At 35.5% G+C, this 72,089-nt stretch overlaps 1 protein-coding gene across 1 annotated transcript; it reads left to right on the top strand.

The window, feature by feature from the left end:
• The first annotated feature begins 22,861 nt into the window (after positions 1-22,861).
• On the top strand, positions 22,862-26,528 carry LOC131273501 (zinc finger protein 229-like). Its single transcript, XM_058276845.2, is given in 2 exon segments — positions 22,862-23,005; positions 23,008-26,528. Coding segments are annotated over 2 exon segments (2,574 nt in total). The 5' UTR covers positions 22,862-22,888; the 3' UTR covers positions 25,465-26,528.
• Positions 26,529-72,089: the final 45,561 nt, after the last annotated feature.

The raw sequence follows: 72,089 nt of genomic DNA, 5'->3' as shown, positions 1-72,089 counted from the left end.
TTTATTTGGGGTAAAAGCTTACAAATACAAGGCCCAGAAGAGTCCCAATCAATGTTACTTCCTTACCAAACTCTGATACTACTTGTTGAAGCAAGATGGCAGGTGATATCTGCAAGGGTTCAGCCTTTCTCTTCCCTCTTGAGACTCCACGAGTCTAGTTTCTTCCTATTTCAGCTGTAGGCTGACATAGGACTAGTCTCTCTTCCCAGGGCTTGTTTCTTTCCACAGTGAGCTGCTCTGCTCTCTTTACAAGGTAAGCTGTAAACTGTCAGGTGAATGGCTTATCACTCATCTCTCTTCTGTATCTATGGTACTGTCTGTCTTCCTCCACATATCTTCTCTGTATATCTACTTGTGTTCTTGATTGAGATCTGTTTATGTAGCCCAACAAGGAGGCAGGGACTCAATCTTGCATGCCCTAATGACTAATGACATGGTTGAATCAAAACCCTAATCTCGACTTAATCAAGTAAAGATAAAGCCTTTGAATTTAAATCAGTCAAAGGGTATCTGCAAAGGTTCAGGCTTCTCTCTGGGTTCAGTGTTCCTTTCTTCCCGGGGCTTACTTCTGTATCCCCTGCTTACTTCTTGGGACTCCTGCTTAAGGCGTTAACATTGAACTCCAACATCAAAAACCTTCCAACTCTATCTTTTGTCATGCCTTTTATCTGTGAGTCTCCACCCACCAAAGACTGGGGACTCAATGCCCTAAAGATGTGGCCCAATCAAAGCCCTAATTATAACTTAATCAAGCCCAGGTACAGACCAGATTGCAAACAATCTAATGTCTATTTTTGGAATTCATAACTGTATCAAACTGCTACACTTGATACTGCATTGATACGGCTTGTGAAATAAAACTAGTTACATTTCTTGACTATACTACTTCTTGTGGGAAAATTACGTTCTAATTTAGCCTACGAAAAAAATCTTACCTCATTTCCTTATTTACCTATAGAATTGAGAGCTTTTCCAAACAACAGCATTTGTTTAAATAACTCTAATTCTAATATCCTTTAGATACAAAACCTTAAAATCATATTTTTTTGGCTGAAAATTCACTAAATAAGTGTTCACCACCTTCACATATTTTTAACTAGAATATAGTTAACTTGGTAGTGCTTTAAATTAATCACTCAAATTTGGTATGTTCTTGGAATGAATGAGATAACAAACTTCTTTGCATTCTTTCCCTAAGAAGATCAGAAATAGCTGAGTGAGAGCCTAGGCATGGATTTTAGTATATAATTCTTATAATATCTAAGTTAGCAGCTCAGCAAAATTAGGTGTTCCATACCTCTTTTTTATATACATAAACAATAAATGTATAATAGTTGTAAACTTACAAAACAAACATACATAACAACAAACAAACATAAAACATCTTAATCTACTATACTTATTTGACCAAAATTGAACTCTTTCAAGCTTTAAGGTGTGCTCCTAATTCTAATATACTTTTGGTTGAATGAATATATGTCCTCTTGTCCAAAACCCCATTAGTTTAAAGACTTGACAATCTCAGTTTCGAATGGCTTAGTTTATTTTATTAGACCAAAGCATTTTTTATGTTTTCACCCTTTCCTTACATAGTGTCTCCCTGCTATTCTATACCTAAGGTACTTTATCAGTCAGAGTTCTCCACAGCACAGGGCAGATGAGAGAACCTTATTTCAAGGAATTGGCTGTACTCATGGGGGCTGGGAAGTCTGAGATTGGTAGGGCAGGCCTGCAGGATGGAAATTCAGGCAAGAATTGATGTTGTTGTCTTGAGTTCAAAATCCACAGGGCACACCAACAGCTGAAATATCAGAGAAGTAGATGGGGCTGTCTTGGAGCAAAATTTATCTGTTTGGAAACATTGCTTTGCTCTTAAAGCCTTCAAATGATTGGATCAAGTCTACCTGCATGCATTATTGAGGATCTTCTCCTTTACTTAAAATCAACTAATTGTAGATATTATCACAATACAAAATATTAATACCTTCACATGAACATGTAGACTACTTTTTGAACAAATGAGATGACATGATAGCCTAGCCAAGTTGACACAAAAATTAATCCTTGTAGTGACAATAACTTACCATCTACTCAGGACAAAACTGAGGGAATACAATTATTAATGAATTCAGAACAAAGGAAAATATGGACCATCCTAATACATTGAGTTGGAGAATTATAAGACATATATCCTTATTATAATTTTAAATAAGTTTATTTAATTTAAAATTAGTGTTCCATGTATAGATATATGATATAGTTTACACTAGAGATAAAGTTGTTTGCATTTACCATCAGGATTTTTTTTTTTTTTTTTGAGAGGGAAGTTCTCCCAGAGTCCTTTTTCCCTTCTTTATTTTATTCTACACTTACCAGGAAAAGTGCACACGAGCAAGGCACCTACATATTTATTTGTCAGTTCTCATTTAATTGTAAATATTATTACATTTCTGCAGATGAGAAATTTAAGGCTTATAGAATTTATGTAAAATTTCTAAATCTTCTGATATCGTAGATTACAAAGTACAGATTTATAACCAGGTCCAATATAATTTCAAATCCTTATTTTCCCAGAGAAAAATCAGTATTACTGCATTTATACTTTAGATTTTGTACTTTTGTTTATATTTCCCCATTTGAAATTCATCTAATACTTTATTTTTAATGGCAAACACAGTCTTACTGGATATTACAAAGCCAAAGAGAAAAGAGTATGGTGGATAAGAGATTTTATCTTGGAGCCAGATTTCAGGAAATCAAACCTTGGCTCTGTTACCTATAAGCTATGTAGCAATGGGAAAGTCAAAACCATTCTGCCATAGTTCTCTCATTTGGTGAACCCACCAAATAGAATTCACAGTTGTTTAATAGATAAAGTAGTTAATATAAGTAAAATATCAATCTCTTACAATAGACAATGCTCATAAAGTAATTTATTACTTTGTAATTATTTTGATGTTTTTAAGAAAATGTAAATATATAAATGTATCTATTATGTTTGTGTATTTTATATGTATTTGTATATATTTATTAGTAAAATATGCTTATAAGTATATCTGTTTATATATTTTAGAAATGTGTATAAGAATGTTTATATAAGTAATGCATATTTATAAATACATATATAAAATATAACTATAAAACAAAGTATTAATGTATAAATCTTTATAATAAATTAGTTAATATGTATAAAATACAAATCTTTGTTTAATTACAATTATTTTGATGTTTCATAACTAGGAAGTATTTAATTCCTTTACTGACCGAGAGGTTTCACCATAGTTTAATTTCTATACTACTGAGAAAATGTTAAGATACTGATCACACAATGGGACAGAAGGGAAATAATGTTGTTTAGTAATATACCTGTTGTAATGAAAAATTATTTATATACTAGGTCCAGTATCCCCACCCTAAATCAGTTTCTTCTTGATGGGAAGAGAGCTTCATTAATCTCAGTGACTCCATTTTAAATATTTCACAATGTAGAACACTGAAAATTTGAATATTTTTAACATATCCATTGGTTATCCTTTTTTTACATGCTTCTGCTCATTTTCAAACAAAAATATGAACATAAAATTACCGTTATCAAAGTTTCTTTTAATGATCTTCTGCCATAAACCTCTTAGAAAAAACCTTATGGAGTTGGTATGAAGTTCAGATAAAGAAAACTGAAATGTAAGAGGCCAGGACACTTGCTAAAGCTTTGAGTAGTCCTGATGGAAGAGGTTTAAACCCAGATCTGCTTGTCTCCAAAGGCGGCATCCTTCCAGTGTGTTGGTTTTCCTCATAAAGCTGAATTTTGCTTTCAGATGAAGAATAAGGAGCTCATCTACCTGAACTATAATTGGTATGAGAGGCAAATTGTACAATTAAATAAGTCCCCAATTTCGCCACAGTGAAGTTCTGTAAACTAGATTGTAAATTCTGTCATATTCCTATTAAAGAAGGCAATTAATCCAGATTTGCCTCACTAACACTGTGGTCCCAAATAAAATGTGTGTGCGTGTGTAAGTGAATAAGAGGATACATGCTATAAACACAGTTAGAGATGAAACATGCTGAGAAAGTAATGAAATACTTTATAAATCCTGCATGCTTTGATCTGCAAAATAAGTCTTGATTACAATTTATAACAAACTTTCTCTTTTACAGGTAAACTAAATAAAAGCATAATATATAATAAGTAACTTAGGACACAGGGTAAATTTGTTCAAATCCTGAATGAGAACTCATTTCCCTGATTTAGAGTTGTTCTTACTTATTCCTAATGTATTCCCTATAAATTCTTATTGCATCCCCTATCAATTCTTATAACTTAGAGGTGTATTTTACATAAACTTTAGTCTATGCAAAAATCCAAATAATTGTAAAATATACATGACAACGAAGTTATTAATTCAACCTAAATAAATTAATGTGTTAATTCAGGACCTAGAAATGTTTTTATTGATGTGGAAATGGATGCTCCGTATATCTCATGTCTTTAATAAGTGGAAGGTCAGGGAAATTTAAGATAATTCTTTCTTGGCTACAAGGTGAAATTCCTGTAATGACTGAATATACTTAGTAAATAATTCTAGTCCATCGCCTTAACCACTTGGCCATGACTATAGACTGAGAAAATAATTCTAACCATAATCTGACCTCATTCAGGAGAATTTAGTGAACTATAATCCCTGGAATTTTGTCAACTGTAGGGGCTCTGAGTTAAGAGATTTTCTACTACTTGCTTGCTGTGTGACCCTGGAAATGTATCTAATCTCTCTCTGCCTTGGTCATGCATCTATAAAATAGGAATGATAACAATACCAGAGAAGCCTGTTGTGAGGATTAAAGAGTTAGATCATGTTAAATATGAAAGATTGTTTTCCCAAAGAAGCTCAGACAAAATACTACGTATTTCTGTCCATATTTATTTTCTTTTAAATTTGATGAAGCACTTCCCTTTCTAAGAATTTTTATAAGAATTCATTAAATACGTTTCTAATGCTGTTCGACTATAGAAAAACTGGTTACATTTTGAGTTTTGCATCAATATCCCTGCTTCCTGCTAAAATACTACCATTTTCTAGAATTGTGACTGTCTTACACTGAGAAAAATAGTGTGCACTCCAGTGGATTATGACACTCATGCAATCAAGTGTTAGACAAAGGGGTCTACATGTCATGGTGAGGTGATTAAGTCAGCTCTGCCTCTAGCAATATCTACCGTGAAATATTTCTGCAGCTCATGTAGGTTTCTCTAATGAAGAGCAGTTTTGTGATGTCAGATAGCAATGTTAACTCTTGGCAATATTAATTTTCTTATTTACCCTTGAAAGGTGAGGTTCTTTTAAGCAATTAACACATTTCTTTATATAGTAGAAAAAGCTATAGAATTTACATGTTTTACAGTTTCCATTTCTCCACTTTTGCCTCTTGTCAAATGTGGTTTAGTTGAGCAATCAAGCTGGATGTATGGCCCAGCTAGAAAGCAATAAATAGTAGTCTGCTCTCTTGTCACTTTAAAATGTTTTCTCCTGAAGTTCTTTCTAGTGACTCTTCATATACCTACCCAAACATAATCACTTGTATTTCTTAGACCCTAGTCATAGATTTGTCCTAAAATGCTAAGATATCAAATTCCCCTGTAAGCAACTGAATTCCATTGGCATATTTTAAAGATTTTTTTTTTTTTTGTATTTGTTTCTCTATTCCTCCCATTGTCTGCTCTCCATGTCCATTCGCTGTGTGTTCTTCTGTGTCTGCTTGTATTTTCATTTGGCGGCTCCAGGAACTCATCCTAGGACCTTCTGGAGTGCTAGAGAGGCAATTACTCTCTTGTATCTCTTCATCTCCCTGTTCTGCTACATCTTCTTATTTTTTCTCCTCTGTGTCTCTTGTTGTGTCATCTTGCTGTACCAGCTCTCTGCATCAGCCAGTACTCCATTGTGGGGTGGCTTTCCCGCATGGAGCAGCATTCCCATGCTGGGCAGCACTCCTGCGCGGGGCTGCATTCCTGCATGGGCCAGCACTCCATGTGGGCCAGCTTGCCCTCACCAGGAGCCCCTGGGCATCAAACACTGGATATGGTAGATGGGAGCCCAATTGGTTGAGCCACATCTGTTCTCCCAATTGACTTTTTATAAAACATAGACATTGTACATGTGAGATAAGCTCATAGACCTGGAAGAATTTATTCAAGATATAAACAATGAAGAATTATATATACCCCTTGGGCAAAAAGGCTCAAAATAGAAAACAAGGTATATTTACAAATAATACATTATAAAAGATGATGAAATAAATGTGTAATTCAGTATTAAACCTAAAGGCCTTCTGCATTTAAATTCAAGAATAAATTTAAAAAATTAAATAAGCATGAAATGTGTTTTTAAAAGAATACTAGGTAAGTTTTCCTAAAGAGAACTAGTGTGGACATAAGCATGAATCAAGATGCTTTCAAATCTACAGCAATTTAACTTTGATTTTAATCATGTGATCATTTTGATCTACTTGGACAAGAAAGTATTAATTTTATACTGACCTTTCAAAAAATGATAAATTATCCTTACTAGACTCAGGCCTAATGGGTTTTTTTCCTTTTAAATGTGATATTGAATAAGAAATAGAGATACTCCAAGGAAAGCAAATCTAAGTCTTCTTCAGGAGAATTATTAGTAATGAATTCTACTTACTAGATAAAATCACTACTCAGTTTACAATTTTATTTTTTTCTTTGCCACTGCTTATGTGTGGGTTTTAAAATAACACTCTACTTGAACGGAATGGGTTAACCCTAGATCTGTTGTTTTAAGCACTCGAAGGTCCTTGTTCAAAGTGAGGCATTTTGAAGTTTCCTAGAGCAACATGTTTTATGTTTGTTTCCATCAATTTTATGCATTTTCTGTTATAGTAATGTTAATGGTGTTTTTAAAATATTAAAAATACTGTATTTTCTGATTAATATTAACATTTATCCAGCACCACCTGAATCTAGTATTGAGTGGTTATTGAAGTCTTTGTACTATATAGGTATTGTTAAATCAATGACTGTTTTTACCATTGTTGCAAATAAGACTAGATAGGTAGTTAAAAATGGAGTATAATTTCCTCTAAGTCTTTCAGGTTAAAAGTTCTATGAAAATTAATGGAACTATTGTATTTACAAGTCAACTTACCAAACTTTCCTTAGCCAGCTCTCTTTGCTATTATCCTTGCCCCTGAGTGTGTTAATTCATCATTCTTTTTCTGTCAGCTGTCTGCACTTAGTTGAGGATTTCCAAAATGCCTGAAGGGTGCACTGTCAACTGCAGATACTTGAGTCAATGTTCTAATATCAGTTGATTTCATTCTAGACAATACACACGCACACACACTTGCACACAGTACACCACGTAGAGTCACTTGGCACATTTCAAAATATGTCCTTTGGTTAATGCATCAAGTGCCCAAAGCAGCACAGAATTTTCTGAATAATATCTCTACCCCTCAATTATTTTTTAAATTCCAAAAGTTTTTGGAACAGGTGTTCTCCAAGTGTCACACTGAGAAACTTAATTCTCATAATACTTGAATAAATAGCAAAGCCATCTAGGTTCTGCTTTGTTCCACTTTTAAAAGCACTTCCTTGAAAGAAATGGGATGTATTGATTTGGAATACATGCACTTTGCATCAAGAGTGTTATACCATTTATAAAAGTGTAGTTGATTTGAAATTGTGGAAAAAAACAACCTCAAATTTCTTTTTGGATTGGACCAAGCACAAAACTTAAGAAGATTTGATAGACAAAGGCAAGTTGAACTCTTGTATCCCCCTCCCCAACTGCCTTGTTACTTTTCCTTTCTCCTAGCCCTCATATTTCCTTTGGTAAGTCTTAAAGACCGTTAAAACGGCAGTGCTAAATGTGCACAGTCCCAGTACAGGTCTGGTTTGCCTCTATGGTTACTTACAATTCATTTCCTGGCAATGGATCAAATCAGTGTCTGAGAATATATATATATCATTCTGCAAAAAATACAACTCTAGATTTGACTACCTGAACACTTGACATGTCAGTAATGTGGTTAAATATTGCCATGAGAGGTTTTGCTTCCTCTCCAAGACCCACAAATCAAAGACCATGTTTGCCCTCCTTGATATCAATCTCCAGAGCAGAAAAAAATGACAATTACCTTAGCAAGCATCATAGATTGGTAATCTAATAATATTTATAAATCATTTTAAAACAAATCAATTTTATTGATACATATTAAGCATAATCCATCCAAAGCGTATAATCAATGATATTTGACGTAATTATATAGTTATGCATTCATCAACCCAATCATCCCCAGAGCATTTTCATTATTCCAATAATAATACTAAAAAACAAAACCCAAACAAACAAAACTCATTACTTCTCAGTCTCTCTATGCTTCCCCTTCTGTACATAGCTGATATTCTGTTTCCTTCTCCTTAGTATATTTGTATTAATGTTTGTTGAAATAGTCTTATATATGCAATATCACTCATATTTATATTTTACATGAAGTTTTACTATGTTATGCAGTTCTATGTTACATTTTTTCACTTTATGTGAATCATTTTTTAAAGCATTTTCTGGATAAATATCTGAGTACTATTTAGGAGAACATTTGGGGAACAAGTTTCATAGATGTATCTATTAATAAAGGAATAATTATATCAATTCATTTTATTATGCTCATCTACTGAAATATATGAAATCTGGCAATCAAGCCCATGTTTGTCCTGATTTCTGTATTTATTGTTAAGACTTATTTGAGAGCATAGCATTTTCAGTCTCTTGTCGAATATGCAGACTGTACCTCTCTGGTAAAATTATTTCATCAGGTTTGAATATCATACATTGCACATGCATTGCAAAACTAGGAGACCACCTTCAATGTATCAGCAAAATAATGATTAGAAGATAGATTCTGGCTTCCAGATTCCATGTGGGAAACACAGATACCAGGATCTGGGTGGGGTATGGGATGGTGAACATAGTAGGAAAGCAAACTGGAGAGCCACAGGAAGTATCTAAAGGAAGAATTGTTTAATCCCCACAAAAAATGGCTTACCTGAGTTATCTAATTTGTTTTAAAATCATAGCCATAGACAATGTTATTTTTTTTCTTTATCTTTAGATATAATGTTCTTATATATAGGTCTATGTTTTATTGTAATCTGTATTTGTGTAAATTCATGGATGTATGGCTTCACAGCCATTATTTTATGGTTGTTGTCTACATCTATCATCTCTAATTGCTTTGAAAAACATGTATTTTTATCTGATGTTAAAATTTTTTCATAAGCAGGAGAAATAGCCACACATAGCAAAAAACAACTAAAATATTAATTCATATTCTAAATGCATTCTATTCAAGCTCATACCTAAGGATCTTCTCAAAAAATAAAATTCTAATTTAAGAAGGATTTATAATTTGCTTTGTGAAAAATATATCACTCAGTTTTTTTCTGTGCAGAAACGTCTATACTTTATCTTTCAAGGTCATATAGCCCAGTATCAGATAGCAACAGAGCTCCAGCAATAACAGCACATGCCATCTTAGATTAATGTAAGTGAATGGTTTTTTTTTGCAATTTTTATAGTTTCTCTTCTTTGCACCCATTTTGACAGGGAACAATGTCGGGTTCAATGCCGGATGCCCTAGAGGTGCCCTAAAGTTATTTCAACGGATTCAATTTGCTTTGCTTTTCATGTAGGCACAGTTTTTCTTCTTAGATTTTTTTTAGGTATAGGAGAAACTATTTCTTACATAAAGTATTTTAAAAGTTTACTCTTTATATAAACCTTCATTATCAAATCATAGAATTTTAAAACTGGAGACCATGGAGGTCATCTATTCCAGTGTTTCTCAAAGAAGGCAAAAAAAGTTCTGTCTACTGCTCATTTCTATTCTTGCTTTCCTTCATGAATATAGTGGTTTTCACCTGTGTTTTCTCCCTTTTCCTGGCACATTTTAGATGATCAGTGGATAAGCTAACTAGTTTATTTGTTTATATATTTTGGATTTTGAAACACTGTCTTGGTTCAACTCTTTATTTCACAGATAAGGCAACAAAGGTGCTAAACAGTTTAGCTAATTGTCCAACTGCACACAAATATCTTGGAACAGAGTCAGCTCTTAAATGCCCTTGTGGCCCAAGTGCAGGGCTCTTTCCCCCTTTCCAACCTTATCTCTACTTTCTCCCTATCATTCTTCCTTCATCCCTTTTATAATTTCCTGATTCAAAAACACTGGTTCATTCTGTTTCTTCTAACTTCTTTGTGTTTGCTGTTTTATTTTCCTTTACCTTCTCTTTTCTTGTTAGTAACTTTCCTATATTTATGAACCCAATGCCTGAGTTTATATATAAACTAGATGAATTGTGTCATGCTCTGGAAATGAATCAGTGGTTTACATATCAGTTAATATACCAATTCCAACTTTGCTACAAAATGTTCTAGGTCATTTGCTTACTGTATACCAGGCAGTTACATGCAATTGGAAAAGGCTAAAGCTCTGATTTCTTGTGCAGACTGCTGGGGTAAAAATCATATACCTACCAGTTATTTGCAGTATAATCTTGTTATTATATTTCTCTACTCCACAATTACCTCATCTGTAAATTGGGTGTAATGATTGTGTCTGCCTCATAAGAATGCTCAGAGGATTAAATGAGTTAATATCTATAACGTGTTTAGACCAGTGTCTGCTACATAGTTAGTACCCAGTAAATATAAGATATTTATATCATTACCTCTTGCTTATTGCCATCTAGATGCACTGCCCATCTCTCTGTTGTTTGAACATTCCTTCTTAGGCTTTGAACTCTTAGAAATTTCATATTTCACACCTCTTCCCCAAGGTCTTTCTTTGTATAACACCTTCTTGATTTTGGTTTTTAGTTTAAATGTCATATACTCATAGGGATCTTTCCTAACTCCTGAATACATACTATCACATTCATTTTTTTTCTGTCACATTAACTTTTCCCATATTTTGAACATTATATTTCTCATTTATTTGTAAGCCTCTCTCTTTTGTATATTTATGAGAACAATTAACTTGTCTATAGTGTTACTCTATTATTAGTGCTTAAGCAGGCAAAGAGTAGAAGACTTTCAAAATTGTCACATGGATGAGTTAATAATAAGACTGATAATGATTGTTTCAACCTTTTTACTTTTCTTCTCAATATTTTGCCTTAATCCTCAGTTTATGAGATATTACTCTGTATATTTCCGAAAAATGGAAAAGGGTAGATGAATGATTTTTTGGCCAACATAATCAAGAGACCAGTTAATATTACTGTATCTGTACAGTGGGAAAACAGTAAGGAACATGGTTTGAAGTTGAAACGTTGACAAAAAGTGCAGACTTAGGAACACTGGGCCTTGACTAGATGGAACACCATCTGGTCAGCATGAAAAAATGTTTGTGTGAAGAGGCATTTGAACTTTGTATGGCCTGTACCTTATTATTGTAAATGTTGCACTTGTCCCTTATTATAGTAAATAACAAACAGCAGCTTGTTAGTTCCTAAATAAATATGATGTAGAACCTACGGTTTAGGCTCTCAGTTTCAGAAGCCCTGAGTCCCCTGGTCCCATCTTTATTTCCTCTCTTGTGTCTTTCTTTCTGTCCTTTTATTTCTTCAGTTCTGTGTCACCTTCCCTTTGTGCAAACCTATTGCGAGCTGGTCTCAGCAGGATCCCTCCTGAAGAAGACTTTTTGCCCTTCTTATGTTTTGACTCTATTAACAGTTCTTTCTTTATGGTTGAGTCAAAGTACTAGCATTGTTTAGCTTGCTTTGAAGTACAGTGTAATCAAATGAACATTCTTGGAACCCATCAGTGGAGTGTGTCTTTACTGAGACTATTAAAACAGTGTCCCTAGTGAAAATTTCATAATTATATGTGTATAAAGGCAAATAATGATTAACAAGTATTGTAACCTAAACATATACCACAAGCAGGTGTACACTTTGAGTTCAGCAAATATGTTGATAGAATAAAAAAATGAATAAGATAGGCTAAAAGGCTGGATAGATCCATTTCACCAATATATTCTAATATTTAAAGTGTTTTTTCTTAATGCATAGTCCAAAACTTAGAAATATGTTTCAGTTTCTAGCGTTCTAAATTGTGGTCATATAAACTGTAATTTACAGTATACTTAATATGAACCATGCATTTTTATAATTATGAGAGTAATTTATGCATTGAAATTTTGGATATAAAAGCAAAGCAACTACCATATTCTCTTATTAATATCTTATTTTTAAAAGTTAGAATAAAAAATATGGAGGACTTGATATTCTTCTATTTGATAAATTAGGTTTTCTCATTGTTAGTTTTATTCACATACATCACAAAGCTTAGTCACATATTTAGCTATTATTCCACATGGTTAAAGTAGTAAAATTCTTTTATTTTTACCCATTCTTTCTATAGGCTTGTTCTTTTCAAGTTTTCTTTACTTTTATTAATCTTCTTTTAAAAAAAATCTCTGTGGTTTGTTAAAACATACAGTTCTTGGTCATTTTCCTTTCTAAAATTATACATTTCTCTTATTCCTATAATTTTCATATAATTTAATCTCCCAAAGTGAGCAATAATTAAAAGTATTTTTGTTTCTAATTTTTATTGGAGTCATTCTTTTAGAATTATAAGTAGATATTTCAGTTTAGACTAAGACTGTAGAATGGGTAGATATTGTAAACTAACCACAATTATAGGCATCATCAAAATAAATCTAACAATCTACAAAAAGCATTGTACCACTTTATATCATTTTGTTTTGTTATGATTATTTAAATTATCACTGTTTAAAAGCCTCATCCATTTTAGAGTGTCTTTCTATGCAAGTTGGTAAGTGAAAATAAATTGATAAATTGAAATAATTGTGAATTTTCCCTTTGAATTTTATAGTTTGTAATAGAGTTCAATTTGGCATTAAAATGACTCTAGTAGTAGTCATTTCAATTGTATTATGAACTTGCCTTTCAAAATCAGTTTCATATGAAAAACAAGAAATGAAAATACCTAGCTCGGGAAGAATTAAATAAGTTCATGAGATAAACAATTTAAGCAAATTGCTTAGCAAATTCCTCTGCACTAAAAACATGGTAAAAATGTTTCTACTTTGGAAAAACTGCTTTGTTCCCCTTCAATTCCCTTCCCCCATTTGTCTATCTATATTTTAATTGTTTGTTTGTTGGTTTTCTGAGCCATAGCATGTTATTTACTAGAATATGTTTCTTTAAATGGTTAAGCAAAGGGGAGCCAACGTGGCTCAGTGGTTGACCACCAGCTTCCTGCATATGAGGTCCTGGGTTCACTCCCCAGCCCTAGTACATCAAAAGAAAAAAAAAAAAAGAAAGAAAATTAAAAAAAGAGAAAGAGAGGTTAAGCACAAATCCTCAGGAAAACAGAAGAGACACAGACAACTGATAGCATGTGAAGCTCCTGTACACAGATTAAGATGCCATGCAATCTCACACCCATGCATAGTACAAAATAAAAACCAAATTTTAGAATACCAGTAAGTCTACTCTAGTCCATCGTTCATTCCCCAGTCCTGAGGATTCTGGGATGGTGATACCCACTCCATCTTTAATTGAGAGGGAGCTTAGATTCCATTGGGCAGATGGATGGAACTATCTTGCTTGCAGTTGCAGACTCTCTCTGTTCCTTGAAATGGTTATTGTTCATTATCATCTTCTTGTTAGTTGTCCTGGGTGAGTCCAATGAACTAGAGAGTAGGTGTTGCAGCTCTGCAGAGATTCAGGGCCCAGCTGGCACATGGACAGCCCAAAGATTTTAGTCTCTTGGACATAAATCTATCAACTCTAGCAGTAACTATGGATTCAAATATAATAGAAGGTACAGAAGAGCCATGCTTAGGGACACCACAACTGAGTCCACTTCTGTTACACTGGGCAGCATAAATTCCAAATTCCTGAGGTATCTGTCCAGAGCCCTCAGGCGCTCTCCTATTTGGGGCAATATTTACTGTGGCAGTCAATGAGATCCTGCTGATAAATGCATAAGTGTAATCTCTGGAACAACCCCCAACTCACTGTGAAGTCTCTTAGCCATAAAAACTTATTGGTATTCTACTATAGATTTACTGTGATTCTAGCAATAGAAAAACTTTTATCATGGATGTGGAGGTAGTAGCCATTAGAGGTTCTGAGGGGAGGGAGAGGGAAAACATATAATATAAAACCTTTTTGGACATTGGATTTGTTCTGTATGACATTGCAATGATGGACACAGGCCATTATATATTTTCTCATAACCTACAAAATTGTGTGGGAGAGAGTATAAACGACAATGTAAACTCTAATCCATGCTTAGTTGCAATGCTCCAAAATTTGTTTCTCAATTGTAACAATTGTACCACACTTATTAGTTGCAGTGCTCCAAAATTTCTCAATTGTAACAATTGTACCAACTTATGAAGGATATTGTCAATGTGGGAAAAAGTGGACGGGGTAGAGAGCAGGTCATATGGGAATTCCTTATATTTTTATGTAATATTTATGTAATCTAAATATCTTTTTTAAAATTAAAAAGTATGTATATATGAAAAACAAAAACCTCAAACTGCATATTGTTAGATGTCTAACTCAGATTTTAGTGTTCTAAAATTTAGCCTTGGGGTTTTCCTATTGTAATTAGACTTTTTGCTTATCAGTCTCCAATGTTCTGTATTTTGCATTTTCTCCATCTTTAAAATACAGGTGTCCTATTTATATATAATCAACCTTAATAGGATGTGGTGGAAATTAAACACCATTGATGTAAAATCTCTGTAACAGTACTTCTCCATGGCAGCCACCAAATAAAACTCTATTAATTATTATTTCTATTAATTGCAGTAAGAGTTAATTTGCATGTTTCAATAAGGATTACAACAATGATGCTGAAGACAATCTTGAAGGCAGTGATGGTTATGGTACCTTTCTAGATAATTTTTATAATTATAATTTTTTTTGCAAACTTTTTTTTAGTAACTTTGGAAATGTCTATGTCTTGCTTTTCAAATGCATTGTAAGCTCTCTGAGGATAGCCATATTATTTTACTTCTTTATATCCCCCACAAAGCATGTGAAAATAGAACGAGGAAATAACTGGAAAAAAGAAAGTTATCCAAAGGGTAGACATAAAGGGCAGAGCAAAGGGCCCACATTTATTATTTTATCCCTTGGGGAAAATGTCATTGAGTTATATTTTTATGCTCTGTTTCTCATCTGAGTAAAATACTTTAGAACAACATAGAGTCCTGCACACTTTTCTTAACCTGTATAAAGGAAGTTGCAATACAGTTTATTTTCATCAATACTCTGATTCAAAGAGTTGAGGAAAATATTCAGCCTAAAAAAAGCTTTTTTACTTTGATTCTTGTCAATCTTATTCCATTGTTATTTAATGGGCTACTTCTGATAAACTGCATATAAATATGTCTGCAGCTATTTCCTCCAATGTTCTTTATGTTTTATTTTTCCTTTACTTTTTTTTTTTTTAATTTATTTTAGTTCCTCCAATGGTAACTCATGTAGTTATAGGTAGAAATCTCCTTGGATTAGTGGCCATTATAGCTGACACAGAATTACTTTCTCAATGTATCCCATTATATATAAAATGGCATCTGAAAATGTCCGTCTCTTTTGTTAACTTTGTGTCTGGAATTTTTAGCCTCCTTTACCCACTAACAAGTTAGCCTTGCCACAGTTTCATGTATGCTGGGTCAGAAAAAAGGAATTTTGCTACTCACAGAAATAAATCTCTGCATTCCCTTACTCCCCATTCCTACAGAACTGTACATGCAGTGGGCTACATTAAGAAAGGAGCCTTGATATTACAGAAACTGAATCTTCATAATGGGCAGTAAGCAAGTCTGCCCTTTGCTCTGGATGGAAATATCTCTGTCTTCTGACACAGTTCACTATATAAACATTCTTGAAAAATCATTCTGGCATAAAAGGCAATCACTGTGCCTGCTCTTAAGATAATCAGAAGTGCAAGAGATCTATGGATAATTGTCCCCCAACAGCCCCTTTCTACAATGAGAGAGTCTTCTGAGTATAAGGTCAAAATGACAGCAAAACATTTGGTGTAAATCAAGGTATCCCCCCATATTTAAATACATATTGTCAGCATGAATTTTCTTTGATTGCTACTTCCAAGGTAACAACCTATATTTTTATTGCTTAGAAGATACATTCGTGGTTTCCATTAGGACTTGTTTCCTTCTATTTTATTGTTGTTTGTTTCTGTTTTTTCTTTTCCCCAGCTCAAGACATGATGTAACAATGCTTCTAATAGATACTTATTTCCTCACATAACAAGGAAAATTATTCTGATTTTCACTGAGAATTACCTTGACATAGTTTGGATCTTTTACAGATTAGAGAAGATGATGTGGTATTTGCACAGGGAACTGGCTAGCAATTGAAAGAGACAAATAAAATCAGAAGGAAATGTACAATGATACCAAATAAAATCACTCAAATGAAATATCATTGCAAATTGTCCACTTTCTATAAGTCTTTATTCCCATAATTTAAACCAAACATTAAGTTATGGTCTTTTTTATTTTAAATTGTTTTGCAAACTTGCTTATTGTGTAACATTAAATTCAGAATAAACTGTGTCACCGTTCTCCAGGGAAACAGAAATAACAGGATATATAAATATTAGGAAATTATTATAGGAATTTTATTTATACATATTATTGGAATTATATATGTAATATTTGTAAATAGTATACATTTATTACAGGAATTGGCTCACATGACTGTGGGGATGGGCAAGTCCAGACTGTATAGGGCAGCCTGCAAGCTGGGAACTCCAGTGAAGGTTTTCAATGAATTCCCCAGGAGAAACTGATTGGCTGAAGGAGAAACGAAAATTCTCTCTGACTACTGAAATCATCCCTTCTCTTTTAAGGCCATCAGTTGACTGGATAAGACTTCTCTCATTGAAGACAATCTCCTCGCTTGATTGTAGATGTAATCAGCCATAGATGCAATCAAGTTACTGATGATTTAAGCCCAGGAAGTGTCCTCACAGTAACAATCAGGTCACTGCTTGCTTGACTGAACACCTGGAAACCATAGCCTAGTCAAGATGACAAATGAACTTTATTCATTGCAAAGTTGCTATGATATGTCCACCATACCTATCATATATTTCCATGTGTTTATTTTTCATTGTGTCCTCTTGCTAGATATAACTTTTATGAGAGGAAGAATTAATTGCCTTTGTATATTGCCCTATGTCCTGTACCTAGAAGTGTGACTGAAAGAGTAGACAACCTGGGTATTAGTTAAATAAACAAATGAGAGAGATCATTATGACTTTCATGCTTCAGAAGATATGGCATTGTGTCAGGCATAAATTTTCCTGAACCTTACATGGAGGCTATATTTAAACTATACAGTGTATTTAAAATGTTTTCTAACACAAATATATAAAAGTACATATTTCAAGATTACCATTATTTAAACATGCAAAGGAAATGCAAATATTGAACAGTCTTTAAAATGTCCAAAATCTATGCAATTAGTACTAAGACTTGTATTGTCTTAGAAATGAGAATTAAGAATGTCTTAATTTTCTCTTGAATATGTTCTTGTGAAATGAAACTAAATTAAGCCAGAACTATCATTAAGACAAAACTTTAAACACTTATTTCAGCTTCCTTTTTAAGTTATTATATTTCTCAGGCATTTTTAAGGAAATTCCTAGTAATACTCTTTCTATTTTCAGAGGCTAGAAATCACTTACTGAGATTTATAAATTTGGATCTAGAAAAAGTATTCAGGAATTTCTTCTTGAAACCATTTTAAAGTATTATTGAGTATTGTCTCCTCCAAAAGATAACTAGAATAAACGATTGATCAAGGAATACTACTTCAGTAATGTAGCACATCTCCTTTAATAGTCTTAGTAGTTTATCAGAAGGAGAAGGTCCACAGAAGATATATAAAGGGTTTTCATATTTTGACATGATGCTTTAGAACTGGTGGATTCATTGAGATGCGGCTCTTAATGTGAGTCTTGAATAAGTAAACTGTGGTTTGAAGATGCTTGCTCCTGTGAACTAGTTTGATCTAGATTGATATAGTTTAGAAGATTTCCCTGAAGAAAACAGAGAAGTTATTATTTTATAGCCTTATCTTCCTGGGTAATAATTTCATAGAACAGCTGTTTAGTTATGTTGAACCATATGCTATGCATTCTTAGCTGTATTAGAAAAATATGTGAATATAGGGTTACTAGTCAAGGTTCTCCAAAGACACATAACAAATTGTTAGGACTGGTAAGTCTGAATTCCATAGGGAAAGCTGCAAGCTGGAAACTAATAAAAGTCATGTTGAAATTGAGTCTATATTCTCCAGAGGAAACTGATTAAGGTTGAGGTATAAATTCTTCTTCCAGATTTCTGAAATCCTCTGATCTGGCTTTTAAGATTTCCAACTGATTGAATGAGGAGACTACCTACATTTCTTAGGGCAATCTCCTTTCCTGATTGCATTTACAATGAGCTGTCATTCAATCAACTTATTATAGATACAAACCCATCTATGAAATACTTCACAGTAAGAATCAGGCCAGTGCTTGCTTGACCAAGTATTTAGTCACTATAAGCTAACCAATATGACACATGAATTAACCATCACAGAGAGGCTCTCAATTCTCTGTGCCTATTCTTTGCAGGCTAATATAATCTATTCCAGGACTTTTAATTTAAGGGCTCTACCAGCAAATGGAATTTTAAATAAGTCAAATGTGAAACACTTAAACTAGAAGGTAAGCCGCTATAGTTAATGTGAATTAAAGGGGCCATTAATTTATAGTGAATAATCAGTTAAATTTAGCACTTCTAAGGAACTAATGAATGAAACTTTTTAATGCAAAAGTAGATAGTGGAAGTGAAAGCTTCCCCTATCAAATCTGTTAAACATCTGTGACACTACCTAGTATGACTTTTATTAATGAAATGATTATGTTATTCAGCTGTTATTTGGTAATCTTGTTAATACAAAACAACTGCCAACTTGTAAATAGTTTTAAAATATCAGTTGGAGATTGGAAGACTTTTGAAAATGTGCAAGTTATCCTGATGCCAGAATTTTTTATTGCAATACATGATTATGTGGGTTATATAATTTCCTTCTCAGGTAGGTGATAGAAATGGTTGGACTCAAAGGAAATCTTAATTTTTAAAATATATTTTCCTCTTCCTTCTACTGCTGTTATTTGTACACAATGATAGATGCAAATCACACTATCATTAGAAAAGTCCTCAGGATAGCATGCATTTATTTCAAGTTATAGACAGCTAAAGAAGGCCATCCTGGAAAAGAAGCATAAGAGGCAGCAACTCTCATAGGCACAGTTCGAGATCCATTGCTATTTCTCCATTTTCTAGTAACTATCATAAATGGCCCAGCTAGACCCTGTGGTCCATAGAATTTGCAGGAGAACCACATGATAGTACCAGTATGGTAACAAAATTCCAAACTTATTATCCAAATCCAATTTTATTCAAAAATGACAATAACAACAATAACAAAAACCCAGAAGAATTGACTGGCTCAGTAAATCTTTTCAAAAATCTAGTGATAAAAGTTTGCTGCATCTTTCCACAACCAAAATTTTAAAATTGGCATATATGAGACCACATAACTGTACACATGGGGCTAGGTATACATTACCACTCTTGTCTAAGATGTTAAAGTTTGTTTCTTCAGATTTCCTTTGTTATTATTTTTCTGACTAGTGTAACACAGCCCTCAGTATGCTTTGAAAGGAAGTCAAGTTCTTCAAAGTATGTCGGAATCTAAAGGACTACATTTTAAAATATAATTTGGAATCTGTCTTGTTACACAGAATAAATTAAAAAGAACGTCTCTAAACATCTCATGTTTGGCAATAAGAGTCAGCGTTGGAGCTGGTTCTAGACTTCTGTGTATTGGGGAGAGTGGTAGGTCTCTGGCAAGAGTTGAGAGAGCAGCATTTATCACTAATATACAGTGGTCTGGAAAGCAAATAACACCTTAATTTTACTCTTATTTTATGAAAATAGGAATAAAGAATTTTATGTTGGTCCAAGAAGCTGGAATGCAGGAGGGGATTTTGTATCTATTTGTATCTATTGCATGTGTTTTGACTACCTGCTCAGAGATAATTTATATTTACTTTTTGATAAGCCACTGCTTTCCAGCTAGATGTGATTAAAAGGATAGGGATCCATGGAAACAAGTGTAGGTACTGATTTTCCCAAATGACCACAGATGAATTGGAGGGAAAAAAGAAGGTTGGAAAGACAGGAAAGCAAATCCAGTTTTTCTTGCTGTGCTTTTCAAGGAACTTTGAGCAGCACTAGAGGACTAAGACCAGCTTTTTCTTCACCTGACTGAAGTTAATAATGTAAGGATACATTTGAATTACTCTTTGTAATCAACTCATATTACTCCAGACAGGAGAGAGAATCAATACTAGGCAAGATGAGATCATAGGCAGTGGATGAACTTCTAACCTTCACTCCTTTTTAAGATCTTTGAGTCAATTCTGCCTCTTAGGAGACTGAAATGAAAAATAAGAGAGTGAAACAGAAGGAGAAGGTCATTGCCCTCAATTTATTTCATTAATTTGCTTATCATAACAAGAAATAAGTGGAAATGACTGACAAATGTTGTCTATGATGGCTTTAGATTTTGCTGTTATACTGTTGTTTTGCTTTAGTTTATTTTTTCCCTTAATATCATGGTTTTATGTTATTGCTAGTTGAATATTTAAACATTAAAAGCTATGGATCATAAGATATTAATTAAGATTGCCAGGGTACTGCCATTGCTTGCTATATTACATTTATCGAGGATTGAAAGACAAAGTAAAATAAACATATTGGTCTGTTAATATCTTCTAAAAGTAAGAAAAATGTATCTTTTGGGGGCTTATTAGAAGGGTTTGAAATTTTCTTCTCTTTTATAAAGATCTGCACTTATGGGAACCATTAATCTGGGAGATATACTGTTGAACAATATGTTACAAAATGGGTATCCTGATAGAAATCAACAAAGTGCTTAAATTTATTCGATAGGCCTAGTACATTAAAATATATGATGTAGGTCTGATTACAGTAATGCATTTGAATGATTATAAAGGAAAATATTTTATAGTAGCAGGCACTTTAATAGTACTAGCAATTTAGTACTACGAAAATATTAAACCTTGGTAAAACTCAAAATAAGCTGAATGAACTCTTAAACTGGATTCAAGAATAAAATGATAGTAAAGATATGTATTGTTAAAGTTTTGAAAATTCATTCATTTAAATAACTACATTATTTCCCTAATGTTTTCTCCCAGCCACTTTCATTACTAACTGCAATGAAAAATATTGTTAACCCGCCATTGTTCTGTCATTTCCCTGAAACTATGAGAGAAATTAGTATAATTGGATGTGAATTTCAGCTTTTTTCCTTTGGCATCAAGGGTCCTGAAGCTCTATTCCCTCATTGGTTGTTCATTTCCCATGGTTCAGACCCTGCTTTCTAGATGATGGAAGTACTTCCCATATCATTTATTTTCTCAGTTTCATTCCTCAAATGACCATGTAAAATGACAATCCCAAAGAGTCTTAGTGACATATTAAAATGTTTACTCATTATTTGAAGAATAACATCATTAAAGTACAGAAGAATAATATTTTACTGTGACAATCACTGCAATAATATGACCTTTACTTTCGCTTTTAAGTAGTTATCAGGGGAAAGATTCTGTACTAGAACCTTTATTCACATATCCCAGGTCCTTACATTACTTCTGCATCATGTGTTCTAACTTAATTATCTTACAAAGATAGTGTAGCAGTTTGATATAGTTATGAATTCCAAATAGATATTGGATTATGTTTGTAAACTGGTCTGTACTTGGGCATGATTAAATTATGATTAGGAATTTGATTGGGCCCTACCCTTGGTGGGTAGGGTTTACAGATAAAAGACATGGCAAAGGACAGAGTTGGAGAATTTTTAATGGAGTTCTGATGTTGGAGTTTGATGCTGAAGTTTTAAGCTGGAGGCCCAGCTTTCTGTGGAAGCACAAAAAGAAAGAGAAGCGGCAGCGTGTGGCTGATGGCCTGAGCTAGGCGATTTCGGGGAGCTCGGTCCATCGAAGGAAATACTTAAGGAGGTGGCTCTACCGAGCTTCCCGGGTGGGATGGGGCGCGGGGCTGGGGCTGGGCAGCCTCGCTTCTAGGGTGGCTGCACCCGACACTCCCAGGCTTGGAAAGAGAGAAAGCGGCTGTTCCGGCTTTGAGACGCGCGTTCTTCGGTTTGGGAGACACCTGTGCAATCGAAGACTGATGGCATTTTACATTCTTTCAGGGCAGCCTCCCACCATTTCCTGTTAGTGAAGTCATTTCTATAAAGAGCTGCAAAAGTTGACTCCTCACGAAGCTACAGTGAGTGCTGTCTGGTGGACAGGTCCCCAAGCAGCAATGCCGCGGGACCTTCTCTCAGAGTCTCCTGGAGAGGGACTGATTCCCTTTTTACAGGAAGCCTTACCTTCTTGGGACTGTACCTTTCCCAGAGAGAATTAGTACAAAAGGAAGGAATAAACCCTGGTCTCTTTCCATTAGAGTTCCAGGACCTGCCGACTAGCTCAGAACTGATTCCAAGAGTTCTGTTATCTTTATATCAGATCCTGTTGATGGAATTGCTTAAATGCATCCAGTGTGCCAGACCCTTGCAAGATGGAGAAGGTCACCTGGCATAGGAGACCAATCAGGCAGTGGAGAATGAAGGTGGAAGCAGAAAGATCAGCAAATAAATAAAATCGTGCTGCTTTCGGAGAAGCTCGGAGAGGAGACCATGGAGATTTTGACCTCAAGGCATGGGGAAAGAGCTCTTCATTCCCAAGTCCCAGCCCTTTCCCAAGAGGAAGAGGACAAGACCAAGTTTCAGTGCACCAAGTTCATTTTAATCATCGGGAACCATTGACCTTCAAGGACGTGGCTGTGGTCTTCACCGAGGAGGAGCTGGGGCTGCTGGACTCTGCCCAGAGGATCCTCTACAGAGATGTGATGCTGGAGAACTTCAAGAACCTGGTATCTGTGGGGCAACAACCTTTCAAACCTAATAAGATAGCCCCTTCAGGACAAGCCAAAGAGACTTGGGTGATGGAGAGAGAAACTCCAAGGGATGCATGTCCAGGTGACAAGAATGAAAAAGATATGGAATCTACTCAAGAAAAAGAATTAAGATTCCTTTCACACAAAGAGCGCTCCTCCCAGAAAATCTGGGAACAGGTGGCTTATGAATTAACTGAGAGTCTGGATCATAGAGTAAATCTTCCAAGGAAAGATTTCCATTTCTCAGAGGATGCTTCTCCCTATCAGGGGTGGGATGGAGCCTTTACTCAGGATTCTCAAATTGAGAATTTGGTGAACAGTCTTCAAAGGGATGGCCTCATCAATTTAGAAACTCAAGCGTTTCCAGCCTGGAAGTCTGTAAGACCAGTCTCCGTTCAAGAATCTTTATTGAAAGCCTTTGTGAATGAGCTATGGAGTATCCAAAGAAGATATAAAAAACTCAACATGGAAGATGCACAATATAAATGTGATCGGAATGATTATGGCTTCAGCTGGATATCACTTTGCCATGATGATCACAGACTACCTGCAAGAGAGAAGCATTGTAATGATGAGTGTGGAATAGGCTGCATTACAAAGTCAATACTTTATCACCCAGGCCCTGGTGAGAATGACTTTAAAAGTAATGAATGTGGAAATGACTTCAGAGATGATTCAAGCTTTCGCACTCATCCAAGAGTGTACCTGAAAGAGAAACCCTATAAATATCATGAGTTTGGTAAGGGTTTAAGGAAGAGTATCCATCTTGAAAGACATCAAAGGGTCACTACGGGAGAAAAAGCCTTTAAAAGCATTGAGTATAATCAGGGCTTCAGGCAGAGTGCACACATTCACAGCCATCTAAAAGTCTACATGGAAGAGATGCCATACAAATGCGATGTGTGTGGGAAGAGATTCAGGTATAAATCAGTTCTTCTTATTCATCAGGGAGTACACACAGGAAAGAAACCCTATAAATGTGAGGAGTGTGGGAAGGCCTTTGGTCGAAGCTCAAACCTACTTGTCCATCAGAGAGTCCACACTGGTGAGAAACCATATAAATGTGGTGAGTGTGGGAAGGGCTTCAGTTATAGCTCTGTGCTTCAAGTTCACCAGAGGTTGCACACAGGAGAGAAGCCCTACATATGCAGTGAATGTGGCAAAGGATTCTGTGCTAAGTCGGCACTGCATAAGCATCAGCATGTCCACCCAGGAGAAAAGCCCTATAACTGTGGTGAGTGTGGGAAAGGATTCAGTTGTAGCTCAAACCTTAGCAGTCATCAGAAATCACACACAGGAGAGAAACCCTACCAATGTGACAAGTGTGGTAAATGTTTCAGTCATAACTCATACCTTCACACTCATCAGAGAGTTCACACAGGGCAGCGCCTCTATGAATGTGATATGTGTAGTAAGAGTTTCAGTTACAGCTCAGGGCTTCTCATGCATCAGAGACTGCACACAGGAGAGAAACCCTACAAATGTGAGTGTGGAAAGGGCTTTGGCCGAAGCTCGGATCTCCATGTCCATCAGAGAGTCCACACAGGAGAGAAACCCTATAAGTGTACTGAGTGTGGGAAAGGCTTCCGGCGGAATTCAGACCTTCATAGTCACCAGAGAGTCCACACAGGAGAAAGGCCCTACATCTGTGATGTGTGTGGGAAAGGCTTTATTTACAGCTCCGACCTCCTCATCCATCAGAGAGTCCACACAGGAGAGAAACCCTATAAATGTTCTCAGTGTGACAAAGGCTTCAGTTATAGCTCAGGGCTTCTCATTCACCAGAGAGTTCACACAGGTGAGAAACCATATAAATGTGAGGAGTGTGGGAAGGGCTTTAGGTGTACCTCAAGTCTTCATAAGCATCATCGAGTCCACACTGGAAAGAAACCCTACACATGTGATCAGTGTGGCAAGAGTTTCAGTTATGCCTCAAATCTTCGCACGCATCGGAGATTGCACACAGGAGAGAAACCCTACATATGTTATGAATGTGGAAAGGGCTTCAGATATGGCTCAGGTCTCCTTAGTCATAAGAGAGTCCACACTGGAGAGAAACCATATAGATGTGAGGTGTGTGGAAAGGGCTACAGTCAGAGCTCACATCTTCAAGGTCATCAGAGGGTCCACACTGGAGAGAAACCCTATAAATGTGAGGAGTGTGGGAAGGGCTTTGGTAGAAGCTCCTGTCTTCATGTTCATCAGAGAGTCCACACTGGAGAGAAACCTTATAAATGTGAGGAGTGTGGGAAAGGCTTCAGTTATAGCTCAGGTCTGCGAAATCATCAAAGAGTGCATTTAAGTGAGAAACTTTAGAAGTCGATGTGAATTGAGGACCTCTAGCTAGAACTCAAAACTTTATATCCTGAGAGTCAACAGAGGAGAAAAACTGTGAAAATAATATGTGTGAAGGGCTGCAGTAGTGGCTGAATTTTTTTTATAGCCATCAGCTAGTCTGCAAGGAAACAAAGATCTGAATTCTCATAAGTGGAGTAAGCACTTCAATCTTCAATAAGTGTCTGTTACACAGGAGAGTTGTCCTTCATGAAATGTGTTGATAGCTTCAGTAAAATTCAACCACATTCATCAGACTTGGCCTAGGAGCAAGCTTTTACAAATGAGAGTAGTAGTGAGAATGTGTCAAAGGTACAAATTATGGACATTCTGCATTCCTTGGGGAAAATACCTATAATTATGACTAGTGAAGGAAAACTTCGTCACCTTTCTGAAACCAGGATCATATATACCTTTTTAGAGATAGTTTTTATAAAAAATTAAAAGATGATATTAACATTTATTGAAGCTATAGCAAAAGCCCTTCCCTTGACAAGCCTGAATGATGTGTCTCCATTGCATTTTTATCATGCTTTTTCTGATTGCATATTACCTCAAAAGTAAACCTCAGGAATATTTTATATAATCAAGTTTTTAAAATTCTATTGGGATTGCATTGAACGTATAGGTTAATTTGGAAAGAACTTTCATCTTCAAAATGCTTTTTTTTTTCCATTTTGAAAACACTGTTTCCATTTAAACTCCACTATTTTTTATGACTTTATTTTTAGAGATTTGTAAAATAGGTTTTGAGTACCTGTTAAGTATATTTCTAGGAATTTGCTTTATTGCTGTCATGAATATAATATTTTAGCCAATCCCATTTCACCTCATTTTTTTTACATATAAGAGAAATGTTAGAATATGTTTTAAAAACCAGAAATGCCATTTTTAATGGAAACATGCACACTTATGCACTATCAGTGAAAGTGAAAATAGGTACAGTCTTTTTGGAAAGAACTTGTCAGCATCAAATTCACTTTGCATAAACTTGTGGCAATGTGTAATTAATTTATTCTTGGGAGGTAAATACACTTGTGGGAAAAGATGTGTAAAAAAAAAAAAAAAAAAAAAAAAAAAAAAAAAAAAAAAGAAAGAGAAGCAAGCCCCAAGAAGAGAGGAACCCTAAGTGCGGAAAGAAACAAGCTCTGCCAGGAGAGAAACCCTGAGCCCAGAGGGAAGCAAGTCCTGGGAAGAGAGGAACCCAGGAATCCTGAACCCTCGCATATGTCAGCAGCCATCTTGCTCCAACGTGTGGAAATAGACTTTGGTGAAGGAAGTAACCTTTGCTTTATGGCCTTGTATCTGTAAGCTCCTACCCCAAATAAATGCCCTTTATAAAAGTCAGGAGGCTGCTGGTATTTTGCAACAAGACCCCTTTGACTGACTAATACAGGTAGAAATCTAGTCTCAAAAAAAGTCGAGTATCTTAAATAACTCCTGACAATTTTAAGTTTCAGGCTCAGGGTTCAATATTCAATTCAGAACTGTAGGACTCCAAAGATGAGGCTATTTCTGCTGACTTGAGATTAAGGTAACTTGGACTTAAACTTGAAACTGCTAACAAGTAAGATGTGACCCCATATAAAATTTGTATTATCCTTACATCACAATTTTCTCATTTTAAGATACTCTGAAATGCTGTTTTTTGTGTTGTACAATGTGAATAGAAGAAATAAATTTTATGCCTTCATGTACCCATCATTAAACATGTGCCAAAGTAGGTAGGAGCCTTAACCAAAAAAAAAAAAAAATATATATCAAACAGCAGGGGCCACTCCATTGGGTCATCAGTGGAGGAGGCACGGAAAACACAATTCAAGACAATCACTGTGGTCAGCATCTTCCCTGACTCATCCTCCTTCATTTGACTTGTCAGGCAAATGGCACCTTTTAACTTTTTTTTTTCCATTAATTGTTTTCCATCTTCTGTTAAATGTGCTCTATTTTTGTATGTTTATTCTTTTCAAATTGTATAGCTTTATCCTTTTCAAAAACATAAGTAGATAGTAACACAAGTGCTCTCTTCCATATAAAAAGGAAGAGCTTTTAAAAATGTTGATTTCCTAACCTGAGGGAACTATCTTTCATTATGGCTTGGAAAATAATTTGTCTGCCCTTTTCCAGCTTGAGCTGTACTTTTCATTATCTTTCCAATATTTTAATGAAGTCTTCCATAGCTTATAAAAATGGATTAAAATCGATGCCTGGATAAGGCAAAATATATCATAAAATTCTTATATAAGTTATCAAAAGAACCCCCCTACCACACAGATACATATAAACATACACATACATGGACATTCAAAGGCAAAAGCACTATGCTACTTGGGTGTAAATTTGTTCTAGTAATATGTTTGTATTCTAAGATTTTTGTGCCATGATGGCATAATTGAAAAATAAAATTTGAAATATTTTATAAGCATTTTGAATTTTCTAAATTACTTCTAAATAACATCATAATGATATCTGTTTTCTTAAAAATCCTAATTTCACAATTCGATATTTGAAAGAGTAACATGCAGAAAACAACTAGGGCCTTAATTTTATTGCATAAGAGTGATCCCATCATCTTAAATTCGGAAGTTTTGTCAGGGCCAAGGATATGGCCTGTGCATAACGTATACCTTCAAACTACTGCTTTTCGTTACTAGCTTCCAAATATTCTAAGAAATTTTATCTTGTGCAATGGGGATTTAATATAAATATATACCTTCCCCCTTTTCCTACTTATATCTCTTCAAGGACACCAGTAAAGTTTAGAGTAGTACCATGGGCATTTCTAACTTTCTATTTTCAGGTTCTTTTTTCAATGCATCCTGTCATGAGTGGGACAACACAGTTTTTCCTTACATTCTAACTATAATTCATTGTGCTCCTGTGATTTCTTTATAACATTTTTTCTTGATTTGCAGGAAACTCTTCAAAAGCAGACCATCAATCACTGAACATGAACATGAAGAAATGACCTTCATGTCTGTTTCTTGTTCTACATAGCTTCCCTCTCCTTGGACAAATTCTTCAAGTGAGTATTATTTATTCAGTTTACTGTTCCAAGTTTTTGCTGTGAAATTGTGACTGGAGATACTAGGATATTATATACACATATATATTATGTGTATTTATGTGTATACGTATACATGTTATATTTATATTAAATACACATTTTATATGTATAAAATATTTATAAAAGCCAAACCTACCCTCTCATTAGTTATTTATGTTTTCTGTCTTCTTAATTATTTTTATTTTAGGTGAGTTAAGAATGATGAGGAACACATCAAATAATAAATAGGAAATATTTGTGTGTATTTCTTTTTTGAATGCTTTACATATTTGAATGCCTAATTATATGATTCAGTTAATGAATTCTTAATTACTGTATACATAATGCTTCAAAATATTCTTATGGAGGATAAATGGTATCCCATCAAACATGGGTGAGCCTTTTTAAATTCGCTTTTCAATTTGTGAGTAATAAATATCTGAACATAGACTTAGCGGGAATGTACTAGGCCATTACCGTTACCAAATATCAACCCAATTGGTTAGGCTAGGTTACCTGTGGTAACCAACCACTGCAAATCTTAGTGGCTAAATACAACAGAAGTTTAGTTCTATGAATACAGCACAACCTGGTAGAGGATTCTGCTCCTCATAGGCACTGTGAGACAATATTTGAGTGAGCTCTACAAGCACGTAGTTGATGCAACTGGAAGACCTGGCCTATTCTTTGTCTTAGGCAGTGATGATAGCATTTGAGAGAGTTAAACTCAAAATCAAATGCTTTGTCCTAAAGGTCATAACTACCAGTACTCTATTATAACCACATATACTCTATTAACTGGGACTAGTCCCATGCCCTGCCTAGTTGAAAGAAGGTAAGAAAGTAAAGTTCTCCTATGTGCCTAGAAGGAAAGGAGACAAGTAAGAGGGATAACCAGAAGAGTCTTATTTGATATGTAAACTTATATCAGCATATATTAATACATTTATGTATTATTTCTCAAAAAGTTTTAGTAAAATTTCTATATTAAATTTGAGATGTTGATAATGTTGACCAGAGTTTATTGATACTTGAATTATCTGATTAAAATTTGTTAGTTTTTGTCCTCTGTTATTGTTTGCCAATTTTGTTGATATAACTCATACTTAATTAATTAATTTCTTTCCCACCTGCCCCCCCCCCCCGCCCCCGGTTGTCTGTTCTCTGTGTCTATTTGCTGCGTCTTCTTCTTTGTCCGCTTCTGTTGTTGTCAGAGGCATGGGAATCTGTGTTTCTTCTTGTTGCATCATCTTGTTGTGTCAGCTCTCCGTGTGTGCAGCACCATTCCTGGGCAGGCTGCACTTTCTTTCCCGCTGGGCGGCTCTCCTTACGGGGCAGAATCCTTGCATGTCGTGCTCCCCTACGCGGGGGACACCCCTGCATGGCACCGCACTCCTTGTGCGCATCAGCACTGCTCATGGGCCAGCTGCACACGGGTCGAGGAGGCCAGGGGTTTGAACCGCAGACCTCCCATGTGGTAGACGGACACCCTAACCACTGGGCCAAGTCTGCCGCCTCATACTTAATTTTAACATGTCAGTTGACTTTAATCTTTGCTTATGATGTATGACTTGCTATAGTTTATTTAATATCTCTGAATTACATATTTTATCTTCTTTTAGACATTTTTGTATGAGGAAATTAATATATTTCAAATATTTCATGTTAAATAGAAAAATGGAATATTATTTATATTAGTCAACCAAAGAGGTGTTGATGTAAAATACTAGAAATGTTTTGGATTTTATAGAGGGTATTTATTTGGGTTAGAAGCTTACAGTTATGAAGCCATAAAGCACAAGTTACTTCCCTCACTAAAGTCTGTTGCCATGTGTTGGAGCAAGATGGCTGCTGATGGTCAGCCTTCCTCTTCCAATATCAGCTGTAGGCTGGCATAAGTCTCATCTCTCCTCCAGGGCATGTTCCTCTCCTAGGTTACCTGCTTTGTTCTCTCCACAAGGTAAGCTGTAAAACTGTCAAGTGAATGACTATTCTCTCTTCTTGGGGCCTCTGCGTGTGTATTGGAGCCTTCTGCTTCTCTGTATTTACTTCCCAGGGCTTTAGCTTTAAAACTCCAAACTCCATTCTCTGCAGAGCTGGTTTCTCTGTGAGTCCCCACCCACCAAGGGGCGGGAACTCAATATTCTACTGATGTTGCCCAATTAAAACCTCAATCATCATTTAATCAAGTAAAAGTGAAACTCTTAATCCAATATAATCTAATATGCCCAGAGAAACAAACCAGTTTACAAACATAATCCAATAGCTATTTTTGGAATTCATAAACAATATCAAACTGCTATGTTGTTAAACTGTCAAAAGTTGTTAAAAATCATCCATATCTTATTTCATTTGGGTAGTGTTTTCATAGCCCTTATCTTTTCTTAAAATGTATCACATGTTCTACTTTGTTTCCCTATGGTACTATACGTGAAAGAGTAAAGAAAGAATCCTTTGACCTTTAGAGTTTGGTCATATTTTTAATCTGTCGTATCAATGTTTTCTTATTCTTTATAATACAGCCATATGGCATTGTTCATTTATATAAATTATAATCCATTTTTCTCAAATTATATCTAAAGCACTTCTGTGTAGTTCACTAATATAGTTCAGTCAGCACTTTCTGAGTACAGGTGGTGCTCAAAACACTGATAACTGCTGCAAGTTCTGGGTCCAACCTGATGAATATAGTATAGTTGAAGAAATAAAGCACCTATATGTGTATTTGTTTTCTTGTTTTATAACTTAAGAGGGTTCATTTTCAGAATTGCATAGTAAAATAGAATTATGTTTACAGATAAGGGTAAATCTCTCTTATATATGCATGGATTATAGTGACATGCGTAATTCTAAAAAATCATATAAAACAATTTACATTTCAGTTTGGAATATTTAATGCAATTTGAGGCAGTGGAATAATCACCTTACATATATTTTGCTGGAATTGTCTGCCTTCTCTGGGCAAACTTGCATCATAGACTACAGCAGGGATGTTTTTTTTGTGTACTGGAGGTTGAGGGAAGTTAGCCTAGAATTTAAAATTCAATATAAAATATGTTCCAAAAAAAAAATCTCATATGAATAAGCAGGTATTTCGCTGAATTAATAGTTTAACAAAAGAAAATACAAATTCTTTCTTAACTTGTCTGACTTGGATGAACTGAAAATAAACTATCTTGGAAGTGCACTGGTTAAAAAATATCAATTCGTAGTTTATATCTCCTGATTTGCCTTTATGTATGTGCTATTCATCAAGTGTTGTTTTCAGTCACAATGCTCTTCTATATAAGGAAGCTATACTCTGCCCCATTTCTAAATCTAATCCTACAAAGTAATATCCTTTCCAAAGACTTAACTGTTTTACATATTTATGAATTTCTCCACAGGCCCCTAAGGGATTCATTTCTCAATTGTGTCATAAGACACTGTATTATAATGCTTGGCTTATTTTCCCATCAAGTGTTATTCTATAGCTACACAGTGTTGTCTATTTATTGTCGTCTAGAGCAGACCGAGCGTACAGCATTGACCCAGCCTGCCCCATGTGCAGGACTCATGCCTGCAAGCACTGGGACTCCATACGATTTATCACGGTGTGTTTCTGTGTCATATCAGCAAGCTCATCTGCAGAAAGACATTCTGACTGAGTAACCGGGAGGTAGACAATACTTAATTCTCTTTTTCAAAATCTTCCAGGAATGGAAAAATGATTCAGCTGGAAGGCATCTGTCCTGCCAGTACCCTATTATCCCAACGCTGATCCTAAGCTGTGCTTGGGAAGTCACAGACTGGCTCAGCAGCCATCTCCCAGTCTTTATCTACCTCCCGCCTCCCCGCCGCTTTTTCTGTTTCAATACGTTTCCATTCCAAGCCCCGGGGGAGGTGTTAGGTCTAATGAAAGGGCCTGACTAGACCTAAACCCGGACACCTGGAGTAAGCAATCCCAGTTAGAGAGCACGGTGGGAACTCTCAGTGGCAGGGCGCCTCCGCCTGGTGTGGGTAAATACCCGCCCTCAGGGAGCCAGATTGGTCTCTCCCCGCGGACCTGAAGCGGAGCTCACAGAGCCCCCGTGGTGCACCCAGGAGACCCGCAGTGACCAGATCTCTCTCCCTGCTCTTTTGAATACTTTGTGCTAGAAAAGAAATTAAGCGGTCATTTGTGGAAATTTTCTTTTGAGCCCACAACGCACCACACAACTCGCTCTAAACACGGTGTTTACTCTGTTACTGGTTTCAGAAATCCTTGCACAGTTCGCCTGTTGTTTTTGAAGCTGGCCTGGGGAATAACTTGACACTGGTTCTCAGCGTGGTTTGATTGGTTTTAACATGATCCCTATGGATTCACGTCTCTCTTTTTTTTTTTACCTCATGTCTGTTTTCTCTCTTTGGTCAAATATACTTAGGAAAGATGTCATTGGAGGATAAATTATTAAATCGGAAAGCCATTTGTTTAAAATATTCTGAAACAATTTTAGTTATTAACAGTTACCAATGTATTGAATTCAATGTATGCACTTGAAAAAAGGAACATGTAGATAAAAATGATATATATATATGTGTATGTCATATACACATCGATAAATGTACTTACACACATTTTATATATACAGAGAAAGATAAGCTCTACAATGTGTGTTTGTATTCATGTACACATTTCCTTAATGACTGTTATGATATGATTTTATTTAAAAATTTGTGAATTTGAAGAAGGTCAACCGCCACACCATGGAGCCTAGAGTGTCTACAACTGAAAGCAGGAGGAGTGCACCCAGTATCCATGTGGAATCTAAGCCCCCACTTGACATAGGTGTGCAATGGACACAACCAGTCCAATGTCCACAGAGAAAATGTGGAATGGGTGTGGGAAGGGTGGCCATGGTGGCTGCTGGGTTTGGGGAATGGGAGGAAGAGATGAGATGTGGAGGCGTTTTCGGGACGTGGAGTTGTCCTGGGTGGTGCTTCATGGACAATTATGGGACATTGTAGATCCCCCCAGGGCCCACTGGACGGAACTTGGGAGAGTGTGGGCTATGATGTGGACCATTGACTATGGGGTGCAGTGATGCTCAGAGATGTACTTACCAGGTGCAATGGATGTGTCACGATGATGGGAGAGAGTGTTGCTGTGGGGGGAGTGGGGGGTGGGGGCGGTGGGGTTGAATGGAACCTCATATTTTTTTAACGTAATTTTTAAAAATAAATAAATTTTTAAAAAATTGTGAATTTGGTCATGCTTGCCAATGAAATCCAATTTACCATTTATTTAAGATTCTGTATGCTCAGATCATATGTAAGAGAGTCTGAAAAAAAGTCTTTAATATTTATTACAATTGAAAATACTTATTGCAAATATGTGTTACTTTTCCCATATTAATTTAAAACGACAATTTATAAACACAAGACAAAAAAATGGGCAGTAGGTACAGGTAAAAGGGCAGATTACAAATCAGAATTTCAGTATCTGCATTAAAATTATGTTATTACATATACATTTGGGTCAATATTTGTCTAAAATAATAGCTAAACTATAGGAATTAAGATAACATTTCCTTCCTTGTGACACAAGGATTGATGCTTATAATACAAATATAACTATATGTGATAATTGAATCACATGTTTATTCATATACTTAATAATCATCAGATAAATATTTTTTCATTTTCTGTTATATGCCAGATACTTCCTTTAATATATTGTATTTTGAAAATTTAAGCAATTGATACAAAAGTTGTAGATGCATTGGTATAAATTTGTTCTTTTATTTATCTTTTTCTGGTTGCGACTTTTTTCAGCACATTTTAGGGTTGAAACTGAAGTTGTATTGCTCAAAAGTTTCCAGGGTTCAGATGTAATAAGGCTTTAAAAAGTATTCTTTTTTAAATTGTATATTTTTGTCTAGCTTACATTTGTGTCTGCTTTTTTTATTACACACATTTAAGATAGGTTTATATAATATTTAAAGAAAGTAATTTCAACAGACTTCATGTTAGATTTGAAAATTATGCCACAGGTGTGGATTTGGAAGATCAATATCTTTGAATTGATAATATGCATCAATTGCTGTATATGGTTAAATTTTCTTTCTGACTTGTTTGGCATGACAAATGAGACATATATGCATTTATATATCTATATATGATAATTCTCTCCATTAATAAAGTACATTACAGAATCATGTAATTTTATTTTTCTATTAAAATGGAGGCACATGTCTTTCAACCAGTCATTATTACATACTGTTTCATTGGTACAGTCTTAACTAAAAACCAATAATTAACTACTATTTTAATACTAAATTGGGTATATAAATGTTTCAGAGTTTATATCTTAAGTAAATTTTGAATTGTCAATTAAGATACAATATGGCATACATTTTAATTCAATGTGGATGAAATAGGCAATAGGCTAAATGTTTACATTATTTAAAATTATAATGAAAACTAATTAGCTCTAAATATTAATTTTAAGGCAAGATGTATTTTTAGCATTGATGTACCCTGCTCCCTAACTTTATAGGAGGACAGCTTACACACTTAAAATTTGAGTGTTTTATTCTGAGAATAATAAAGGGAATTATTTGTAAATATACTGAGCCAAAATGACTAAACTGGGACTGTCTTGTACAAATGATTGGCATAATCACACAATTCAAAAAGTAAATGACTTAGCATCATGGTTTCAAGGTTCATCCATGTTTAAGATATACAGTATTTCATTTTAATTGCTCAATAATATGTAATTGTTCAGATATGTCACATATTTATTCATTGCTTGACAATTTGGGCTGTTTTCATTTTTTGGCTATTATGAATACCGTTTCTTTGAACATCCATGTAGAAGTATTTGCATGGGCATAAGCTTTTATTTTCTCTGTGGTATATACCCACTACTAGAATTTCATATGATGACTGTTTCTAAGAGTTTATATTTTATTGTTATTTTTATTAGAGCAGTTGTGGGTTTACAGAACAAGCATGCATAAAACCCAGGATTCCCATATACTACTTAGTCTACCAAAGGGGTACTGATGCAAAGTAGCAGAAATCTGTTGGCTTTTATAAAGGTTGTTTATTTGGGGTAAAAGCTTACAGTTACAAGGCCCTGAAGATTCCAGCTCAAGGTTGCTTTCTCACCAAAGTCAGTTGCCACCTGTTGAAGTAAGATGGTTACTGATCTATGCAAGGGTTCAGCCTTCCCTTCTGAGCTTCCTCTCTTTCAGGTGCAGGCTGGAATAGGGTTTGTCTCTCATGGATTTCTCTCTCTCCTGGGATAGGGCTCATTTCTTTTCAGAACTTCTATATCAGTTTAGACTCTCTTCCCAAGGTCAGCTATAAGCTATCAGGCAAATGGGTCATCTCTCCCACGGGCCCCAGGATTAAAAATGACAAAGCTCTCTCTCTTCCTGTACTTTGTCTTGAGTGATTGTCCATTTATATTGACCCACCTAACTGACTTATTCAAATCAAAGCCTAACCTTAACAAGTAATTTAATGAAGGGCCCCTCAACTGAATCCAATATTACTAAAGGGTATCGCACCCAGAGTAATAGATTAGTTTATAAACAGGTTTTTTTGGGAATTCACAAAAATAGTCTCAAACTGTCACACCAACTGTATTAGCCAAAGGGGTGCTGATTCAGGATACCAGAAATCAGTTGGTTTTTATAAAGGGTATTTATCTAGGTTAGAAGCTTACAGTTACCAGGCCATAAAGCACCAAAGTCTGTTGCTGTGTGCTGGAACAAGATGGCTGCCGATGTCTCCAAGGGTTCAGGCTACCTGGGTAACTCTCTTTCAGGAGCTCATTGTTTCCTAACTCAGCTACTCTGGTCCCTCTACAAAGCCAGCTATAGACTATCAAGGAAATGGCTTATCTCTCTTCCCAGAATCTCTGCCTTGTCTAATTGAGCCTTCTCTCTTTCTTCACATATCTGCTTCTCTGTGTGTTTACTTCCTGAGCTCTAGGATCAAAACTCTAACCTCTGTTCTCTGCAGTATGGTTTCCCTGTGAGTCTCCACCCACCTAATATTTTGTTGTACATTTGTTACAATTCTTGAAAGCACATTTCTATACTGTACTATTAAACTGATGGTTTATCTGTAAGCATTTAGGGCTTTAAATTTCCCTCAAGCACTATCTTCCCTGCATCCCATAAGTTCTGATATGTTGTATTCTCATTTTCTTTGTCTCAGAATATTTAGTGATTTCCCTTGTAATTTCTTCTTTGACCCATTGATTTTTTAAAATAAATGTTTTGATACATATTCAGAAAGCACACAATTCCTCCAAGGTGTACATCCAATGGTATTTGCTATAATCACATAGTTCTACATTCATCACTTCAATCATTGTTAGAGCATTTTCATAATTTCAATATTAATGATAACAAAAAAATAAATAAAACAGACAACCGAGAAAATTCCTCACCTCTCAATCTCTGTTTTCTCCACTGCACATAGCTGCTGTTTCTGGCTATTCTATCCAAAGTATATACCACTGATTTTTTTAAAGAGTGTGTTATTTAACTTCCATGTGTATTGGGATTTCCAATACTCTCCCTGTTATTGACTTCCAGCTTTATTCCATTATGATCAGAGAAGATGCTTTGTGTAATTTCAGTCTTTTAAAATTTGTTGAGATTTGTTTTGTGATCCAAAATAGGTAGTATATCCTGAGAACAATTCATGTCACTTGCAAAGAATATCTATCCCACCATATTGGGGTACAATGTTCTGTATAGGTTTATTAGGTCTAATTCATTTATCATATTATTCAAGCTCTCTGTTTTCTTATTGATCTTCTGTCTAGATATTCTGTTTATTAATGAGAGTGGTTGATTGGGTTTCCTTGGCTGTTCATAGCCAATATCATGAAATAGGTTGACTTAAACAATGGAAATTTATTGACTTATAGTTGGAGGACTAGAAAATGTCCAAATTAAGGCATCATTACATCATCAAGGCAATGCTTCTTCCTTGCTTTCCATTTCCTGCATCTGTGGCTTTCTCTGTATTCATTCTATTTGTAAAGGATTCCAGTAAGAGGATTAAGAACCACCCTGAATGAGGAGGGTCACACTGAAGTAGTCTCCTCAAAATATTGTACTTACAATGAATCCACATTCCAGGAATTGATTAGATTTAAGAAAATGTTTTTCTGAAGTTCATACAGCTTCAAACTACCGCAGTGGTGTATTAAAGTCTTCAATTGTAATGATATAGGTGTCTCTCTTTCCCTTCAGTTTTGCCGTGCTTGCCTAATGTATTTGGGGGAGTGACATTTATTTCTCCTTGGTGCATTGACCCTTTGATTAATATATGGCATCCTTCCTTGTCCCTTGTAGAAACTTTTGATTTAAAGTCAATTTTGTCCAATATTAATATAGCTACTCCAGCTATTTTTTGGTTGCTTTATGCATGGGATATCTTTTTCCATCCTTTCACTTTTAATCTATTTGTGTTTTGGGGTCTAAGGTGAGTCTCTTATAAACAACATAGTTGGATCATGTTTTTATATACAGTGTGCTAATGTATGTCTTTTGATTGGGGATTTTAGTCCACTAATGTTCAGAATCATCACTGAAAGTACTTATTTCAGACATTTTGTCTTTTTTTTCCTTTATTGCCACCTCATTTTCTGTATGTGTTGTTTTGTGGGGTTTCTGACTGATCGGTTTCTAATTTTTGTTTCACTATATATATAACTTTTTAGTTAATCATTCATATATGAACATACATAAACTATAAGTGTTTAGTAGAAGCTCTGAACTTATAAAACAGACAAGCATGTCATTGTATATGGCTCCCATACATCACCCTACCACCATTACCTTGCATTGTTCTGAAGCAACTGTTACAAACCCTGAAAGAGCATCATCAAAATATTACTACTAACTGTAGCAGTATCTTAAATTTGGTGTACTTTTTCCCCAATCCACCCCCTTTTTAACACCCTGTATTAGTTTTACATACTTGTTGTAGTTCACTAGAGAACTTTCTCATATTTGTTCTATTAACCACAGTCCATCTTCCACCACAGGATTCACTGTGTTAAACAGTCCCATACTTTGTACAACCATTCAAAGTGTACACTCAGTGGTTCTCATTTTAATCACAGTGATGTGCTGTCATCACCTCGGTCAATTTTAAAATGTTTTCACTATTCAAAAAGGAAATATCCCGTTCCTATTTTTATTACCCCATTGTTACTTAGAATTCATATAATATCTTCTGTGCCTTTCTGCAAAACTATTACAATATTGCTTTTAACTGTCATCCATAAGTTACATTAGTTGTAATTTCCCCATGTATCACCATAGTCTTACCACTTTGTAAAGGAATAACATTCTTATATTATTAACCACAATCTTTACACACCACCAAAATCACTGTTATCCAGTCCCTAGATAATTCTCTAGATTGCTTTCAAATGACATTTACTTCCACATTCGACCCTTTTCAGCCACAATTTCTTTTATAAATCAGCAGTATTATGTATACTCACTATAATGTATTACCATCAACTCTATTCATTTTCACACTTTTACAACAAAACCTTATTAAAATTTTACATAGTTTAAGCATCAGCTGCCATTCTCAACCCATATTCTAACTCCTAGTAACCTATACTCTAGACTTTATGTCCATGAGCTTACTCATTATATTTAGTTCTTGTTAGTGAGACATTGGCATTTGGAATGTCCTTCCATTGATTTAGGTCTTCCTTGTAGCAAAGTTTAGTATTTTTCTGGACACAAGTCCTTTATGTTCTCAGTTAAGTTTATTCCTAAGTATTTTATTCTTTTGTGCCTACTGTAAATACTATTTTTTCACTGGCTCCTTTTCAGATATTTCATTTGTAGTTTACAGAAACACTGCTGATTTTTGCATAGTAATTTTGTGTCCCACCATTTTACTGAATTTGTCTATTAGTACTAGTAGCTTTGTTGTGGATTTTTCAGGATTATCTAAGTAGAGAATCATGTCATCAGTGAATATGCAAAAGTTTTACTTCTAACTTTCCTATTTGGATGCCTTTTATTTCTGTTTCTTGCCTAATTGCCCTAGCTAAAACTCCTAGCACAATATTGAATAACAGTGGTAATAGTAATGGTCAGAGATGATACACTGTATGATTGCTATATTTTTTCATTTGCTGAGACTTCTTTTGTGACCTAAGATATGTCTATCCTTGGGCACTTGAGAGAATGTGTATTCCATTTTTCCTGGGTGAAGTGTTTTGTGTGTGTGTGTGTGTGTATATATATAGTTTTAGACCTGATTGGTTTAGAGTTTTGAATCTTGTATTTCCTTCTTGATCTTTTGTCTACATTTTCACTGTTATTGAAAGTTGTGTATTAAAGTCTCCTATTATTTATGAATACTGAACTGCCAATTTTTTTCTTCATATCTGTTATTTGCTTTATGTATTTTGGGGCTCTGCTGTTAGGTTCATATATATTTATAACTGCTAGCTTTTCTTGTTTAATTGACCCCTTTACCAGTATATAATGTCTGCTTTGTCCTTCATAACAGTGTATGACTGCCATCCTTTCACTTTCAACCTCCTTGTTACTTTGAATTTGAGATGAGTCTCTTGCTGATACCATGTATTTGGGTCATGGTTTTTTATGCATTCTGACAATATCTGTATTTTGAATGGAGAGTTTAATCCATTTGCATTTAACATAACTACCGATAATGCAGACTTTCTTGTGCCATTTTGCTAGTTAGTCTTTTTAAGTCTTATATCTTTATTTTTCTCTCAATTCTTCCATTAATGCTTACTTCTATTTTTATTAGTTTCTTTTGTAATTTATCATACTATGTGCCTTCTCTTTTCTATCTGTATATATTTTTCATCTATTTTCCTTGGGCTACAATGTGGTTAGTTTTAACATCCTAACATATAACAATCATATTTAGTTTGATACTAGCTTGGCTTCTACTGCATACACATGTACTTTCCCTATTCCTATACCCCTCCCCTCCATTCCTATACCTATTTTGTACTTATTACCAATCATATCTTTGTATGTTACATATCGAACACATAAATTTATAATTACTTTTTACACATTTGAATTTTATCTTCAGTAAGGAATAAATGGTGTTTCAAACAATACAATAATACTGGCATTTAATATTGCCCAAATTGTTACCCTTACTAGAGATCTTTTTTTAATTTTTTTACAGTGCTTTGAACCATTGTGTAGTATTCTTTTTCTTTGAAAAACTCCCTTTATCATTGCTTATAGGGCAGGTCTAGTGGTGATGAACACCCTCACTTCTGTGTGTACGGGACTATGTTATTCTTCCCATCAATTCTGAAAGACAGTTTAGCCCAGGAGTTCTTAACCAGAGGTCTACAGACCTCTAAGTGTCCGTTGAAAGATTTCATGGGGTCTGTGAATTTGAATAGGAAAATAATCAACTTATTATCTTTATTTTCTCTGACCTCTAACTGAAACCTAGCATTTCCTTCACTTATGAATGCATGCAATAAATACATTACAGTAGTGTTCATTTCACCTGACTGGCAAAGGGGTTTGTCGAACAAATAAGGTTAAGAACCCCTGTTTTAGCAGGATGTAAAAATTTTGTTTGTCAGTTGTTTTCTTTCAGCACTTTAAACATTTTAACCCACTGCATTCTTGCCTCCATAGTTTCTGATGAACAATTGGTGCTCAATCTAATTGGGACTTCCTTGTACATAATATGTCACTTTTTTCTTACAACTTTCAGAGCTCTGTCTTTACATCCTATAGTTTAATGAATATGTGAAGGATTGTTCTTTTTTTCTGTTTTTTTTCTGTTTGGTATTCTCTGGGTTTTTTGGATGTTCATATTCATATTTTCTGATAAGGTTGGGAAATTTAATGTTATTATTTAAATATTCCTTCTGTTCATTTCTTTATTTCGAATCCTTCTGAAACTTCTATAATGCATGTATTCATATGCTTGATGGTATCTCGGAGGGGTCTTAGGCTATTTTGCATTTTAAAATTTTTTTTCTTTCGGCTCCTCAGCTCCCCAGCCTGACTCATTTCAATTGTCTTGCCTTCAATTACACTGATTCTTTCTTCTGTCAACTCCAATCTGCTATTGAAACCCTCTTGGGTATTTTTCATTTCAGTTATTGTGGTGTTCAACTCGAGTAGTTCTGTTTGGTTCTTTTTTAAAGTTTCTATCTATTTTACTAAGATTCTCATATTTTTCATTCATTGATTTTCTGATATCCTTTAGCTCTATCTTTGTATGTACCTTCATCTCCTTGAGCATTTTTATAACTTTTTTTTTTCTCTGCTTTGTTCTTCTTTGGTACCGTTTTCATCATTTATGTATTCTTCCTTTGGATAGGGCTTCATTGCCTGCTTTTTGTTTTGTTTTTGTTTTTGATAGTGTGTGTGTTGTAATCTTTTTTTGCACACTCTACATTATTAATACTTTAATATATTAACTCTGAGGTTTGATTTATTCCCTAGATGTCTTTTGCTTGATATGGGAAACAGCTGGTGATATGACATAGATTTTCTTGAGTGTCAGACCATCAGGGATGTCCACCAAAAGTTAATGCAAAGTGGAGGGTCCTCCCTGTCTTTTATGAGCCTGTGTCTTGTCTTGTGCTTGTGCTTGCTGATTGCTTTTGAGTATCACTGTTTACAGGAGTTTTGATGCCCTTCTCTTTCCCAGGAGACAGACCTTCTCCTCAAATATATCATACCACTTTCTTCTCCCCTTCTTGGTTAATGATGAGAGCTCAGCATTTAGTCTTACTGAGATTCCCTTGGTTGTGATGCATTGCTTTTTCTCTTGCAGGTTTCAGAATCCTCTCTCTATCTCCTGTATTTGCTATTCTGAATAGCAGATATCTCAGAGTAGGTTTCCTCAGATTTATTCTGTTTGGAGTGCATTGTTCATCTTGAATATTGATAACTATGTATTTCCTAAGATATGGGAAGTTTTTATAATTATTTCATCAGGTAGTCTTCCTTTCCCCTTTACATTCCTGTCTCCTTCTGGAACACAGATAATGTATGTTTGGCATTTCACATTCTCATTAAATTCCCTGAGACTCTGTTCCATCTTTTATATCCTTTTCTCTTTCTGCTCTCCTATCTTTTCCAGTTCAGATGCTCAGTCCTCAAATTTACAAAGTCTGTCCTCCTCCAGTTAAAATCTGCTCTTATGTGCCTCTAATGTATTTTTAATCTCTTCCATTGTGTCTTTCATTCCCATAAGCTCTGTTACTTTTCTTTGTAGGATTTCAAGTTATTCTTCATGTTCACCTAGTGTCATCTTAATATCTTTTATGTGTTTAGTCATAGTTTCCTTCAACTCCCTGAATTGATTTAGAAGAGTTTTTGTGATTATCACTGATTAGTTGTCTTAAATCCTGTGTCTTGTCCGGATTTTTTTGTTTGTTCCTTAATCTGGGCCATTTCTTCCTGTTTCTTAGTATGGCAAGTTTTTGCTGATGTGAAGGCATCTAAATATGTTGGTGAATTTATTCTGACAGCCAATTTCTCTCTTTGAGTTTTATTCTCAGTTTTTTTTTTTATTCTCAGTTTTTCTTTGATTTTTGTTTCATATTATTCTAAGTCTTTAAATTTGCCCAGCTTAAGTTATCAAAATAAGGGCAGGGACTCATTCATGGAGTGCACATTCAATCCCAGAAATCTGGGATGAGATATTGCAAAAAAAATGTTTTTTTTCTCCTTGCATTTTCCCAGCTGGCCATTAGATGGTGATCATTGGTGGCTCTTTCTATGGAGGTATCTCTTTCAGCCTCCACTTGTCTGTGATTCTGGTCTTGCCAAAGCCAATATTCAAAACAGGTTCTGCTGGCCAAACTTACTGAAGAGAAACCACTCTCTACCTCAGTTTCACCCTCCTTCTTCCCAGGGAGGGAGTAATCTGTTCCACTTTCAGCTGGCTGCAGTGAGCCACAGGTCTTATCCAGGCTGTTTGCCTTGATGGTGGTCAGTGGATACTATTCCCAGATTCAGGGGCTAGTAACTCTTGGTTTTCTTTTTGGCGTCTTCATTTCTCTGTCTCTCCCCCTCCTGGAGGATGTGCAGCACTCTTCTGGTCTGAAGTTCCCAAAGTACCTCCCTTGGGCAGCTTTTACCCTTCCTCCATTGTTTTTGTGAGAGAGTTGAGCCCCACCTACTTACTCCAATGCCATCTTCTTGGAAGTCTCTCCAAACATCTCTGTGGTTTTTAAAGCAAGTAAGTCTTTGCCCCAGCAGTATGCCTTAATAATTTATTACATTGCATTCATTGTTTTAAGTTTCTTTTGCCTTGAGTGAAAATTCTGGAGGGAGGGCATACCTGAGAGTGATATCCCATGTCCATTTTTTACCAGCCAGAACAAGGTGAGAAAGCAAGGAAGGGGGTAGAGACTGACTCCACAATGCCCTGATGAAGGTTTCAGGAAGGGTGCCATGAACACCTTCCATTTGACCTGCCCAGTAAATGCAGCCTTCCAACTGTTTACTACAGCTCTGAAAAAGCCTAGCATCTTTAAGTCTCTTCAGACTATATTGTTTGAGGCAGGTTGGGACAATGGCCACATTCAGAGGTGGACCACTAGTGATGAGAAGTCACCAATCAAAATAAAAAGCCATAAACATTGATCAACCATGCCCTCTCCTCCCCCAAATGGGACATGGATTTTTATGTCCCTTTCTGTCACCACCAAGCAAACCAGGGACTGGATCCCATGACACTTTACCATGAGAGTGGGGATGGATGCTGGGAACTGCCATGCTGAGAGAACATTTTTAGTTTTTTGCATAATTTACTAGTCTCTTCATCCCACTTTGTCATGGGTGCTGTAGAGTGTTCTACTGGATTATAATAGTTGTTATTGTGAAGAAACTGTATACTGAGGCTTCTTACACTGCTATTTTCCCACAATCCACATAACGCTATGTTTAATATTTGAAGAATTGCTGAGCTGTTTTCAAAAGTGGCTATTCTATTTTATGATCTCACCAGCAATGTATGAAAGCTCCAATTTCTCTACATCCCTGCAAACACATGTTATTGTCCATCTTTTTTACTGTAACCATCCTGGTGGGTGTAAAGTGGTATCTTGTGGTTTTGCTTTGTATTGTATTTCTCTAATGAGTAATGATTTTGAACATATTTTCATGTCTCTATTTGCCATTTATATACCTTATTTGGTGAAATGTCTATTAGAAATTGCCCATGTATTTTCATTGGGTTGTATGTCTTTTTATAATTGTATTGTTTGTGTTGTTTTATTTATTCTGGAGACAAGTTCCTTTTGAAGATATGATTTGCAGAATTTTTTTCTTCTTTCCTATGGATTACCTTTTCATAATCTTGATGGTATCTTTGCAGGACATACATTGTAAATTTGGATGTGGTCCAATTCTTTTGTTGTGCCACTTATGCTTTTGGTGTCATATCTAAGAAACCGTTGCTTAACCCGAGATCATAAAGATTTATTACTATATTTTATTCCAAGAAATTTTAATTTAAACATTTATATTTATGTTTTTCACAAGTTTTAGTGTAAGTTTTGTATATTGCTTGAGATAGGAGAATAGCACTATTCTTTCACATGCAGATATCTTGTTGATCTAGCACCATTTATTTAAGATTATTCTTTTCCCATCAAATTATCTTGGTAACATTGTCAATAATCAATTGCTCATTTCCCCCCCTGGAAATGCATCTTACATCTTTCCTTATGTTAGTAATAACACTGCTATTATTACTATAGATGTATAATGAGTTCTGAAATAGAGACTTGGATTCTTCCAAATTTGTTCTTCTTTTTCAAGATAGTTTTGGTTATTGTGGATCATTTGCATTCCCATATGAACTTCATAATTCTTTTTTTTTTACTCTAAAATATTTTTCTTTTTTAATGAATTTTTAAAATTAAAGTTAATAAATCACAGAGAACATTACATTTAAAAAACATAAGAGGTTCCCATATAACCCACTCCCAAACACTTCCACCCCTATCATTTTTGTAAATTGTATTTTTTGAAGATACATACATCTCAAAAAATGTTACATTAAAAAACATGAGGTTTCTATATACCCCCACACACACCTCCCCACCCACTCCTCCCATATCAGCAACCTCCCCCATCACTGTGGCACACTCATCGTACTCCGTGAACACATTTTGGAGCACTGCTGCACCACATAGATAATAGTTAACCCTGTAGTTCACACTCTCCCCCAGTACATCCAGTGGTTTATGGTAGGATATATAAAATTCAGCATCTGACCCTGCAATATCATTTAGGAAAACTCAAGTCCCAAAAATGCCCCCATATCACATCTCTTCTTCCCTCTCCCTGCCCTCAGCAACTACTGTGGCCACTTTCTCCACCTCAATGCTACAATTTCTTCTATTACTAGTTACAATAGTTTTATAGTAGAATATCAGTAAGTCCACTCTAATCTATATTTTATTCCTCCATTCTGTGGACCCTGGAATGGTGATGTCCACTCCACCTCTAGATCAAGAGGGGGCTTAGAATCCACATGGATGATGGATGAAATTCTTCTACTTGTAGTTGTAGGCACTCTTGATTCCCTGGTGTGGTGGTTGACCATCGTCACCTCCCTGTTAGATGACCTGGGTAAGTCCAATGAACCAAAAGTAGGAGTTGCAACTCTGTTGAGGCTCAGGACCCAACTGGCATATGGGCAGTCCAGAAATTCAAGTCCCCTGAGTATTGGTATATCTATTTATGCATAAAATTTTATATGGATAGACTTTAATTGGTCAAAAAATTTGGATAGGAGTCCCATCTTAATATAAATTCTTCTGAGCCATGATCATAGAATATCTTTCAATTTGTTTGGATCTTTTAAAATTTCTTTAAATAATGTTTTGTCAATTTCAGTGAACAAATCCTGCACTTGTTCAGGTTGTTTTTTTTTTTTTTTTGCTGCTATTCTGAATGGAATTTTTTCATTAATTTCACTTTGAGCTTGTTCATGGCAAGTCTGTATAAATACAACTGATTTTATATTGATCTTATATTCAACAACCTTGTTGACCTCATTTATTCTGATGTATTTTAATGGATCATTTAGGAATTTTTTAATATACAAAAATTAGATCATCTATTTATAGAGATTCTTTTACTTTTTCCTTTCCAACATGGATTCCCAGTATTTTAGAAATATACCACAGACTACTTGGGAATTACTTAAATCTAAAAAATTCAAAGAATTCTTCTTTAAAAATTCATCTGACGATTTAACAAAATTTAAGAAGTGAACATATCATGTTAATTTTTGTTAGCTTTCATGTAGTTGTCTTCATATTTTCTTTCTGGCTATCGAGTAGAGTTGCCAGATAATTATTTGTCATTTATTTTAAATTTCTGTACTTTATTTTAGTAAAAAGATGTTCCCAATACTTGCATTGCATATACTCATGTTACATATGTATTTACTTTTTAAAATCTGGTATTCTAATATATTTGAACACCCTTTATATTTGTTTGCTAGTTACGACAACCCTATTAGCAAAGAACATGGAAAATAGTATATAATAATTTAAAAAGTAAAATATAGTGAGAATCAGTTAACCTAGATTCTAGTGTCAGCTTTGCAAATGTCCCATGAGTCATTTAGCTTTACTTTGCAGCCTTTACATCTTTGGAAAATAAGGATGATAATGCCTGACCTCACTTTCTTTACAAGAACGTTGTTAGAATAAATGAGGCAATGTACACTTAAACACAGAGCATCTTGGAAGACAAATACTCTATAAAACTGTAGTATCATCATTATTATTTTTATATTATAGAGAAGTCAGCTGGCTGAATATATTATAGTAATCTCCTACAACAGAAAAAATAAAGGCATTACGCTATAGATTTAATGGCTTAATCTTGCATTTTAATCAGCAGAGCATAAGAATATAGCTGTACTAGCTTTGGATTATTACAGAAGTGCGCTGTTTTCCATTTCTTGTTACCTTTATGCCTTCTTAATAGAGCCTAACAATATGTTTATTATTGCCCTTGCAGCTCTTCTTCATTTCTAAAAATCATTGAAGCCTGAATAGATATAAGGGCCAGATTTTTTTTTTATTGTATCTTGAATCTTGTGTGTATATCATAAAAATATAATTTCTTGCACATCAGAATGCACAATATACACTATATCAAACCCTATGAAGACTATGCGATGGTCCACATATCAACAAAAATATCAGTGTATTAGTTATTACAACCAAGCTTCTGATTGCTTTTTATAGTGAAAAGATCATATACAACCTTGAGTTTTTATTTTGGCTGTCTATAAAGCCGTTGACAAGTCATCATTTCTGGGATTCTTCATATTAAAGATTATAGGGTTAGACAGATTATTTGTTAAACTCTTTACATTCAAATATAATTGAAATATGCTGAGTATTTAAGGGAGGTGAGGAGAATGAAGGAAAAAACTCAAGTCTAGAATCAATTTATAGAATATATCTGGATATTAAAAATACGTATACACACAGAAATATATACATTTATAAATCATGTAATTAGAGCATTTTCTAAACTTCTGTTTTCTAAAGTAATTAAACTTGTCTGATGCCAAATATTTAAAAATCTGCTTTTATTTTTCTCTTAATTTTTCTTTTAATTCCTACCAAGTATTCTCTTTAGCATGCAATTCATAAAGTATAAACCAAAATTAGGCTAAAAACAAATTGTCAGAAAAACTAGACAAATATGTTTTTGTTTTGTTTTTTAATCCCAGCATATTTTAGATTAAAAATAAACTTTTGCGGAGTGGGTATAATAACTCAATGGTTGAGTGCCTGCCGACTTTGCATGTCAGAGGTCCCAGTTTCAATTCTTAGTAACTTCCAAAAAACAAAACAAACTAACTAAACAAAAAGAAGAGCTCTTTTACTATTTGTGAATTTAATTTACAGTTAAAATTATTTTCTACTAATTATTAAACTTTAATTTCTTCTACTGATTCCTTAAAAATGCAACCTAGATTAAATATATTTTAATGAGGGTCCCTTGTTATTTTTTAAAAATATTTTCTATAGATTTTAGAGAAATTGCAGTCTATATGCTTAAGACTGTTAAAATTACTTACAAAAGCCTATAGGAACTCTTGGCTTTGATCATGGAAAAATTTTAAGTTTATTTTCTCCATGCCCTTAAAAACAGTTATTTTATTTTTGTTTTCATTCACAACTAATGCATTTAATATTTTGAGGCTGATGTGTCATATTTGTTTGCCCTTGTCATATTACATCAATCATATTACTTTCAGTGAGACATAATCTGATTTTGGTTCAAGAAACTAACTTGATTTGAAATACAAGATCCCAATCTTTTATCAAAGGTCAGAGAAATTCAAAGTAAAGTAAAAATTTTAAGATTAAAGCCAACCAAGAAATCCTTTGTCTTGGGGAATTAGAATATACTATAGAAGATATATTTTTATTTTCTGTATAATCTCAGTCTTATTTTTATAAGAATTTATAAATTCAAAAAGGCAAATTCACAATATAGTCACTAAAGTTTAAATGTGATTACAGCTATAGTAATGTACAAAATGCTTTGAGAAATATGAAAATTTTTTTACTGAAGGCATTTTGTTTAATCTTCAATATTACAGTAAGCATTTAATCAACATTTGCCTCTGCCAGTGAATGTTTCAGTAGACTATGCTTTATTTTATTTCTCCTTTATTGTAAATTCTAAAGACCTTCCATATGGTCTCAAACATTCTTTTAGACTCTTTGGTTCCTGCCACTACCCCCTACCATTTTTGCCATTGTCAATCCCTCTTCTCTCACATTTTTTTTTTAAGATTTTTTTTTTTAAATTTATTTGTCTCCCCTTCCCCCACGCTCCCTTGTCTGTTCTCTGTGTCCCTTTGTTGCATATTTTTCTTTGTCCGCTTCTGTTGTTGTCAGTGGCAGGGGAATCTGTGTCTCTTTTTGTTGCATCAGTTATCTGTGTGTGTGGCACCATTCTTGGGTGGGCTGCACTTTCTTTTGCACTGGGCGGCTCTCCTTACAGGGTGCACTCCTTGCACGTGGGGCTCCCCTTCGCAAGGACACCCGTGCATGGTAGGGCACTCCTTGCGCGCATCAGCACTGCGCGTAGGCCAGCTCCACATGGGTCAAGGAAGCCCGTGGTTTGAACTGTGGACCTCCCATGTGGTAGACGGAACCCCTATCCACAGGGCCAAGTCCGCTTCCCTCTTCCCTTACATTTTGATGCCAATATTTTATTGTTACTAAATAAAATATCCTTGTAACTAGCACAAAACAAATTTTAGTACTCATAAATTAGTACTCATAAGTTACCGCTGAATTCAGAATAAGGAAAACAAAGAAAGCAAAAGTAAAACTAGTGATATGTGTCTTGAATTATTCAATAAATATTATATTTAATTCACTTAGCATGCATGGAAGATACAATGCCATGATTTTCATGGAATATCCTGATTTTCAATTGTGAATATCTTTTTATAACTTTTAGATTTGACTAAAGTAATTGGTAACTGTTTTTATATTCATTCCATATTGTGAACAATAAAAGTTAATTTAGTAATATAGTAGGGAAATCAAGAAAGTAATAGAAATCACTGTAAAAAAAATAATTGGCTTAGCAATACTAACTATAAATCATATAATCCCTGAGTTTCAGATTACAAAGTCTGCAATACTTTAGTGCTTAATTAATGGCCATAATGTCAGGTAAAATGGTCACAAATTAACATATTTTAATAATTTTTATGTTTTTATATCAGAACAATAAATAGCATATTGAAGCAAATTATATTTTAAAAGTTAGTGGCTATGAACGCTCATGAAGTGATTTTCAAAATAAATATTCTTGATAGTTTGGCTTATAGCACTATTAGATTTATATTTACAACAACTAATTAGAATTGTATTATTTTATTAACAATTCTACATCTGGACTAATTTAAAGATACATGGACCATATTTTGTTCAGTCTTTCAAAGTAACAAATCAAGGCATTCCCATATACTCATAGAAGGGTTCCTGGGTTTGGGTTGCTCATTATCTAAAAGAGATATTCTATTCTTCAGAGTTCTGTAAGGCCTGGAAAATATTCCTACAGTAGAAAAGATATCCACTTTCCTTAATTTTATCTTCCCAAATCTCTACTTAAAGGTTAAATTTAAAGGGTTAGCAAAAATAGAGGAGAATTTGGCATAATTGATCAAGGCAGTGAAGATTGGATCCCAGGAAAGAATAAAGAATAGATAAAAGGTCTGGGGAGAGGAGAGAGAAGTGCCTACCCACCTGAGGGAGAAGGAAGGAAGACTGTGTTCACTTCCTAATTGGGTTATGATTGTAAAGGCAGATGCACCTGACCTGCTTTACTACGTGGAAGTCACTGTTGCCATTTCAGTAGATCAGTCTTGAGTTATGGCAGAAATTGATCACTAGAGATGGTAATTCTAATTTTTCAGAGAAACCAATGTTAATGGATAGTAATATAAAAATAGTATCATGTGAGGCTTGTTAGATAAAGACAGTGAACAAAGAAATGCATACATATACTCAATCACACACATACACATACATATATATGCCCATACAAATATATATATATATATATATTTAAAAATACATTCATGTTTCAACTAATTTGTACTATTTTTTCTTACTATTTCCAAGACAGTTTTAATACATGTTGGACACCACTTTGGCCTGTAGATTTTAACAGATTTTGTGAAGTATTGAGGTAAATGGTTATTGTTCTGCCTTTGATTATTTGGCTTGAGTTTAATTCTCTTCTGTTCAGAGACCCTTTAACATCTTTGCCTGACAGAAAATATTTCTAATTTTTCACATGTAAATATACATTTATCTGTAAATATGTCACCTTCATCCCTCATCATGTAAAAGTCTCTTCATTTTATTTTTATTTTTCTTCATTTTACATTATTAGATAAAATGCTTAACACCTAATTGAAGTATTGCATCTGGAGCATTTTACCAATATTTGAAGCTACACCAAGATATTAGGCAGTTATTTGATGTACAGTCCTCGTGAGTTAAACTTTTCTACCTTAAAACCTCTCTGCCCATCGATGCAAAACAAACACACTTATGTCAACTGTAAGGTAACCGTTATGTACTTACTTCCACCTACCATGAGTTATGCATCAGGGTGATCAGCCATTCTGTTTTGCTCATGACAAAAATTTCTCTGGAAATGGAACTCTGAGAGCTATAAAAAGGAAAATGCTGAGTAAAGAGGGTTAAATTGGTCTCCCTTTCTCAAAGCATCCAAACTCATAAATGGAAAAATATTAAATAATAAAAATGGGATGTTTATTCCACTGATTATTTCATTTCACTGGAACAGGAGTTAAATTGAATTCTAAATACCTTGAAATCTTAGATAAATAGAATTGTAAAGACCATAAGTATAATTGTGGTAGGGTTGCCCCTTCGGTTGAGAACACCAGACCTGTGGGAAGAAAGGGCACAACCTTGGGTGGGCTTTTGCTAAAAACAAACAATGCAGTACACATTCAGCAATGTACTGGTTTATCTCTGTAAGCTCAAAGCTCTGTTTACTTGGCACAATCCCTTAGAAAGAAGAAAACAAAGCTTATTTATTCATAGCAATTTCAAACATAAAACAGAAACAGTAAAATGCAACTTTAATGTTGACAAAGGGGTTTACCTTGATTTTTGAATGGGGACATTCTAATTGCACTCAGAAAGACAGGATGATTATTTTACTCTTCCTTATTTTCTTTGTAATAATTTCCTTCCTTTTTACCCCAACCCCTTACATTTCTTCAAATATTTATTAAGTACCTGTTATTATTAGCTTTTATTTAGTTGCTGTGCCTATGAAAGTTAATATAAGTATGATATCCTTGCCATCGGTGAGCTTATAGTCTAATGGTGACAGAAACTAAATAAAACAAATATAGCACATAATGCCAGGTATCTAGCAATGTTAAATTAGTATAAGGAAATGAAAGGTTGAGTTTTACTAAATAATTTAGATGCAGTGATCAGGGCGTGTCACTCTGCAAAGTTGTCACTTGAGACATGACTAGAATGAAGGAGAGTCGCATGCAAATTTCTTCCTTAAGACTGTTCCAGTAAGAGTAAACAAGCAATGCAAAGGATTTCAAGAACTTGCCTGTTGGATTGTGTTGGAGGAGTAGGGCCATGTAGGTGGACACGTTTATGAATATCTTATTCATAAATTGACAGTTGTCCTGAATTGGGTTTCAGTATAGATTTAGTCAGAGGGTCCCAAACTTGGAGGCAAAGAGCAAACACCTGGGGATCACTTAATATACTAACTTTGGAGTCTACTCTAAACATTCTGATTTAAGTAGTATGGGGTCAGCTTTGATGTCTAGATTTTTCAGTGCTTCTCTGGTAACTATAATGTGCATCGAAGTTTGGAATTATTGGCCTTAGTGAGACTCTTACTTATCTTTGGGTCACTAGATACCATAAATGTCAAATTACTTAACAATCCCAATCTGGCTTCAATTTCTTCTCAATCGGATCTGCCACTATATATTTAGGTGTAATTTAAGTCAGACTTGCCAAGCCTCTTTCTCTCAATATTTCTACTCCTGCTATGTCACCCTCTAATATATGCTCCCAAAGTCCTCAGGATGCTCTTTATCATTTGTTATAATGCGTCATAATTTTTAATTAACTTGAGTACACCTTTTACCAAATTGTGAACTCCTTCAGAGTAAAAATATATATATATTCTTTTTTGTAATTCCCCATGACCAACACACTTCCTAATATACAATAAATATTCACAAAATTGTTGAATTGCTTTAATGTATATTAAAGCATATGAGTAATGATGTTATAATTGTATAAATTAGGCACAGATATTTTAATTTAAAATTTATTTTAATTCTAACTCTTAAAGCCAACTTTTCATCAGCTGTCTAGAATATTGTGGCTTAAATTTACACAAATCCAGTTAAGGCCACTTCTGCAACACAGTGACAATGATTTTACCAATATAGTCTGAAACAAATTGGGGTCAGTGTACATTTTCTCATAGCCTTGCTCTTAGTTTTCCTCCATGAACTGCAGAAGATTTCAATTTACTGAAGCACCGAGGTAGGTAAGATCCAATCAGAGTAAAAGCAGAATCAATAAATGCTAACCTCGCAGAGCTAAATAGTAGTGACATCAGTCACGAAGAAAAGTTTTTTGCAGTTTTGAAATAGTATCATTCTCTAATGGTAAGAAAATAAAAATGTGACTGGGGACACTTGTAGAATTTGTTTACCCTAATATGTTTAACATGCCAACAAAGATAAGTTGTCTTTTATGTATAGACCAGTTCACAAAAATGAAAGAAAATCCAGATTTCTTAGCACAATATTAAAATATGTTGTGATTGCTCCACATTTTCGATCATATATTCTAAAAAAGAGTTACTTAGAAAAACTTTAAAATATTTGTGGTAACATTTACATAAATAGTTGTTTCTCCTCAAATTACTATTTTTAAGGCATTTGTGTAAAAATTTACATGGATTTTATACCTAGAATTTAAAAATCCCCAAACATAAAAGAAGGGTCAGAGAAAGGCTCAAATATGTGTAGAAAAATGATTAATAAATACTCTGTGTGTTTGGGTACCAACTCTGCCACCTGGTCAAGAACAGAGTGGGTGCTCATTCAATATTTATTGAATAAATGAATGAGTGATAGCATACAATAGTAATCAATAAATTTAAGCAGTAGAACTATTACAACATTCCTGAGAAAGACTCTAATTTCCCATCAATGAGTTTTTGGAGATTAAATGAGTCAAATTATTTAAGAGTGCTAATTATATCTTATGAAACAAATTCTTTTCAATGTATTTTTATCACTTTAATATTAAAATAATTTCTTTTAAATGATTTATGAGTCATTAGCTGGAACCATAGGTAATTGCCGTATTTGATCAATTTTGACTCAAGCTTTATAATCAACCTGATAGTTTCCTTCCTCATACAATTCATATTCTTGAGAAGATCATCACTGTGTATGAATTTGTTCAGTCTCTAGAAAGAAAGCCAAGGTAAAAAAAAAAAATTATTCATGTACCTTGTGATTTTGATCACAATGAAAGCTACAAACCTGAACTCAAGACATTTAAAAATGTTTCCTGTATTATTCTATTATGCAGTTTATTGTACCTTATCCAGTAGAGGGACCATTACATTCTCATTTATGTTTAGGTTATTGTTTTAGTGCTTCTGCAGTGATAATATGATACCTGACCTTTAAAGTAAAAGACCTCTTAGCATGGCATAGATATATCCCTAGGAAGAAAATTTTAATTGCCTTGCAACCAAGCATGCTGGCTTTTATTGAGCAGTCTGGTTTTCCCAAAGAAGGGTATAAGTCATCCAAAAAAGAAGAAGGGTTTTGACAGGGTACTCAAACTAAGAAGAGGAGGCTTAGATAACTTTGCTTATGCGCAGTCATGCTTAAGGAGGACATCAGAGATGATGAGAAGGCTCTGCCGCATGAGTCAGGCTACGTGAATCGCCCTCTGTCACTTTTTCTCTTTTGTCATCACCTAAGGCCTAATAAAATTTTGATTTAATGTCTAGTCTGAGCTCATCTCTTCCAGGTGGAACAGATAATAGGGTCAAGTAGACAAGTGCATTAAGAAGAAAGCAGGGTTCCTTGAAGATCATTTATTACCATGTTAACTGAGTAGTGATCCCAAGGGTGAGATAAACAGCGGGGAAACCAGAATGTGGCCTAATGAGGTCCAGCTGCACTTTTTCACTGAGAGATTGTTTCTTGTTTGACAAGTTGGCTGATTTGACCTTGGGTTATATTTGAATTACAAACGTGAGCTTTCTTTTTCAAATGCTGAAAACAGATAAGTTGAGAGAAATCATACATTGAATTTTCTACAAATAAAAAGCAAAACAATTGTTTTCATTATTTCTTTGATCATAACATTTTATAAAATCAATCAGAAGTTTTTTCCATCTGGAAAATAATCCAATGATATGATTAATAAATTTTGGCTTCTAAAATTGACTTATAGGTAGGATGAATAAAAACTCCACTGCCTGACATATGTCAGTGCTCTACATTTGATGCCAGAAAGCCAACGTGGTTGGGGAAAGGCAAACTCTGACTGGTATACATATGTGGCAGGAGCTACCAATAGAGTGATAAATTTATTTTGCTCAACTGAAAGCAAAGGATTTAATGAAGCTGTAATGGCAAACTGAGCCAGGAATGGAGAGTAAATCAAAGTCCAAGATGCCAATTGGGACGTGTAGATATTTTTAAAATGAAGTGCTAGAAAGAAATATAAAAGTGGTACTATATAGCCGATACCCAAGAATGGGGCAATAACAGGAGAAAGCTTCAAGCAAGCAGGGCCTTGTCTGTCTTAAATCAGCTGTATTCCTTTTTGTTTTTTTAATGAAATAATAAACACATGAGGGAAAAATTTGCATGACTGACTGACTAAAGAAGTAGATTGTTAAAAAATAAATGAGGAGGGCTTCTGTAGCCTATTATAAATTGTTGATCTTTTTGTAGGTGTCCAGCTATTGTTCTTCATTTGCCCAATTAGACTTGACATTTTGGTAGGTCCATTTTTTTTTTTCCAAAATGTAGTCCACAGGATATGAACCTTGCACTGTCTCCTTGCTCTTGGAAAACTCTGCTTACAAAGGAGGCAGTGTTGTACAAAAACTCTTCTTCAAGGAACGTTAAACTGACACAAAGTTAACTGCTTTACTTTCATATCATTCTGAATTTGTTACTCAAGGCAATCTTTAGAGATTTTTGTGGTACTGATCTTTGTGGAAATAATGCCTTAATGTGTCAATCCACAAGGCCACAGGAGTATATAATTCTCAAACTCTTTTCAAATACAATTAACTTCTTTTCTGGTTCAAACTCTCTGTGTTAAAGCAATATTTCTAGCTATGAAAGCCAAAAATTCATCCCCATGTGTTTGAATGACCCAAATACATTGCAGTTGTATAGATCACTGGTTATATGGTGGGTAGGTCATGTAAAGAAAGCCTTCAGTTTCATGACAGTAAGACTTGGTTCACTTGGTTTTCAAGTATCCTGTCAACTTTAGTTAAATATTGATAACTTTGCACAGAAGAATACAGAATGTTCATTTTATGGGTAGATAGCAGACAGCTAGTGGAGTAAATCTTTGTAAATCTTTTTATATTCTGTGAAAGTGGAGAAGTCATATACCATTTTGACATAACAAAATCCTATTATATTATGCCTTGTACCAAGAGTACAAATGGCCATAATATCCTGCATGTAATGTCATAAGGTTAAATCAGATGTCCTCATCCCTAATAAATACATGAATAAAGTTGTCCAAAATTAATTTTTAAGATGCCTTTGAGACCTGAAAGACATTCAATATATCTAAAAAGAGTGGAGTTTACTTTCCTCAGAGAAATTCTAGAAAATCAAGGAAGACTAAAAACTACCTATCACACTCCACAGAGATAATATTAGCTTTTTAAATAAAAAAAAAGTCAGTGATAAAAATGCATATTCATAAAATATTCGTATTTCACCAAACTTACAAAGACTTTAAATTTAACTAAATTACTATGCACCTTCAACTTATAAAAATATATGTCATTTTCTTTTGAATTTACCATTTTAATTATTTCAGCAGATAGTTTATTAGCATTATTAAGATTTGAGTTAGGCAAGTTTTTGAAGTTAGATTACATTTTTATATAATGGTCTAAATATTTTTAAACAGTCTATAGCAAAGATTTTTTAACATAAAAGTGATATTGTTCTCTATTCAATTTTTCTTGCAAAAGTAGTTTTGTAGCACACTCACTTCTAGGTCATAGCACATAATAGCAGTGAACAGGCAGACCTTAGTTTCATGGAAAAAGGTCAGTTTAGAGGGAAAAACTATCATTAGTTAATAAGGATTATAAAATAAAAAGCAGTGTTTGTCTTTTCTTTAGAATACTAGTTCATACCTTCTACGCATCATCCTTAATTCCAACCACTATTGTAATATCCAGTTCCACACAAATTTTAAACAGCAGTTTTGTGTAGGTGCAACATGATTGTGTCTTGCTTTTGCCCATGACAGCCACATCTTGCTTGTCTTTCTGTCATCTCAGGTGCAGAAAAACATTTGTCACTCAAATATGCACAATTCAGAAATGCAGAGGACTTAAGGCACAATAGGAATCATTGGTGGAAAGGAAGGTGGGCTAATGAATAAATAACCCTGCTTTTTCCATTCTCTGCACTGCTCGACTCCTACTCTAGGAAATAACAATTCCAGATATACCCTTCATATATGAGTTTTTATCTTGAGTTCTTTTCTAATGGGAAACCCATGCTATGATAGTGAAAGTAACTCTAAATAAATTTAGGATAGGATTGGAATGGGATGGCAAGCTAAATCACCAAAGAACAATAATAATTCCTGGAAGCAGTGCTGCTTCCTTGTATGAAGTAGCATCATAGTTATGCCTACTTTGAATTGTGGATGATTGGGAATAGATCCAGCTGAAAGGTGAAGTGTTGGTCTATGCAATGACTACGGTACTTGATCAAAAGGGGGGAAAATAAGATTTCAAGGATGGTCTGGCCTTTGTATACTTATCTGGAGCCTTTCTAAAACAAAACCACAAGATATCCTAATATTATGAAATGCATACTCACTTAGTAGCAGTCAGCCTCATATAAAAGAGCAAGACTTGTTGAAGGTTTGACTAAAAGCCAGGTTGGGACAATAGTCTGTCAAGTTGAACTGTCCTTCAGGATGGAGAATATTTAGGATTCAATGGCAGTGTCCAATACTATACTAGAGCATGGTGATGAAAAAATAGCATGAGAGAAGATTAATGAATTAGTAGGCAAATGATGCAAGGCCCCATGATAAGGAAGTTGGAGTTATTTTCCCAACCCAACCTCCCAACATTTAGAAAGAATATAATTTTTAAACCAGGGAGGAATATGCTCAGAGACTATTGGAAAACACCAAAAAAAAAAAAGACAAATTGTAATAACAATTAAACAGAATAGTAAGGAGCTTATAAAGCCAAGGAAATAGAGTATTTCAGAAAGAATGGCTTAATAAGGAATAAATTGCATCCATGGGAAATAAATGATGGGTTCAATGAGAGTAGTTTTGATGCTATAGAAGGCAGACTGGTTGAAATAGAATGAAATATTTATCTTATCATTCAACAATTATTTATTGAAAACTGCCATTCCCAGGGATTTTTCTGTCACTGGGAAACATCAGAGAACAAAACTAATGTAGAGTTTCTGTCTCCTCATGAAGACAGACAATAGAAAATAAACATATTAAATGATTTAATTATCGAATATGTTAGAAGGTGCTAAGAACAATGGGAAAAGAGCTTATCTGGGTAAGTGGGACCAGGAGTGCTGGGGTCAGTGGCACTAGACCGCTGTTTTGAAGACTTGGTCAAGATAGGCCTCATGAAGCGGGGAGGTGAGCAGAGACTTGTAGGAGGCAGAGTTAGCCACATGTATAATTAGGGCAAGTGTTACAGCTAGTGGGAAGAGCCAGTACAAAGACCCCAAAATGAGAGAATGTCTTCTGTGTTCTAGAAAGAACAAAGAGGCCACTGTGGCTGAAAGGGATGAGTGAAAAAAGAATAATAGGAAATGAGGAAGCCAAATCACTTACATCCTTGCAGGCCGTTGACAATCTTTCACTTTTACTGTTAAGTGAGATGGGGATTTGGTAGAGGGTTTTGCAAAGAGGTGTGACATGATCTGATTTAAATTCTAAAATTAATCTAGCTCAGGCTTTTTAACCAGGAGTCCATGAGCTTGAATTGAAATAAAAATAAAAAAACATTATTCTTGTGGGAGCATGGTGTGGGTGTGATATATTTATTAAATAATGTATGATACCAATAGACTTGCTTGATGCAGGGCAGCCACAAATCTTCAAGTTGTAAAAAACTCAATAACCGTGAACTGCAATAAAGTGAAGTTCACAGGACGGAGGAATAAAATAAGGATTAGAGTGAACTTACTGGTGTTCTACTATAGAACTCTTATGACTAGTAATGGAAGAAACTATAGCATTGATCTGGAGAGCGTGGCCAGGGTAGTTGCTAAGGGCAGGAAGAAGGAAGAAGAGATGAGATCTGGGGGCATTTTTGGGGCTTGCAGTTGTACTAAATGATATTGCAGGAACAGATGCTGGACATTATATATCCTGCCATAACCCACTGAATGCACTGGGGGAGAGTGTAAACTGCAATGTAAACTATAATCCATGCAGTGCAGCAGTGCTCCAAAATGTATTCACAAAATGCAATGAATGTGCCACAATGATGAAAGAGGTTGTTGAGGTGGGAGGAGTGCAGTGGGGTGGGGTATAGGGTATGTGGGAACCTCTTATATTTTTTGTGATCTATGTATCTTAAAAAAAACTGAAATTCAATAAAAAATAAGAATAAATCTTTTTATCTCTATAATTATTCTTGTAATTGATATGAAAGGAAATATAATTCCTGAAAAAAAAAGTGAAGCATAATAAAATAAGGCATGTCTTTATTAATAGTATTGCTATATTTTGAATTTCATCATTAAACATTTGTTTTCTTTTGTTGTATAAGTACCCTATGTCATAGTTTCACAAGGGTGCTTACAAAGTATCACAAACTGGGTGGTTTACAACAATGGAAATTTGTTTTCTCATAGTTCAAGTAACTTAGCAACTGAAATCAAGGTGTCAAAAGGGCCATTTTTCCTCTGAATTCTGTCAGGTTCTGTCAGTGACTTGCTGGCAATCAATGGCATTTCTTTGGTTTGTGACATAACTCAGTACCTGCCTATGTCACTGTCTCTTGTCTGTTTCCAAGTTTCCTCATTTTGAAAGAACAACAGTCATATTGTGTATTTCACTCTAATTCAGTTTGGCCTCATCTTAACTGATAACATCTTCAAAGATCCTATTTGAAAATATAGGGGACTCCCATATACCCCTCCCCCTCCCCCTGGAACCCATATTAACAACATCTTTCATTAGTGTGATACATTTGTTACAATTGATATGTTTAAATAGGCATGACTCAAAAAGCGGTAATATGGACATAACTTTATCTCAGCTTCCCACTGCCTCCTTAAAATTTATTCAGTGAGTTATTTTTTTACTCATTAGATTAAATATTAATCATGTTGCAGGACTTCTGGTTATTCTTAAAAAATGGGAATTCCTAAGATATATTTCAAACACAGTCTGAATTCAGTAATTAGAATACAAAGCCATAGGAAATAATCAAGATTATTAAGCTAAATTAATGTCAAATATTTTCACCTCTCTCACCTGAAGTTCTCTGAAGTTCAGTCTAGGAAGGAAGAGCAACTATGAGCTAGAAATTCGTATGTGAACTTTCGAAGATGGCATCTTTCTTTCTCGACATGGACATGCATATAGCTAACTATTTGTCCTATTTTATCATCATCCAACCCAAGATGCTTTCCCTCCCTGCTTTCTGGCTCTCCATGCAGACCCTTCCATTTGGAGTTCTATTGCTTTCTCCATACTTCCTTTTTGTGCTGGACTTACATTGCCTTCAGATAGGGATGCTTTCACATGAGGTATATATTTGATTCACAAGAAGCATTCTTGAAATTTTGGCCCCTGATCAGAGGGAAGCCCTATTATGTTCTAGGCCTAATAAAGACCCACCTTTCCTATATTGCCCAATCAGCTTAGCCACCTTTGATATCCATGCACTTCAAGTTTCCTGGGAGAGGACAAAACTCAATCCTCTGGGTTTTACAAGTTCTAAGGGGAATAATCCAAATTTTCTTTTTTTTCCCATCAGACTTATCTTTCTCTCTTGGTACTTGGCAGGAATAGTATCCTTAACAGAGTACTAGCTCAGTTCTTCTGAATCTATCCACAGTCCTCTTCTGGAAGCTCTTCTTTTTCCATTCTTTGTATTATTCAGTTGGATGAGGGGTTCAAGGATTTTGAATCTTGTTCCATAAATTCTTTGAAATGTCTAACTTCAGGTGTATCATCATATATCAGGATCGCATATATATTGAATCCTGGTGCCTCAAATCTTTCACATTTAGCATTCTATTACTTGCATGTTTACAGAGAAGATGGGGAAATTGGAAGTGTAATGGAAAATAAACCAATATAAATTTACCTGGTAGACACCCACCATGCATTTAGTCAGAACTATTTTATAATATTTACAAAGCACAAGATGAGGCTTGTCACAAGAGTTCTTAGTGGAGGTTTGGGCACTATTCAAGACTGAATGTGGCTCAAGCAGTTGAGAGTCTGCCTTCTACAGGGGAGGTCCTGGGTTCAGTTTCCTGTGCCTCCTAAAGAAGAAAAGCAGACAACGAGCAAAAACAGCAAGCAGACAACAAACACAAACAATGAGCACAATATGAGCAAACAGATAAGGGAGCCATCTCAGGGAGGGGGATATTCCTCAATACGTATTTGAAGGTTTAGGTTATTATTTTCTATATTACATGATTTATTGGACATGTTTTGATTTTTTTGCAGTTCATTTTGGTGATTTCAGCTTTCAAATCATAATGAGTAGCACCATGGACATAGTGTATTCTCTGTTAACCAGTCCAGGGTCAGGACTACTTTTTACCTGCTTCCACATGCAATTATTTTAAAAGTAGATAAATTATCAAAACTTTCTGTGATTACAGACTTTTAAGTATCAGAAAATAACTATAACTTGGCTAAAACAGGAAGACATCAGAGACTTAGAATTTACCCTTCTTTTTTTAAAATGTACTTTGAAATAATATTAAGTAATTCATAATTTTCACCAATACTTAAATCGTTTCTCTTAGAAATGATGGAGTCCATCAAACATATAGAAATAGCAAGGTTTTTCTGGAGAAAGGATTGCCTCAAAGATAGCAAGAATGAAGGAGTAAAATAGGTGCAAATACTAATTTTGGGGTGGCATAAAGATTTTATGTCCAGTGAGTTGGAGAAGCCTTCCCAAAAGAAATGCTGCCTGAGTTTGATGTTGAAACCAAATGAAAAAGTAGTTGTAGGATTGAAAGCATGGACTATAAATAATTCTTCATGGAGACGTGAGAAATGGGGATGGAACAGTAGTTAGGCACCAGATAAAGAAAGATCTTATATGGTATACTAGGGAATTGTTCTATAGGAAAAGAAAAGTCACTGAAAAATCTTCATCAGGGTGATAGTCCATGCTGGTAGTATGTAGTTGTATTAGCTATTAATCAGGGATTTCCAGAGATACATTATTCAAAGGTTAAAACGTTAAGCATACATACATACATAGGCATATGTATATATTAAGAAATTTTTATAGGAATTTACTGTCATGACTAACGGATTGTAATTTCCAAATTCTGTAGGATAGGCCACAAGTCAAAACTTCAATAATGATGAAGTTAAATTCCCCAGTAGAAGCTGGCGGACTGAAGTAGGGGTAAGCATTCTTCTTTCTGAGTGCTGAAATCCTCAGCTTTGTTTTAAGGCTTCCAAATTATTGGATGATGAGACTCCTCTCATTGCTGAAGGCAATCTTCTTTGTTGATTGTAGATCTAATCAGCCATAGCTGACTAACCAGCACGGACTAGTGATTTAAATTCTTCTATGAAATACTTGCAGGCTAGTGCTTGCTTGACCAAACAAGGGAACACCATTACCTAGCCAAATTGACACATGAAATTAACCATCAGATTAAGTATGATATTAAGTAGGGTAGAAAGAACTAGAAGCAAGAAACTAAGAATTCTGTTATAGTAGTTGAATTTAGAGATAAGAGAATATAATGTTCCCTTGATATGAAGGAGAGAAGGAAGGAGAGATATTTAGATATGAAGGAGAGAAGGAAGGAGAGATATTTAGTTAATATAAAGAGGCAAATAGGCTAGACTTGAAGAACAATTGGATGTAGAATACAAAAAAGGGTCCAAAGTAAAAATAAGAGTCAAACCTTTACAGCAAGAAAAGGATTGCAGTTTTGGATGGGGATGGGTAGGTAATAATAAAGATGAATAAATAATCAATTTAGTTTTTTATACATTGATTTTGAACAGTCTATTGTATATTCAGGTAGAGATATAAGGCAGAAAGTTATGTATTGAAGTCTTAAGCTCAGGTGAAAGGGTGGGCAAGATAAACTGATTTTGTATTCATCAACAGATAAGTATGTGCTCAAATTTTGAGAGTAGATGAGATTATCCAGATATAACTAACTTTGTGTTGTTGTTTTCTATAGAAGTCATACTATGTTTGCAACCTATAGAAGCTGAAAAAGATTTTTTGGCCTTTTATTTGTATACTTTATTGGATTTTCCTTTGAAATTAAAAATCAATACATACTCCCTGCAATAAACTGAGCAGCTTTCTAAAATTCCTTCTATGTTGATTGTAAATAATTTCACTGGTATTATCTTTTTCTGAATCTTCAGGATGTCTTTTCATTTCCATCTCTTGGTAGTATTATTTTATGAATCTCATTTTGCTATTGTTTTTTCCTGTTTATTCATTCAGGAATAAAAGAGATATATAGAAACCCAATATTTCATAAAGTACATGACTTGCCTCTGGATATGCTTACTGTCTACATGAGTATTCATATATAATTCTTTGGTAGAGGTTAAGTTGAAGGGTGCGGCGGCTTGCTCGGTCGGTAGAGATGGGATCTGGCTGCGGACGAGGGGTTGGTCCCGCTTGGGACGAGGGGTCGGTCCCACCTGGGACGAGGGGTCGGTCCGGCAGCAGACGAGGGATCGGTCTCACAAGGGGTTGTGCGGTTCGGCTGACGGGGTCGCCCGGCGAAGCAGGCGACGAACTGGGGACAAGGGAGGCCAGGCCCTTGTCAGGGGCTCTCAGAACTGGAGGGCGCACGGCAGAAGAACTACCGCGGAGACAAGGTAAACATGCAAGTCCACTTTATTGAGGGAGAGGCAACAGTTTTATAGGGGCTGGGGAAGGCTGATTGGTCGAAGCCATGCCCCGTTCTGATTGGTTGCCGGCGAAAGGTCAGTGGGCGGTACCGGACGGGGGAGGGGTGGTGGTTAGGGATTGGCTGTCGCTGTTGCTGGGGGAAGGGGCAGGGTTTAGGGATTGGTGGCTGCTGTTGCTGGGGTGGAGGGCAGACTTGAGTTTCCCGCCCACGCCTGGCTGTTGCTGCTGTCGGGGGAAGGGAAAAGGGCGGGCTGGATTTTTCCGCCCACACCTGGCTGTTGCTGCTGTCGGGGGAGGGGAAAAGGGCAGACTGGATTTTTCCGCCTACGCCTGGCTGTTGCTGCTGTCGGGGGAGGGGAAAAGGGCAGACTGGTTTTTTCCGCCCTGCGCCTGCGCAGGGAGAAAGAAGGCATCGTGTGGCGCCATCCGGGAGGAGGGGCGGCCACGGAAGCATGGCTGCCGAGAAGGGGAGACCCGAGGGCACTCTGCGCCCATGCCGAGCTTCCTTCAGGGGTGGCGGTGAGTTCGACCAGCCACCCTATTATGGGGGCAGCGGCTTGGCCTACCGCGGCCGCTCCCCCGCCAGGCCAGCAAACCACGCTTCAGCCCAAGGGGTGACCGCAGAAGGGTGCTTTAGGCTAAGTCCCTGGAAAAAGATTCTGAGTTAAATATTTGCACAGGATGTTTATTGCTGTGCACTTGGGAAGTACTGTTAAGTAAGTGAGGAAAGTAGGTGTGGACAGGCTGAAGTTAAAAAGTGATGCAATTTCAACCAAGGCTTCAGATGGTCCCGAGGACTGAGTTGTTCTAAACTGAGTCAAGGGACCTGGGCCTTGTACCCTCTTATCAACCATTCATTGAATGCTGGCTCAGATTCAGCCAAAGGCAGGTTCAGAAGAAAGACTTAACTCCAAGTTTTTCAGCTGCTGATGCATGCAGCAGGTGTGGCAATGACTACCTTCATCTTAAGGCAGGGTGTGCCACAATCTCCTATTACAGTCACACTTTGTGCCATTTTGATCTGCTTATTCCTCTTATTAAGGTTACTCCATCTTGTTCCACTGCTCTAGTATTGTTTCTTTCATCTCCTGGAGAAAGATTTAAGATGCAGGTTAGTGACTGCAGCTAGTTTCAAGTCTGTAAATGGCATCAGTTTCTCTTTCCTCAACACCCTTTCTAGATTCTCCTGACCTGGTCTAGTACCTCTGCTTTTCTTAGTCACTTATCTGGTAGGTGAAACCAGACTTTTATCCCTTAGAGATGATCTTCTCCATCTGTGGTTGGCACTCTTGTCCATGTACTATTAAAACTGAGTATAGGAGGAGGTGACTAGAGAAGTCTCAGTGAATTAACTGAGTGCCAAACTCATTCTCACTTTCTACCATTTTATAAACATAGCTCTACAATTTACTGATGTTAGGGTCAATTAGGTTGCCAGGATATTTATTCCTTTACTAGTAAGTCTCTGGCCACATGGAACCTTTCAATGACCAGATAGCAGCTATAGTTTAAATTTCAATGGGACTTTTGTGTCCCCTATTGGAAATGGTCCCCCTTTGGGAGTTAGGACCTCTAAAATCTCATGGACAAAGCTGTTGGGATGGGTAGCACAAGTTCCCCTAATGTGTTACTGGAGAGATGGTGAACGGAATGTACCTACTGGTCCTCTTAGTTTTCAGGCCCATGTCTTCTACCTATTGGGGGAAAAGAATTATTTAATGTTTGGTGATTTATGATATATACTGTATCCTGGACAATGATGCACCATCCTCACAGAGCATCACATCCAAGTTTGTACCTCAGTTGACACTTTAAGAGGCCATTCCACTACTCTATCAAATCAGTGTCAGCTGTTCAAGGTAAAAGAATTTTCTAGATCAATGGCAAAATACCATGTCCCTGAGGCTGTTCTAATCCTCTGTTGCAAAACACACATTGCCAGAGTATCTGCAGTTGGGGCTAAATTTGGTTGAGTTTTTTGTAGTAAATTCTCATTCCCAGGTCCATCTGGCTTTTGTAGGGAGCAAGCTAGCAAATTAAAAAGATGTATAATAGATATCACTGCCCTATATCTTTCAGGATGAGACCAATATCTGCAATTCACTATCAGATGTGATATTATTTTGGATTTTGTCTTTCGGGTAGCAGAGTAGGGCAGTTTCAGAGGCTCCCTTTTGACCATCCCCACCATGGTAGCTAGTACTCTGTAGGCAAACTGATGTGAAGCTTCTGCCAACTCCTTGTCAAGAATCTTGAAAGTTCTGAAATTTTGCCCTACATTGAAGCTAAAAAGTTAATATGCTACAGAAGTTTCAAGGTTCCTGGATCTGAGACAAAGAGCTTGATGACTCACGGTACTTCAGGCAATAGGAGATTCAGGAGGTTGATGTTTGTATTGGTTCCCTTGCTTTCCAGATCTCACAGTGGAGACACAGAATGACTCAGTTGAATACTATACACACATAGTGCACTTGTGTCATAGTTGAGGAATATCAAGTTTGAGGGACCCAGATCTTTGATAACGGGCAGTAAGCCTACCTCTGTTTTGTGCAGAGGAAGATATTGTCTTTATTATACTGGACAATAAGTAAATCTGACCTTTGCTTTGATGGAAGACACTATCTCATTCTGCCAAGGCTATTTGCTGAACAACTATCCTTGATAAACAAGCCCAGTGAAGAGGAAGTCAATGTCTCTGCCCTCAAGGCATGCAGAAATGAGGGAAACCCATGGAAAATTGTTTCTCAGGACTACCAAGAAAGGACAGTTATTCCTTTGGGGATGAGAAAAATCACTGATAAGTAGGCTCATGGACACAGTGGATATACCCATTATTGACCAGACCTGGGCCAAGACTCCCTTTTTTAAGTCTGCTTCATATAAGCCCTCATTTAAAAGGTGGCTATGAGGATGCATTCAGTCCTTAGCTATTAAGGTCATGTGAGGCTCTGTGTTTAATGGTGCTAAAAATGTCTTCATATTCCCTCTTCCACAGTATATGTTTACCCCACTGATCTCACAATAGGTCTTTTGGGGCAAATCTGGGGCAATCATTACTATAAACACTTATTGTGGTACAAGGGTGTCCTTCTCCAAGGAATATTTTTTCTTCCTTAAGCAGGTCTGAAATTTGGTTTATGTTTCCTATCAGAGTTGGGAATCATGATTTTCTACTGACCCTGCTGCTATCATCTACCTGATCATCCATCATTGATTTCTTTTGATTTTATAAATTAAATAGTATCCCTGCTGCCTATTATCCTTAACATTACCATGTTTTAATAACCTCTCCACTGGATTCTTTTTCCCTTCTGGTTTTCACACTGGACTTATCACTCATTATAATAACTTCACTCTTGTTTCTGAAGTTTATATGCTGCCGTGTGGCTTTTATTGTTTCAAGTTCCTATCCCCACTTATTATTAGGCAGCCAGTTCTAAAATAGCATCTCTGTCTTGCAATAAACAATCATATGAGCTTCTTACCTATCCTGATGCCCCTCACATGAGGAAATTCCTTGATGCTTTGGTAAGTGACATGCCCTCTGGCTCTCTCCTGAGAAAGTAGTCTGATAGTGGATATTCTGATATTACATAGTATATACATTCTATGTTATCAAATTCTTTGTGGCTCTTGGCTCTTTCTTCCACTGTCCTCAATTCTGTCATTTCTAAGTCACTTATAGGAAACTATTGCTTTTCCCAAACTTCTAAAGTCCATCTATCCCCCAGTGTTTAACTAGAATGTTAAGTCATGTGCCCTGGGAGAGTGTTCCATATAGATAAATTCTCCCATATATGACTTTATATTTTGCTCCCCTTGATCCATTAACTTAAAAACTATTTTTATATATATTTTCTTGTATCCTTCTGATACATGTTGGCTTGTTGTGTAGCTCTTATGGCATTTTGTCCCTTTCATTTTCTAGCAGAACCAACACTTACAACCTGGCTATGCTGATTCTTTGTCTAGTGGCCAGGAGTGAAATGGAAATAAATCCTGAAATCACATGTTGCCTTTCACAGAAGATGACTCTGGATCAGTGTCAAGAACTGGAAGAGTGCTAGTCTTTACCAGGGAAGAGTGAGCTACTTTAGCACTTCAATAGAGTTCAGGAAGATCTGGGATTTTATTATTCCTAAATGAACTCATTCCAATTCTAGGATTCTATTTCTTCCCAGTCAGAATACTGATCTTGGTGAAAGAGACTTGGTTAGGTTGAGAATCCAAATATCACAAGAGTTCTGCTAGCCTTTTAAGGTCTACATGTGGTTCTCAGATCTTGCTGGCCTTTGAATGCAGGTGCTGAGATTAGCTTTGTAAATTGACAACATGTCCCATTCATTTTCCTACTTCACATTAAATTGATAATTAATCACTCAGCCCATTATCTTTACATGGTACTTGGATAGCACACACCAATGTCTGTTTGATTCTATAGTACATAATATTATTACTTTCCTGATACTTCTCAAATCTGTAAAATATTGAATTCACTTGTCCATTCCATATATAATCTGAGAAAGTTTTAATAATTGCACTGTTACAAACTTTCAAAGACTACCAGAACTCTCCTTATGACAGGTGATTGGTTACTCAAAGCCAGACAACTGGCAACTTATCTAGCCATAAAATCCCCCTGTTTCAAATCTGCTTTCTGGAACTATTCTTGGACCATCTTAGATTGGGTTTCATGGCAACAGATTTTGAGACAGATATTTGCATGCAGCTTTGCTGAGCATTGCACTAAGGAATCATACTTCTAAGGAAGTGAATGAAGCAGGTTTGGGCAGAGGGAGAAGTCAAATATGGATCCAGTCGCAATAGAGTCTTCAATCCATCATTTGGGGAAATCTGGACCTAGGATGGCCTTTCAGAGTTATCCTGAATTAAAGTAAGAAGGCTAGGCTTTTAAATAACCATAAAACATGGTAATTAGATGCAGGCTTCCCTGGAAAGGGGGCATAACTTTGGGTGAGATGACTCCCTTTAGTCAAGTGAAATTCCCAGAGAGCAACATTTCTTCCCTGCTTAGAGTCTGTTCTATTGCTCAAATATCAAATATCAGAATTAGAGTCTTCAGATCTGGAATTAGGGTTTACTTGAACCAATGGTTTTAATCAGTTGGTATTTGAACAGTGGAAGTCCTCTTCAACTATTGAAGTAGCTGAGCTATTTCCATAGCAGGGTAACAGAAAGACTCTGGACAGGATAGTTAGAAAAGCAAGAGGTAACAATTATACGGACTCTCTTTCCCTCTCTGGGACAAGCAGATTATTGAAATAGATGATTGATGAAAGTTAGAAAATAAAGACTGCGTAAAAGAGAAATTAGAGAAATATCATATATAAATAGCTCTCATAATCATAGTCTATAAGTGGCTAAGGGTGGAGCCTAGGTACAGAAATTGCTAGAAGTAAAAACCTGACTTCACCAAGTCTCTCTGTGCTCCTGGAATGTACAGAAAGAATCCAGAAGCACAGCATGTCCTATGAGGACAGAAAAGTTTGGTACAGAGCTATTGGTTCTGCCATGTGGCTACTTGATGAGGGTGTGTACTGCCATAGTCAAGTGAAAGACATACAGAAGGATCTGCAGAACCAGTGAACGGAGATGGGGTCAAGACACTGAAGGATGTTTATCTAGTCACCAAGGACAAACCATAAATTTTCCAGCTGTATCCTTTGGCAGCAATGCAACTGGATGCCTAGAAATCAGGGAGAAAAGTATACTCCCAAAGAGGCCAGTGAAGATCTAGAGAATAGTGAAAATCCCCTGCCTCATGATGTGGTCTTCCCTATATATACACATTCCTTTTGGGAAAGTGCAAGCAGAGTGGGAAAAGCCTAGAAAAACTGAGCTGTATTTTTTTTTTTCACAACAGCAAAGTTTTTAAAATCAAATAAGACTGTTTAAAACCAGAAGATACATAGATAACTTTAATTTGTAAATTTAGTTTGATTTCCCTCCCTTCTTTCTCACTTCCACTGTCCAATGCAGTACAAGAGTATACATGAATGTTTTAGTTTTCCCAGTGTTGTCAAAGCAATATACCAGACATGAATTGTCTTTTCCAATGGGGTTTTATTAACTTATGCTTTTACAGTTCTGAAGTCCATGAAAGTGTCCAGATCAAGGTTTTACTCCCTGAGGACCTGCTGCCAGTGGCCCTGGATTCTTCTCACTTAGCATGGCACAGTGGAATTGTCTGCTGGTCCTGGCCTCTGCCTTCTCCTCCAGGTCTCTTTGCCTTCAGTTCTAGGCTGCTCTGTCTGTAGCTTTTCACTCTTCCAAATTCATTGATTTCAGCTTCTGGAGGCTTCTCTCTGTCTCTGCATTCCTCTCTGTCTCTGCAGCTTCATCTCCATTTTTAAAGGACTCCAGTAAGAGGATTAAGACCCTCCTCGGGTCATATAATCTAATCAAGGGCACTTAACTGAAAAAAATTAAGGAAAATGTCCTACCTATAATAGGTTTACATGGACAGGGATGGTGTAGCTTTAAGAACAGGATTTTCTGGATCAGGAGTCCACAAATGCCTCAAACTTCCACAGTGAGGGAGTTTAGATAAATATAAATAAAGAGGTTATATACATATATAAAATTTTGATATATGCATTTATGTATAATTTCCCTCTAAATACCATATTATATTTTCACTCACATCTGGGATATTAATGAAATTATATATGGTAGTGTATCTTTCTGTACATGTTTGTTATAACTCTTCACTATAAAAACTAGTTTGATTTTGTTTAGTATTCTGAATTATTCTAGTGAAAGGGTTATATAGAAAATGCAATTCACAGTTAACTTTCACCTATCTAAATTGAACATTACAATTAAATTATTGTACTTTTCCTTAGCCAGGTTTCATTAAATAGCTGTAAAATCCTCTTAACATCTACAGATGTGCTTTCCTGATCTTTCGTGTTATCACTTATACTTAGGAATAAGCAGATGCCTAATTGACATGAGAGTTTGACATTAGCATAAAGATAGCAACAAATTCAGAGAACATGCAGCCTTGCACCCTGTTTAATTCTGTTTATCTCAGTTAATTTAAGAAACAATAAATATTCCATATTTTTGCTTTAAATTCATAATCTTCAGTACATTTCTAATGAGTATCAAGGTTGTACTTTTCAGACAGTCCCAGGGATAGGGATGATGCTAAATGAGTGATCTCTTGGACTTCTGCCCTGACTCATACGGAGCTGCCTTGCTTTCATCTGTTGTACATTTTGGGCTTTTGGACAGTGTTTGTTTTTGTTTTAAAGAAAGGGATCTACAAATAAAAGAAAAAGAAGAAGCATAAAAACAGACAAAGAATGAAATATAGAGGGAGGGATAGAGAAATAGAGGGAAGAAGAAAGCAAAGAAGAAAAAGGGATTGTGAGGAAGAATGGTTCTGTTTCTCATTTTCTACATATTAAAGTCATAGACATTCCAAATTTTTTATCAGGAACATTCTAACATTTGCTCTGATGAAGTTGAGAATGTTCTTCTCATGAGCTACCTGAAATGTTTCTTCTATAAATTTGAATTTTCTCATTCAGTATTCCTTATGCTAT

The sequence above is a fragment of the Dasypus novemcinctus genome, chromosome 15 (genome assembly GCF_030445035.2).
Source record: "Dasypus novemcinctus isolate mDasNov1 chromosome 15, mDasNov1.1.hap2, whole genome shotgun sequence".
NCBI lineage: Eukaryota > Metazoa > Chordata > Mammalia > Cingulata > Dasypodidae > Dasypus > Dasypus novemcinctus.
The sequence above is the reverse complement of the archived record's forward strand: the minus strand, read 5'-3'. Positions and strand labels throughout refer to the sequence as shown.